The 72,089-nt window shown below is 37.5% G+C and overlaps 2 protein-coding genes, 1 long non-coding RNA gene and 1 other non-coding gene across 8 annotated transcripts; 2 read left to right on the forward strand and 2 right to left on the reverse strand.

Moving 5' to 3' along the window:
- Positions 1 to 4,431: 4,431 nt before the first annotated feature.
- Positions 4,432 to 13,009, forward strand: LOC112696768 (ubiquitin carboxyl-terminal hydrolase 5). Of its 4 annotated transcripts, none has more exons than XM_025749632.3 (14): positions 4,452 to 4,807; positions 5,995 to 6,074; positions 6,153 to 6,249; positions 6,467 to 6,611; positions 6,732 to 6,791; positions 6,886 to 6,981; positions 7,081 to 7,479; positions 8,101 to 8,241; positions 8,331 to 8,501; positions 9,813 to 10,070; positions 10,162 to 10,310; positions 10,429 to 10,965; positions 11,799 to 12,072; positions 12,190 to 13,009. In XM_025749632.3, the coding sequence occupies exons 1-14, from the start codon at positions 4,692 to 4,694 to the stop codon at positions 12,349 to 12,351; spliced, it is 2,685 nt and encodes an 894-aa protein (XP_025605417.1). In that variant the 5' UTR covers positions 4,452 to 4,691; the 3' UTR covers positions 12,352 to 13,009. The 4 variants fall into 4 exon arrangements, with proteins under 4 accessions (XP_025605415.1, XP_025605416.1, XP_025605417.1 ...); XM_072197166.1 differs by having other exon boundaries at positions 12,208 to 13,009; XM_025749630.3 differs by having other exon boundaries at positions 4,432 to 4,807; positions 5,995 to 6,249.
- Positions 13,010 to 19,474: 6,465 nt separating this feature from the next.
- LOC112805649 (uncharacterized) lies at positions 19,475 to 43,222 on the reverse strand. 2 transcript variants are annotated; one of them, XR_011862389.1, is made up of 4 exons: positions 42,951 to 43,214; positions 42,382 to 42,491; positions 20,480 to 20,606; positions 19,475 to 20,152 (listed from the first exon to the last, which is right to left on the reverse strand). It is a non-coding gene; the product is annotated as an uncharacterized lncRNA (long non-coding RNA). The 2 variants fall into 2 exon arrangements; XR_011862388.1 differs by lacking the exons at positions 19,475 to 20,152; positions 20,480 to 20,606 and having other exon boundaries at positions 42,238 to 42,491; positions 42,951 to 43,222.
- LOC112700483 (small nucleolar RNA R71) lies at positions 29,454 to 29,557 on the reverse strand. The gene has a single exon (XR_003153393.1). It is a non-coding gene; the product is annotated as a small nucleolar RNA R71 (small nucleolar RNA).
- Positions 43,223 to 57,570: 14,348 nt separating the features above from the next.
- LOC112805651 (uncharacterized) lies at positions 57,571 to 59,719 on the forward strand. Its single transcript, XM_025848003.1, has 4 exons — positions 57,571 to 57,763; positions 58,051 to 58,442; positions 58,540 to 58,785; positions 59,141 to 59,719. The coding sequence occupies exons 1-4, from the start codon at positions 57,571 to 57,573 to the stop codon at positions 59,717 to 59,719; spliced, it is 1,410 nt and encodes a 469-aa protein (XP_025703788.1).
- The last annotated feature ends 12,370 nt before the right edge of the window (positions 59,720 to 72,089 follow it).

The raw sequence follows: 72,089 nt of genomic DNA on the forward strand, positions 1-72,089 counted from the left end.
CTTCGGATGGGGGTTTAGATCCATTGAATCTCTATGTGAGCCTCGGAAGGGGAATCATAAAAATTAGAATTGAAGCTCTATCTTTCACAACTCTCTTGATCAATAACATTTGGGAGGAATTGAGATCTTGAGAGTTTGTGTGGCTCATGGATAAGAGATATGTACTTAACCTCTTCTCATGACAATTATATTAAGGAATTGGTAAATTGATTATGATTAGAGAAATTGGGTTGCCAAGAAATTGGGACTCAATTAACTACAATCCACCATAGATCTACTTCATATGATTGAGAAGGAGGTTGAGACCCATTAATTCATGATGGATTATGATATCTCCAATCCCTAATGAATTTTTCTCTCTGTTATTCTTCACTTTGCTTACTTTGAGTTTCCTTTATTTGCTTTGATTTATCGCTTTCTTTAGATTCCCAATACCCAATTCCCATTTACATTTCATGCAATTTACTTTTCATCGTCATTTACATTCTTGCCTTTACTTTTGTATCATTTAAATTTTAGCTCATTTAAATTTCTTGCCATTTATATTTTTCGTTCTTTGATTTCTTTCCATTTAAGTTTCTGCCATTTACATTTTGCAATTTACATTCAGCACTTTAATTTCTAGTAATTTACTTTCAATAAACTATTAGGCAGAACAATTCCACGATTTGTTTGGGTCTTAGAACCTTGGTGGTAATAGAGCAATTGCATTTTGATTATCTATGGACAATGTTAAATTATTCTTTTCATGTATTGTTGTGCTTAATTGTGCTAATTTTGTCTATCTATTTTAGGGTTTAAAAGTCTTACAATTGATCACATAATGGATAATATTTTAAAGGATATCTGATTCTGTTATATCTCTTACCTTTAAAGAATCCAAGTACAGTCGGCTATTATTGTGACTGTTGCCTTGGTTGAAAGATAAAATTTAAAAACACATGTTTCAATTTGGTGAATGTACCATTACATTGGAAGATGTTGAAAAACAACTTAGCCTTCCAACAATTAGTCCACCCATTACAAGACCAACACTTAGTAATTTCAGTGCCTTACAAGATGAATGCATGTTGACTTTTGGAACACTTGCACAGGGGAATTGTAGAGATAGTTTTATTAACTTAATGAGACTTCTTAATGTTAAGCATCGTTTAGAGTTGGCTGATCATTTGTCATGGAAAGGTCAAGTGTCACATAATGATCCTTGTTTGGTATAACGTTTTGTGACAAGTCTAGGGTCAAAATGTATTGGAAATTTCTATTGTTGCTTTGTAATTTTTTGGGGATTAGAAGATACAATTGGAGATCAACTTGCCTATAACATATTTATAGATGTATCTGAGTCCAACGGTATAGATATGTCAACTTTACTAATGGTTTAATCGCTTTTGCAATTGCGTCTGAGTTTAGCTTGGAATGGTCTGAGAAATGGTTGCTCTCGTGCAAGTGTGGCTATCGTTATACTACTTTATCTCCCAATAATACTTTCTTTAGATCATACTAGTCTTGATAAGCCAATCACAAAATATTCTATATTATACACATTTGGCGTAAAATGTCATAAGTTCAAACTTATAAATAGATAATCAACGTCGCTGCAAATTGTATAATCTCTGATTGCTGTGATCACAATCTTTCTAGAACTAAATTCTATTTTGACGACAAACTCATTGTCTACTATAATATGTGGACCTGCGATAATAACACCATGATATAGATTTAAACGGTGCAAAGTGTAACGGACTATATGATTATATAAATATTCAGATAAAACATTCATCAATTCAAAAAATTATTTATTTGCATCTAATTCTTGTATTAACAATGTGACATACCATATAAATATATTACACATTTTGAAATAAGAACAACTTGAATCTCAATTGGTAATTGGACTAAGTTTCTAAATATTAACAAATAATTAATTTACATAATATTTTAATCTATAAAATAAATATCTAATTTAGAACTTCATCGTGTTAAGAAAAAATTGTATTATAATACAAATATTAGTAAAATTATATTACAACAAAATATAAATTTTTATTATCTGCATTTACATATACTCAAAAAAATTTAATGTATTCATAGCCTCAAAATTTGAAACGTTCATAAAAGATATCCTCTAAATGAATGCTGATTTGCTGGTATATTTATCATGTCTTTCACATCTGTCTCAGTAATATAATCAACTTAATCCTCTTCTTCATTTGAATCAATGACATTATAATTGCCTTCAAGTTCCTCTTTACTTTTATTATTATAATTTTCTCATTCCGTGTTCAGGTTTGGTTCTTCAACCTTATAAAATAACTGTTAAAACTCTATATACATCTCAAAAAAGGATACTTATGATTAAGCTTAGTTGAGAAAGTTTTTTTTTTCAAGCTTTCATCATGAGTGACGTACATTGTCTGAATTATTTTGAACCCACAAACACTAATACCAAACACCTATATAAAATAATTGTCAGCCTCTTCAGTATTTAATAATCTATGTTTTGATAAACAACACTCCTGAACTCTTCAAACGATATTGTAAGAAAAATAACAAAGACATATGAATTATCACACACAAATCTCACATCTACATATGTTTGTGATAAAAATTGATCATTATAATACACTCTTAAACTAATACTATTATATATTTTTTTCTTTAAAAAATTTATTCGTCGCTGTCACTCAATAGAAAAGAAAAATGAAAAAAATTTTGCACAAGAAAAAAAAGAAAAGGAGCAGATGGAAAAGGAAACATATCCTGTGAATTAAAAGTTTTTTCAGTTTAACAAATTGTTACCATTAAATTCAAAATTTCAAAATATAAAAAATATAAAAAAATTATTCTATAAATTGTGCCAAATGATATCAATTTTTTTAAAATTATAAAATTTAAATTATGATAATAATTACCAACGATTTGTTTTAAAAAAAACTATAAAATTACATGAAATAAATTGCTCTTCCATTTTTTATTTAAAAAATTTGTTGGCAAAAATGACTTTCATGATTTTTTTTTGATTGAATTTTTAAAGTAATTTCTGAAACTTATAATTTGGTCTTTGGAAATTATAGTGGTTCCTTGATCCTTTTTGACAATAATTCAACAAATAGAATGATAAATTAACACTCCAATGCTGCACTAAACAATGGTAAATGACATTGTTTGTTTTTGGGTCCAATGAAAACATATGCGATGCTATTTTGATTATATATATATATATATATATATATATATATATATAACATTTAAAATGGTTTTTGCATATATTAAATTGACGTCTCATCTATTTTTATTGACATTTAAAATAGCTTTCGCATATATCAAATCGACGTCTCATTTGTTTTTATTGAGCGTTAAAAGCAAACGACATCTTTCTACTAATATCTAGTCTAACGTTAGAGTATTTTATCTCATTTCATTTGTTAAATTATTTCTAAAAATCAATCTTAGGGGTGGAAAAAGGCCAGGCGGCCTGCCAGGGGCCTGCAGCCTGGCCTGTGTTTGGCCTGGCCTGGCCTGGCCTGTTATAAAATAGGTACAGGCTCAGGCTCTTTTAAAAGCCTTAATACATTAATAGGCCAGGCCCAGGCTTACTAATTAGCCTTTTAGGCCTGTCAGGCCTGCCTGGGCCTGTTAAAATATAATTAAATATATAAATAAATATTTATTATTAATAAAATTATGAGATATTTTAAATTTATTATATTTTATTATAAATATTTTTGTGTATTTTAAATATGTTAGAAGTTTAAAATTTTTTATAAATATTAAATATATGACATATTATATATAACAATTTTTATTAAAAAATAATTTTTTTAAATAATATTTTTATTTTGTAAAAAAAAAAATTATCAGGCCTTTTAACAGGCTTCAGGCCAGGCCAGGCTGAATAACAGGCCAGGCCTAGTACTTTATAAAGAGCCTATAACAGGTTGCAGGCCAGGCTCAGGCCAATCAACTGTATGACAGGCCAGGCCTATTAAGAGCAAAGCCTGACCTGGCCTGACCTGTTTCCACCCCTAATCAATCTCAAAGACAATAATAACATTACTGAAATCTTAAGAACTAAATTCATGCATAATATAAATCTTAGTGATTATTTTAAAAATTTAGTCATTTTTCTCTTCTTATAATTATCATCATATTAACGAAATGTAACGAAAAAAATCACTATATTTTAACAAATCATGCATGAGAAGGCAAAATAAAAAAAAGACTGCACAACAAGTGCATAAATTATAAGCAAAAGATATGATAATTGATAAGTGAACACCATTTTAAATTAAATGAAAATGCATTTATTTTACTTTTCACAAGTTCAACAAATTAAGATAAGTATATAAATTTTTACAATTACTAATAAATTAGTTTTTCCCAAAAAAAAAAAAATAGTGAGTGTGAAAATGAAACTGAAAATAAAGTTAAGGGTAAATGGGTAAGTGCGCATCAAATAACAGCAAGAAGTGAGGGAAAACCCAGGTTTCAGTGTTTCACCCTTCCCTTCCTTAATCACTCTTCAGCGCTCCAATTAACAACACACTTGTCCCAGATTTCGGAGTTTTCTTCAGTTTTAGTTCTTCTGCCGAGACACGATTTGCCGAAAGTGAAAGAGAGAGAAGAAAATAAAAAATAAAAAGGAGAAAAATTGGGTTCAGGAGAAGAAGAAGAAGAAGAAGAAGAAGAAGATGGGAGAGATGTTGGAGCTGAGCCCGGACGAAGAGAGAATAATGATCAGAGACATTGCCCTCTCTTCTCAATCTAATAGCAAAGAAGGCGACACCTTCTTCTTAATCACTCAGAGGTTCTTTTCCTTTTTTTTCTTTTCATTTTTTCATTTTTATTTCCCCCCTGAAGATGGTAACTTCTGGAACTCGCTGCCCTAAGTCAGACACAAAGTTCTCATTTTTCGGGGTTCTTAGAATATTTGATTTCAATTTCGCTTCACTTAAAGATACGATGTGTGCCTAATTTTGCTTTATTTGTTTTTTTATTCACTTGAGATTGTAATTTTTAGGAGATGGTGCGTGGATTTTAGGTGAATACTGCTTTATTTTTGGACTGGTTTAATCTTGGGTTGAATGCGTTTGTTGCTTCTCCTGGTGGGTTGTTTTGTCAATAATGGTGATTTTTGTGATTAATAGTTGTTGCAACCATGTATTCTATTCTAACATAGACGACAAAACTAGCTTGATAAGGTGCATTTTAGTAGAATAAACAACCTTATGTTTTGGCTTATCCCTTATCATTGTTGACTCTGACATCTGCAATATTTTACAAGTGAATACTGTAAATTGCTTCCTCTGGGGGAGGGTTATTGTGCTCAATCAATATGCATGCTGAAATTAGGAAATGCAAGGTTAGGTCTAGTTCTGCGCTACTGATTCTGTGGATTCCTTTGAGATGCCAAGGCTGCTTTGTTGCCTTGGCTTGCATTTTCTGCGGACAACTCTAGATTAAAATTTGTGTTCGGTTCATTTCTTTAATGTAGTTAGTGTTTGTTTTATATCATTAATATTGGAATTTGCTTTCTATATTTATTGAAATACTTCCTTGTTTTTATGCTGTTTATTTTGTCACACTGCTACAAAACATTGGCCCCCCATGATAGTACGACAGCCTATCAAACAAATAACGAGAAACTGTTTCAGTGCAACTGTAAGCAAATTGTTCTAAAGGAAAGCAATTACCGTGCTATGTAAAAGCAATTCAGCCTCTATTTTGAAGGTTGATTTTCACATAACACATCTTGGGAGAAGGATCTGTGTGTGCAAAGTTGTCGGTTCCTTTCTTCACAAATTGGTTATTAGGAGTCCATATAGAAAAAGACATCTGTTCTCTAAAGAGTTGATCTTGAAGTCAAACATTGACATTGTATTTACTTTTATCTTCATTTGTGGCTATAGACCAGCTGATTTAGTTTGAATGCTCCCTGACAAATATGTAATCATGTAAGATAACAAGGATTTTGTTTCCAATTTTTTCATGCAGATGGTGGCAACATTGGATTGAATATGTGAACCAAGATCAGTCAAACAATTCTTATGATGGTTCCTCCTTTTTAGAATATGGTGACTTGCCAAATTCAAATGCTTTAAAGAGGCCTGCTGTTATTGATAATTCTGATTTGATAGATGATTCTGTGTCAGAGGACTCTAGTACGGGTATTGATATTCATGATACACTTTTAGAAGGTCGTGACTATGTATTACTTCCCCAAGAAGTTTGGAACCAATTATATGCATGGTGAGCTAGCTTGCTTAGTACACGTCATCTTTGGTTAATCTAAAATGTGAAAAAGTGCCTGGTTATAATTTTTGCTCTTTCTTTTGCTTTTTTGTTTTTCTGGTTTGTTGCATAAGTTTGCAAATGGTTGCAAACTCGAACACTTGAAGATCACTAAACCTTTTTCTGGTCTTTAATCTGAGTTTCCTGACTTAGTTTTTGCCTTTTTCTCTACCAGGTATGGTGGTGGACCTACATTGCCAAGGAAAGTTATCAGTGCAGGTCTTTCCCAGACAGAGCTGGCCGTAGAGGTGTATCCTCTACGGCTTCAATTACTCATGTTGCCAAGAAATGATCGTACCAGCATAAGAATAAGCAAGAAGGTATAATATGAGAGATAATGACAATTGATAGGAAAATCTTTAACATCTCTTGTTTCTTTGCAATTATAGTTTGCTTTATTCATGTTTTATCTACCTCATAGTAGAGAAATTTTTTGGCAGGAAACCATTGGACAGCTTCACAGGAAAGCTTGTGAAATATTTGATCTTCCATTGGACCAAGTAAAGACTTATGATTCCCTCTTGAAATTCAAAACATTTTAAAACATTTTTCACCCTCCTCAGTATATAGTAAAAGTAGTCACCTCTATTGTAGGTATGTATTTGGGATTACTATGCCCGCCGGAAGAATGCCTTGATGAATGACATGGACAAAACACTTGATGATGCCAATATACAAATGGACCAAGATGTGAGTCTTCACATAATTTTATGTTGGATTGTACCTCTTTATCTTGTTTATGCTTTATAACCATTGTTTTTCTATTGATATCTTATAACATTCATACAGATTCTTGTTGAGGTTATCAACAATACGAATGACACAAGCTCTGCCCATGAAAATGGGTCTGCGCAGAGGGAAGCAAATTCTGTTCTTGTCGAGCCTTCAAACTCAAATTTATCAATTGCTGGTGGCCTGTCTGCTAGCAGGGTTCCCTCTAGAAGCTATAATGCAGATCTTTCTTCTTCTCAGAACCTAAATCCTCCAGCCAGAGATGCGGAAAATCCTTATGGGAGTGGTGTCACCACACGAGGTTCAGTGAGTGGTCTCACCGGACTGCTGAATCTTGGCAACACTTGTTTCATGAATAGTGCAATACAGTGTCTTGTCCATACACCAGAGTTTGCTAGGTACTTTCGGGAGGACTATCACCAAGAGATAAATTGGCAAAATCCATTGGGCATGGTTGTAAGTATCATGTTAAAGTTAGTAAAAATGAAGCCCCCCCCCCCCTCCCCCCTCCCCCAGTCCTTACTTTCTCTTTTTTTTTTTTTGTTTAGATCTTTTCTCTTGTGTACTTATACTTTTTGCTGGAATTAATTTAATGTGTGCTACACAATATTAGGGCTTAAGTTCACTTTTAGCTCATCGCCCTTTTATTTCAATTTGAGTAATTTCATTCATGCAGTTGTTGATAAAAATATGCAACTTTTTCTGAATGAGGTCCAGAAGTGTAATTAAGCATAGTTTTAACGTGACCATGAATGGAAAAAAGGCTCTTTTTATGTTTATTCTATTGTTCTGCTTTTCATTTAGTTACTATCATGGGTTTAGTATATTTCTTTCTTAAATATAAGAAAAATTTAGGCCTGTGGCAACATTTATACTTTATCTTCATTTCCCTTGATTCTTGATAGCATTTGTGGGAGAGATTCTATGCCTCATGCTTTGGTTATGATAAGGTTCCTTTGAGTTCATCTTCTTGAATGCTCCCTTCACTTTATTTAGTTGGGGAGTGGTTTTACTCAACCATTTGATAACTATCTTATTTGCAAATTAATGTTCTAAACAGAATTAACCATTATGTAGGGTGAGCTAGCCCTAGCCTTTGGTGAGTTGCTTCGTAAACTATGGGCACCTGGGCGAACACCAATTGCTCCTCGGCCTTTTAAAGCCAAGCTTGCTCGCTTTGCACCTCAGTTCAGTGGGCACAATCAGCACGATTCTCAGGTTTGCTTGTTGATTGAATGTTTTCACAATCTCTTTTATTTTATTTCTATGGCAAGTATGTGACAGCATTTGTTTTACTATTTTGTCAGGAGCTTTTAGCATTTCTGCTGGATGGTCTTCACGAAGACTTGAATCGTGTTAAACACAAACCATATATAAAGTCTCGAGATGCAGATGGCCGACCAGATGAAGAAGTGGCTGATGAGTATTGGGCAAATCATATTGCTCGCAATGATTCCATAATTGTTGATGTTTGCCAGGTGAATAAAATGGAACTTAGTAAACTTTTGTGAGGTTTTCATTGTTATTTTAATGCCATCCTGTGAAAAATAACTTGAACTTGCATGGAGAACCGGAAATGGTCCATTAGACTCATGTGAATTAATGTTAGCATTAAGGCTTGAGATATGGCTTCATGCAATCATGCGTAATTCTTTCCATGAACTCTTTTTAATATGCGGATCTTCCTTGTTACTTCTAGATATGATTTGAGGTTTCCTTTCACCTATTATATCCATTGAGATAATCCGTATATTTGGACAGTCTGTTGCTTAGGCATCCACATATGTACAATTATGACACTGTTTTGCAAGATTTTCTGTCAGCTCAATTTCTATCAAGTATAGTTGTTCCCTTGAGAGAATATTTAACTTTTCAATGATACCTTTCCTTGCTTTTGTAACATTCTGACATATGCATCTCCTAATATCTAAGAATTTCTGATGCTAGTAATTAACAGTCAAAGTCATATAAGTTATCAATATAACAATCTGTTTGGGGCTGCTTTCTTCTTTCAGAAACTATTGTGCTGCTGATTTGCAAGACTTTTATCTAGTAATGGTATTGTTTCATTTATTAGAAAAATGCTTGGTAATTATAGCAAATTAAAAATCATATAACATAAGTGTGATGTGAGTCATTAACAAATCATTATTTTTCAAGCATGGAAATAAGAAACACTGATTGTGGGCTTTGTTAAAGAGAGAAGAGAATTGTTAATTTGTTGCTAAACCACTATCTTTTTCACTTGGGAAAGAGTATAGTGCCACCTTAAAATTTTATTATTTGGCTAGCATATTACCATTACCAATTTAACAAATCCTTCAGCTTCCACAAAGGATCTATTGGGTCAGAAATTAAAGCTTGCGGACTAATTGAGAGGATGATTGATTTGGACAAATCCACTGGGAATAAAAAAGGATTACACCATTTTTATGACTGTAGTCACCCTTTGTTTCCTTAGGATCATATTTTACTTCTCTTCATGAAAAGAATTGTTTATCCAAAGGGAGGAGTGGTTCTAAGATAAGAGAAATGATAATTTCAATCCACTTGAGTTATTTTTGTATGTCCGGTGAATAGTTGAAGCATAGCTTAACCAGTCTTACACCAGAAACTCCAATATAAAAGTATTGATTGTGTTCATTAATGATGTGATGCCACTGTTGTCCAGAGTTTCAACTTTAGTCTCTTGATTGTCGCTAGAAATTGTTTGTGCATAATATCTACTCGCAGCTTTTTATTTTAGCATGTAACTGATCAAGGTCACTGGTATTTCATTACCATTTTAGGGGCAATACAAGTCAACATTGGTTTGTCCAGTTTGCAATAAAGTCTCTGTCACGTTTGATCCTTTTATGTACCTTTCCTTGCCACTCCAGTCAACCAGCAGCAGGACCATGACAGTGACAGTTTTTACTTGTGATGGAACTGCCCTGCCATCTCCTTGTACTGTAACTGTGCCTAAGCAGGGACGCTGCAAAGATCTGATTCAGGCTCTCAGCAATGCTTGCTCACTGAAGCATAACGAGAGACTGTTGCTTGTAGAGGTGTGTATCATGCTGGAATAATAATTAAATATATGGGTTAGAATTACATTAATTCTAACTTGTGTTTGTTACATTGATGAGCCATTCACAGGTACGAAACCATTTGATTCATAGATTTCTTGAAGATCCTCTTCAGTTGTTGTCCACTATCAAAGATGATGACCATGTTGCTGTTTACAAGATTCCAAAGATAGAGAAAAACACAAAGTATCTGCAGTTGATCCACCGCCGGAGAGAGCAGTATGTATTTTTTCATTTATACTTTTTTTATGGTAGTTATATGTTGTGTTAAATAATCACTCTGGTTTGTCTCGAAACTTTAGGCATATTAATTTGATAATTTTTTTCATACGAGCAGTGACTCGCACACTGTATCAGGATGGAAGCCATATGGAACACCTATTGTGTCATTGATCTCATGTGATGATCCAGTTACAAGAGGCGATATACAAGTGATAGTTAATCGTATGCTCTCTCCACTGTTGAGGAAAAGTGGCAATACAGAGCACACTAATACAGAAACCAGCATCACAAAAGCTGCTGGCGACAATGCTTCTAGCGATGCATATGCTACCAACTTGGTGTCAAATTCAGTAAATAAGGCAGGACGAATGCCAACACTACCCCTTCTTTTGATAGATGAAAGCAATGCTTGCATTGATCTTTCTATGGGAGAGGATAAAGTTGTTAAACTTCCTTCTTCGTCAACACTTCTAGTGTATATTGATTGGTCTCAAAAGCTTCTGGAGAAGTATGATACTCATCCACTTGAGACTTTGCCTGAAGTTTTAAAATACGGGCCCGTGTCCAAGAAAGCTCGTACTGAACCCCTCTCATTGTACACCTGTTTGGAAGCTTTTCTGCGTGAAGAACCTCTGGTGCCTGAAGATATGTGGTTTGTCCCATCTCCAACTCTCTTATCCTATGATACTCTCCATATCCTTATTTTGTGCTCAGTCTGTTTTATGACCTGCATATTTTGTTCTGCATTGCCCTAAAAGCTCAACTAGCTTGTGCAATAAAAGAATCTCATGAAAGTGAATGAAACATGTGGTTGAGAATAATGGGAAATGGTGATTACACACATCATTGAATTTACTACCATGCTATGTGGTGATATCTTCCCTTTTTAGATATGGCTGCTTTTCATGAACTATGGGTGGGCTAGTTCTTAATATGTTCAATTAGAGTTTTATGGCCTTAGGTTTCAAGTTCTATTGCAGTTGATTTTTTATTGCATTCTTGAAATTTCAAAATGTTTAATGCAAATTTTACACTGAGAATCTTTGATAAAAAATTTTAATCCTTTGTACTTCAACATATTGAATGCATTACTTCTAGCGGCTGTAATATATGCTGTTTCTCCTGCTCTCTCCTTTGTGCTTTTGTTGAATGTATTAAAACTGTTGCTTTATAACACTTAATCGAGACACTAATATTTGTTGTTTTTGACTATATACATTCTTTAGTTGTATTGCTATATCCTCCAAGCAATTTGCTATGTACATTAACACAATCTTAGAATAAAGAATTCGACATACTTGTCACTTTTGTATTATTTTACATTTACATAATTTTCATGTTATTGAGATACTTTTCTTTGAATTAGCATTCTTTAGATGAGTTATTATATCCTCCAAGCAATTCGCTATGAACATTAAAACAACCTTAGGTAATGGACAATATTTAGATGCGAAGTGCTAATGTCATATGTGTGTAAAATCTTAGGTACTGTCCCCAATGCAAAGAGAGAAGACAAGCAAGCAAAAAGCTTGACTTGTGGAGGCTCCCAGAGGTTTTGGTCATTCATTTGAAGAGGTTCTCATACAGCAGGTCAATGAAGCATAAACTAGAGACCTTTGTTAACTTCCCGGTTCATGACTTTGACTTAACGAACTATGTAGCCAATAAAAACAATTCTCGGCGTCAGCTGTATGAACTGTATGCCCTCACAAACCATTATGGTAGTATGGGTAGTGGTCATTACACTGCACATATCAAGGTATGAGCATTAAACATTTCATTTCCTTTTAAGTTGATTGGATTTCTTCTGTCCATTTTGCCTAGCATCTATATTGTTACGTTCTTGGCCGATTCTTTGGAACAATTTTGATGACAGGTTTTTCCCAATGTGCAGCTCTTAGATGAAAACAGGTGGTACAATTTTGACGACAGCCACATATCACCCATAAGTGAGGATGATGTGAACACTGCAGCTGCCTATGTTCTATTTTACCGGAGGGTGCGGAGTGACGATGATTCTGTTAGCAATGGGGCCTAGTCTTCTGTGTTGTCGACAATGTCGTACGATGCATGTGTCAATAAGGCATCTAGTTATAATTCCCAGAGAAGTTGTAGAAACTAGATAGGTAGCAGCTCAGGTGTCTCAATCTAGGGATTTTGTTATATGTATGGAATACAAAATCATGTTCATATTAGAGTAGTAACGGAGTTAATAATCATAGATGAACTTTTTAAACTTTTGTTCCTTTTTCCCCTCTTTTCCTGTTGACTTGATTACTGGATCGGGGAAGTCGAAATTGAAATGCTTTGGATTCAGAAGCACATGGCAACTAAATTGATCAATGCAGGGCCTTTCTGAGCATGCCAGCAGCAACAATGTGACACCATGCAATTTTTATCTCGAGAAATTGTAATTAAGAGAGTTTTTGTATTATATTATATTATTTTATTTTATTCGATGAACATTCAACATTCTGCAGAATCAGATGTGACTTTAGCTAGAGGATTCTAGGTTTAAACTTAAGTGGGAAAGGCTAGGGATAGGTGTTGTAGGTTGAAACAACAAAGGAGGGTGTATCTGTTACCTTGCAGTAATATCTGAATATGTAAGTGGTATATCTGTTTGCTTATTGTTTTCTTGTATTTGTGTAACATATCATAACATTTTTAAATTTGAGTAGGGATTTTTGTTATAATGTATTTTCAATTTGTATTTCGGATTCGGATATAATTTGAATTTAGGTTTCGGTTGTTTCTTTTTTTTTTTTTTGGTGACTGAAAATATCAAAAAACATAGAAACAAAACACAAGCCAAGCCAAACTAACTAGAACCAGCAGCCTCTTGCACTAGGATTTGCTCCAAATGCTTGATCCAAGAAACATGAGCTGAATCACTTGTTCTAGATTTAGCCAACCAATTAGCAACATCATTAGCTTTTCTTCCAATAAGATGGAATTGAACCCCCAGTGATTGGACAAAAGATCTTGGAGCTTTAACGCAATATTCGTCACCTCATGTGTTGTGTGGCTGGTGATGTTACTCAACACAAGATAGACATCGAGTGAGTCCGTCTCACAAATAACACTCGTGCAATTAGTTTTTCAGGCTAACATTAGTCCCTGCCAAGAAGCCAGTAGCTCACAACGATAAACAGACCCGAAAGGAAGAGTACCTGAACGACCTAGCACCCATCTCCCTCTATCATCCCTTAGAACACAACTAAAACCAGCTCGCTTGACTCTATGAAAAGCACTAGTATTGTAGTTGACTTTGAAAGTGCCACTGGGTGGAAGTCCCACTTAAAGTTCCTATCAATATCTGAATAGATAATCCAGTTGTAATGAAGGTTTCTAAGATCAAAGTTCATATTTCTATCTAGAATCGCCACTTTCTTATTGGACCAGACTTCATCTTGGTTGAAAACCTCGTGACATCGATGCCACCATATCCACAATATTCACGATGCGAAGAGGCAGTCCTTTCTAGATTTGCCCTTTTTGAGCCAAGAAGCTAAATTGGACGATCCCCTGGTCTCGATGAACGAAGGGTCGAGGATATTCCAAACAGTTTGGCCCTGTCGTAATCTCTAAAACAGTTTAGAATTGATTCAGAATGGGCACCACACCTCTTGCAAATATCACTAGCTATTAGCTTGCGCTTGAACCGGAATGCGTCAGTAGGGACAGCATTGTGAAGAGAAAACCAGAACAAGAACTTGATCTTCTTCGGGATGAAAGGCTTTCATATCCAATTCCAGTCTTCGCTTTCATCCCATTGGAATTTTCTTTTCTCCAGCCAAAGATATCCACTTCTAGAAGAATTCTCTTTTGTTGAGGCCGCATCCCAAACCCACCCTGGGCCATAATGGTTGTTACCAAGAACGGCAACTCGATTAGGGACGAATGAATATGATGAGGAAGAGGAGAATAGAGCTTGCTAAGATCCCATCGACCATTACATATAACATCATCTAGAAAAGGTGGAAGTCAGTTATATGAACGTAATGAATTAAGTCTGCAAGCTTACCCAAAGAAGACCATTAATCAAACCACAATGATTGATCTAAAGTACCATAGTACCACGCAAAGCCCTCTTTTAAGTTATTGAACGCTTTTATCATATTTTTCCAAACATAAGAAGTCCCCACAACCTTTCCCAACAGACTTTAGTTTGGTGATAAATAAGGTATATAATTGGGATGAAAGAATGATACACTTTTAATATTGTCAAAATTTTAGTTACTATAGCTAGTATAATTATATAAAAATGTAGCAACCAGAACTCCCCAATTTATAACGTGTTATATACTATTCAACGGATGCGAGTTTGTGAATAGTGTATAGTATCATGGTATTATCAAAACCAACCCGTTGTGTCAAACAAACACTACAAGAAACGTCGTTAAAATCGACGGCCAAATCGACGGCTTAAAATTCGACGGCAAAATAGATTGTGAAGTTGGTCGCTATTAAACTCGTCGATTTTTCAAAATTCTAATAAAATCGACGGCTTGCCTGACCGTCGATAATAATTTAATAAAATCGACGGCGCTTCTATCTATATATGAGTTTGAGAATTTTATATCCTTACTAAAATCGATGACATCGCCGTCGATATTATTATATAAAATTGACACCATTTTTGTCGATATTTGATCCAATAAAATCAACAACATTTTTGTCTATAATATGCTTACTAAAATCGACAACAGTGCCGTCGATATTAAGATCCAATAAAATCGACACAGCTGCCGTCGATTTTATTATTCATATACTGACAAATACTATGTCTATATTTGAGTTTTCTTGTCTATTTTAAAATTAAAAAGCGACAACTATTCTGTCAATTTTAATAGATATGTTTTAATTATTTTTTCTATTTGAAAAATAATAAACAATTAATGTAAATAAATATAAAAATAAAATTTATATAAAATATAGATAACAAGACAAATAAACTTTTAAATATAAAAAAAAATTATACTAAATATTAGATAATGAGTTTACAAACTTATCAAAATAATAAATAATCCTCTAACATAAATACTCAAGACAAGATAAATAACTAAACTTAGACTTATATTTGTTTAAATTGCAATCTACTAATAATACAAAATATTCCAAGTAAAGTAATTAAATAACCTACTCATACTCGTCTAAATAATCATCTGAGTCATCAAAATCGTCAGAATCATCCTCCTTTTGAGAACTCTGTGGTTGTCCTGGTCGCTGCAGAATAGGTGGGAGTTTTCTACCTGGGGCTGGGGTTGGGACTGGGGCTGGAGCTGTGCTTTTCTGAGAGCTTGGAAAAGTAAAAGGAGGAGGTGGGGGAACACGTGATCCAGAACTACTAGGACCCATGACCCTCACATACTCAGTCAAGATGCTCAATTGATGACTAAACTGATCCATCTGTGAGTTACTGGTGTTGAGATCCTCACGCAAGGACTAAACAGTCTGTTGCCACTCTCTTTTCTCCCTTTGGTAGCGGTCTTCAAGCTCTCTATATTTAGCGGCATATTGTTCAACTTTCCTATTGAGTATTATGATTCGTTCTCTAAGATCCAAAATATCAGCGTTGGTGGTCGTGGTTGGCCCATCAACTCGAGGTCACACCATGGAAGAGTCCCTTACCTCACCCATGCCATATACCCTACCTCTTCGTTTTCCACCCACTGTCTTAATCCATATGCTTTCTACCCACTGTCTCAACCTGAAACATATGCTCTTGAAATATATCCTACAATGAAAAGAAATGATTGATAAACTACTATAAGTATTAATAATGCATAACAATTAGATAACAAAATAGTTACAATTAATAAAGGTAAGTTACCTTTGTCTTTCGGGAGTGTTCATCAACCCATTGAGTCCTATCCTCTTTGCGAGTATGTGTGTGCTAAAGAAACTCATCCATACGTGATAGTTTTTCAAGCGAATGATTCTACATAATGAGAGAAACAATATGACACACTGTCACTGATTGAGGGAAAAAAATTGCATATAGTACTGTTGAGATATGATTAGTTCTGTTGTGTCTATATTGTTCCCATGTTACAACTTGCCAATCCTACACTTCATTTACAACAGAATCAAGTGTCCAAATTGTTCCCATGTTAGCTCTTAATTCCCTCCCTTGTTTGACCTCTTTGTGATTCTGACGGAGTGCGTAAAAGAACAACCAGTAAAAGTCACCGCATTAGACATGAAGAAAGAAATAATCTTAATCTTAAAGAACCTCAATGGGAGACTTGACAATAAGAAGCTAGACATGGTTTAATGGACTTCAAGTTCACCATCAGTGGTCAAAACTCACGTTTAGTTGCAACTTAATAATCCATCAAGCTCATTTTGTTTCAATAAATCATAACACAAGCACAAATAACAGCAACAAAATGGCCCAAAGCACATATTACATACCCTTTTTTTCTCTTCTTCTTCTTGATGTTACTAGTGATAGTAACTACTTCTCACAACTAATCATGATAGTAATTACTTCTTCTAAGATATAATAAACAATGAATGATCTCTAATTAAAAATATGATTTTACTTCCCAATGAATGGTCTCTAATTGGTTTTTTTCTCCCTCCTCCCTCCTCCATCAGGCAATGATTTCAACTCATTTCTCCCATTAGTTAAAGATCAGACAAATCTACTTATCAAATGGTAGAAGACAATAGCTTATGATACTCATTTGTATATATACATCTGTAGGGTATGGACAAGGGATTATAATTGATGAACCATGACCTTCAAAACTCAGATATTCTAATAAGAAAAATTATAAATGAAATAAATAAGGTAAACAAACACATTAGAATTGCTGTGAGTTTTTCTTACTTGTTTGGCCTTAAGAAATTTTCAGAACAACAAATATCATAGTAAAGATTGTCTTTAAGTAAAAAAGAGGGTTCTATAAGCAACTTATCAAGCGTAACCTCGCTTTTGGAAAGGTGGTGCCTCTTGCAGTGTGAAGGGAAGTACCTCGAGTTGATTTTCTGGCAGCTGCATTTCTCGCCTATCATTGTCTATAGGCATCAGTGTCCCAACGTCTCATTAATTTACCAAGAACTTCTGGTGGGATCCAATATGGACGAGCACCTTTTTTGCGAATGGCATGGAGCATACCTCGTAAGCGCTTGGCAGCCCTATCCCTCTAAGCTTGATAAATATCATCCTCCTTCGTATCAATAATGTCAAAGCATTTCTATTTTAAAAAAATCCTCTTCTGTATCAATAATGAGACTTAGGTATGGTAGTTTCAATCATTAGAATAAAAAAAATCACATTTTATAATATCACTTAAAATAAATGTTAAAATTGTTGAGACAAAAACACTGCCAAACTAACTAGTAAGTATACTATTAGTAGTATATCACATACCATAAAAGCTAAGATTACCTTTTTAGTGATAGAAGAAGAAAAGTTCATGGAAAAGAATCTCATCCCATATATATCCATGGTGGAACAAATCAAGAAAACAACCACTGCTTATTGGTGTAGTAGGAAGAACTAGGCACCTAGCATTTCAGGACTAAATAGAAAGAGCAACACCAATCACCATTTGAAAGTTATATATCAACATGACGTGATCTTTTCATCATAATAATTATGCAAATTATTTATACATATATCTTCGTCATCAAATGCATATGTATATAACATGTTCAATTCCTTTATGTGTATGAGCCAAAAAGTTATACAACTATGGAAAACATGAAAAGCATATATATACCATGTGCTATTCTCAAAGAATAATTGTGAGTATATTATTGATTATGTGCTTAATTATATTGATGATGAATGCTTTGACAGTAGTTTGAACATTGTTTATCAGTTTGATCATGTTGTTATATCAAAAGTAAAAAATAAAAAAAATATATAAAAAAATATTTTGGAGAGCCGACACTTAAAAATATGTCCCACTGCACACATAAAAAATTATACCATGCAGGGTAGTTTTTAATTATTAATATCTGTTTAATTAAACAGATATAGTAATTAAACAAAATGAGAATCCTGTAGAGTCAAGCTCGTAACAGTTTCTCATTGGGAATAATGACAATGCCCAAAAGTATAGGTTCGGATTTTCAAACTAAAATTAGAGATTGTTCGATGCAAGTATAGTCCAAACCCAACAATTGAACATCAATCAAATATTAAATCAATACAAAATAACTGGGAGTTTTGATTCCCGGGTCGTCTTCCCTAGGAGTTGCAATTAAGTGTCATGTTATTGACTATGGAAGGAAATGGGGATTGGGAAATGATGGCAAGAAAGACAAGAAATGCAAATAGCAAGAAATTAAATAAGCATGTAAGAAAGTAAAGGAAAGCAATTAAAAGCAATGAAAATGGAAATTAAATGCTAAAAAGAACTCTTGGCAAGAATTGGGTAATTAGGAATTCCTATCCTAGTTGTGTACTACAAACATGGCAATTGTGTGGAATCAATCCAAACTAGTCAATCCTCCTTGAGAATTAGTCAAAAGGGTGTAATTGATCTCAATCCATAAGTCTTAGTCAACTCACTAATTACTTAGTGAAAGACTATCATCAATGGAAACCAAACCAATTAGCCATTCCCACACAATACGGAATGGACATCCACAACTCAATTCCACCTAAACATCCAATTTCTCAACCAAAAGTGTGAAAACTAAACATGCAAAAAATTAAACATCAAAGCAATAAAAGTCAAAGCAATTAAATGTCAAAGCAAGGAAGATTAAAATGTAAGAAACTTCTTGGAAAGTAATTGAGAACTAAGGCTACCTGTCCTAGTCATTAACCACAAACATATGATGATTATGAAGAGTTAATCCTACTTAATCAACCTTGCATCGAAGATAAGTCAAATAGGCATAGTTAATTTCAATCCCTAAGTCCTATGTCAACACTAGGGGTCACAAAGAGTCAAGAAAAACCAAATTAACAAACTACTCTAATATATCAAATAGGAATGGACATCAATGACTCAAGGGACACCAAAGTCAACAATTCCAAGCCAAGAGTGGAGAAAAACTAAGTGAAAACTAAGCCAAGCATTTTATCAAACACTTGGTGTGCATGAAAATAAAATAATATTAAATTGCAATAAAATAAATTCTAAAACTACCAAAGCAAGAAAGTAACAATAACAACTTGAGAAAGCAATAAATGACATGAAAACATAAATTGCATTAATTAGAAGCAAAATTAACAAGAGTGTTCATAACATGAGAAATTGACATAAAAGAGGAAATAACAAGAGAAATGAAGAAGAAGAAAGATGCAATAACAATAAATGACAAGGAAAAGTAAATAAAGACAAGAATTAAAAGTAGAAATTGCAAGAAATTAAACTAAGAAACCCTAATTCTAGAGAGAGGGGGGAGCTTCTCTCTCTAGAAACTAAGAGAAAACATCATAAAAGCTAAACCTAATTGCCCCCTTTCTCAAAGCTTCAATTTTGCTTGAAATAGCTTTAGAAATCAGTTGGATTAGGTTTTGGGGCTCAAAAATTGCTTCCAGCGAATTGCAATTAATAAGGTCACGTGTAGGGACTTGTGTGCGTCCGCACACTTGCTATTTTCTGACTTGTGCGTACGCACAAATCGTGTGCGTATGCACACTTCAACTTATGTCCACTATAGCAAATTATATATCATTTCGAAGCCCCAGACGTTAGCTTTCTAATACCACTGAAACCGCCTTATTTGGACATTTGTAGCTCAAGTTATGATCACTTTAGTATCGAGAGGTCAGGGCTGCCAGCTTTACAAATCCTTCATTTCTTGAATTCTCCCATTTTGCATGCTTTCCTTCCACTTCTTCAATCCATACTTGCCTTGTAAGCCTGAAATTACTCAACAAACACATCAAGGAATCAAATGGAATTAAAGTGAATAAAATTTAGCAATTATAAAGTTTAAAAAACATGTTTTCACTTTTAAGCACAATTTAGTGAGAAATTATGAAACTATGCTATTTTAATGAATAAATGCAAGAAAAGTCAATGAAATCCACCTAATTAAAGCAGATAAATACCATGAAATGTGAATTCAACAAATAACAACACTTTATTTGATTAAAAAAGAAAAATAGAATAACAAGAAGGCAAAATATATAGAACATAATGAGCAATGAATGCTATTCATAAGGAGCATAAGGAGATAGAATTTACCCTCCACTCAGTCCACCATATTTTTCGAGTATCATCATCTACCTCATCAAAACTCAGCCAAGGCTTGTTGTAGTTTTCCCTAAAAACCTGAGAAATACGCTTCAATCCAGGCTTAGGTGGGTGCCAACTACATCAAAAACCAAATGTCACTATTTATAAAATTTAAAACTGACATGAAAGAAGCAAACATGCTCTATTTTGTGACAAGTACTATAGCAGCAGCATCCTGACAAATAATACTGCACGCACTGCTACTAGTTACCTCAAACAGTACAAACAGAGAAGCAAACAGAAAAGGTGAATGTGTAGGAACGACGATTCAAAGAAACAAATAAAAGCATACCATTTAAATTTATGGATCTTGGACACAGGAAGCAAATAGTTAAGCTAGCTTTGTGATGAATCCATATTTGACAATATATTTTGGTTTGATTTGAGTAAATTTCATCACATAAACCCACATTTATTCATCTAAATAGCATGCTTTTGTATTTTCTCCCTAAATTGTGCCTAATTGTGAAAACATGCTCTTTTGTGCTTAATTTAGTCAATTTTTATTCACTTTAATCCCATTTGGTGCCTTGATGTATTTGTTAAGTGATTTCAGATTTTCAAGGCAACTTTGGGTTGAAGAAGTGAAGAAAGAGCGTCTAAAAAGGGGAGAAATCATAAAGAAAATGGAGTTTGGAAGCTACTGCAAAGGTGTGTACGCACAGTGATGCGTGCGTATGCACAACGGTGACCTCGTGCAAGGATGCGTACGCACCAAATGTCATGCGTACGCACGATGAGAATTTTGCGCGACTGTGCGTACGCACAACTGCATGCACGTGAGCTCATTAATGCAAATCGCTGGGGGCAAATTTTGGGCCTCCAAAATCCAATCCAACTCATTTTCTGAAGCTATTTAAGGCCAAAGTGAAGAGGAATGAAGGGGGGCAATTAGATTTAGCTTTTTACATGTTTTTCCTCTTAGTTTTTAGAGAGAGAAGCTCCCCCCTCTCTCTAGAATTAGAGTTTCTTAGTTTAATTTCTTGCAATTTCTACTTTTAATTCTTGTTTTTATTTACTTTTTCTTGTCATTTATTGTTATAGCATCTTTGTTCTTTCCTTCTATTTTGTTATTTCATTTTTTTTGTTCCTTTATGTTTATGACACTTTGTTATTTTAATTTACATTTAATACAATTTATGTTTTATGTTCATTTATTGCTTTCTTTAGTTATTGTTATGATTTTCTTGTATTTGGTAGTTAAAATTTATTTTTAATACAATTTGATAAAATGCTTGGCTTAATTTTTACTTAGTTTTTCTCCACTCTTGGCTTGAAATTGATGACTTTGGTGATCCTTGAGACATTGATGTCCATTCTTGTTTGATATATTAGAGTAGTTAGTTAATTTGGTTTTCATTGACTCTATGTGACCCTTAGTGTTGACATAGGACTTATGGATTGGAATTAACTATGCCTACTTGACTTATCCTCGATGTTAGGGTTGACTAAGCAGGATTAACTCTTCATAATCATCATGTGTTTGTGGTCAATGGCTAGGATAGGTAACCTTGGCTCTCAATTACTTGCCAAGAGATTTCTTGCATTTGAAGTTCCCTTTCCTTGCATTTAATTGCTTTGACTTTCAATGCTTTGATGTTTAATCCCTTGCATGTTTAGTATTCACACTCTTGGTTGAGAAATTGTGTGTTTGGGTAGAATTGAGTTGTGGATGTCCATTCCGCATTGTGTGAGGATTGTTAATTGGTTTGGTTTTCCTTGACTCTAAGTAACCAACTAGTGTTGACTTAGGACTTAGGGATTGGAATCAATTATGTCTTTTTGACTAATTCTCAAGTAGGATTGACTAATTAGGATTAATTCCACACAATTGCCATGTTTGTGGTCCATAATTAGGATATGAACCCTTAATTCCCCAATTATCACCAAGAGTCCTTTTTAGCACTTAATTTCCATTTTCATTGCTTTTAATTGCTTTCCTTTAATTTCTTGCATGATCATTTACTTTCTTGCCATTTACATTGCTTGCTCTTTGGCCATCATCCATTCCACATGCTCTCTTATAGCCAATAATTGACACTTAATTGCAACTCCTAAGGAAGATGACCCGAGGTTTAAGTACTCTCAGTTAATTAGAAATTGTAAACATTTGATTGATGATCAATTGTTGGGTTTGGACTATACTTGCAACGTCAATCCTATTTTTAGTGTGAAAATCCAAACCTATGCTCTTGGCCATTCATCACTTTGATAACAACTAAAAGAACTAAGAAGATAAGCATATCGAATCAAAGCAAATAGTTAAGCAAATATTTTCATTAACAAATATCCACCCAAAAAATAAAAGCACGACCATTTAAAGTGCACGCTTAGTTCATAAAATTTAAAGCAAATAACAAACCATTTGGCGCCATCATATCTGAGCTTGGGAGCACTTGTGCTGGAGTGACCAATGGCAGTGGATGTTCCTTGACCCTGAGCATCTTGGGTACTATTAGATGTGGTTTGTCTTTCCCCACAAGATCCTGCTCGACTGGAAGCTACAATAGCTAGATCTCTTTACACACCATGTGAGGCAGTGTTGGAAGGTTCATTAGCTTGTTGAGTGCATGATCTTGGCATACCCGTAGTAGGAATCATGTGTATCTGAGGCTCCTGACGGGAGGGGGTAGTAGTAGCAATAGGTGGTGGTCTCCCATTGGTCAGAGCAGTCGTGCCGGATGATGACTGATAAACCACTATTTTATGGTTTACAATGTGTTTAATTGTGTGGTTTTATCACGGTCTTTACCCACTTATTCATATAATTAGCATGCATTTATATTTCCTTCCTAAAATTATTACATGATTGAAAGCATGCTTCTTTGGTCTTAATTTAGCTAATCTTAATCCTCTCTTATTACCATTCGATGCCTTGATCTGTGTGTTAAGTGTTTTAGGCTTTATAGGGCATGAATGAGTGAGAAATTGGGAAGGAAACTTGCAAAAATAGAAGGAACACAAGAAATTGATGAGATGACCAGCGAGAAGTGACGCGTATGCGTCAGCGACGCGACCGCGCGGAAGAAAGGAATTCGCAGTGACGCGGCCGCATGGCTCACGCGACCGTGCGGATTGGAAAAGCACAAGTGACGCGGAAGCGTGGATGACGCGAACGCGTGGCAGGGAAAAACGCGAATGATGCGTCCGCATGGATGACGCGATCACGTGACGTGCGCGATCTGCAGAATTATAAAAGTCGCTGGCAGAGATTCTGGGCCGCATTTCAACCCAGTTTTCGGCCCAGAAACACATATTAAAGTCAGGAAACTTGCAGAGACTCATCATGCTCTCATAATTCACTTTTTACAATTTTAGATGTAGTTTTTAGAGAGAGAGGTTCTCTCTTCTCTCTTAGGATTAGGATTAGGATTAGGATTAGGATTTTTATTAGGATTATGAATATTTCTTCTGCATCTCAGGTTCAATATTCTTTATATTTATTTATTTTCAATGTTCCATGTTTGGATTGATTTTCTTATTTAAATATAATTTGAGGTATTTTCAGATCTATGATTTGTTTCTTTTATTTATAATATAAATAATTTGGATTTTTCCCTTTTGGCTTTGGTTGAGTAATTGGTGATGCTTGAGCTGTCAAATAAAGCAGTGGTTGAAATTGGGAGTTGCTGATTAATTTGAGTTCTAATAACTCTAGTCCTTTCCAAAGGAAAGACTAGGACTTTAGGTATCAAATTAATTAGTCCACTTAACCTTCCTTTGTTTAGTAAAGGTTAACTAAGTGGGATTAAAATCCAATTCTCATCACAATTGATAAGGATAGGACTTCCAGTTCATGTACCTTGCCAAAGGTTTATTTTCCAGTTATTATTATTTTATTTTACTTGTCATTCAACTAACTTTTTACCTTAATCCAAAACCCCAAAACACAGTTTTTCATAACCAATAATAAGAACATACCTCCCTGAAATTCTTTGAGAAGACGACCCGAGGTTTAAATACTCGGTTATCAATTTATTTAGGGGTTTGTTACTTGTGACAACCAAAACGTTTGTATGAAAGGACTTTTGTTGGTTTAGAAGCTATACTTGCAACGGGAATTTATTCTGAATTCTAGACCACGCAAAAGTTCTCTCATCAAAATGGCGCCGTTGCCGGGGAATTGCAAACGTGTGCCTTATTATTGGTTATTGTAAATATTTTTCAAAAAAAATCTTTCAAAAATTATATCTTTTTCAAAATACTTTCTTTTTGTTAGTTTCTATTTTTATTTTCTTCTACTACTATGAACTCTCACCCCTTTGGCTATGAGTCTGGTTACAACTATGTTGCAGGAAGAGGAGATTATAATGAGAACAGGCATCGAGGTTGGAACAATCAAAGATGGGAGGAGCCACAAGAATTTAATCAACCCTCATGGCAACAACCACCTCCAATGGACTATCAACAACCGTTCTGTGATGCATATCAAGGCAATGGCTATGGTGAGCATTCTTCTGATTATCAACAACCACCACCATATGCCTATGAGCCCCCTCAACATAGCTTGGGACCACCATACTCACGAGCCCCTTACCACCAAACACCTTTATACGATCCTAACTCGTACCCACCATACCAACCACCTTATGAGCCAAATGAACCATACACAGAACCACCACCTCAATATACACCATCTCCTTATCATTATCAAGATGAACCACCATTCTACCATGAACCCCTTCTCCCAACAAATGAACCCTCCTATCCACCCCAAACCTCCATGGAGAAAGCATTTACCGATCTAAACTCTACTATACAAGCTCTCGCTGCCCAAATCAGACCACCAAATACCTTCAACAATCAACCCTCAAGCTCTACTGCACTTCCTTTTCAACCACATAATGATCCACCCATCCCATCACCACCATCCATGGAAGAGCACCCACATCCATCAATCCAAGAGCAAGATGATCCCAATGACGCTATTGATATGGAACAAGAGAGAGAGGATCATCTTCGTGAATCCATACTTCATAAGGAGCTAGAGGAGGCACTAAAGGCGAAGGTAGGAGAGACCCTTGAAGATGAAGGAGTATTTGAAGGGAGTTGTCATAGAAAGGTAATCATCAAGGAGGAACAAGAGTCAAGGGATCATTTTTTGAAAATAGTAGATCAATTTCATGAAACCCTTCATCAATTGGAGCAAGCAATAAAGCAATTAGCCTCCCGACGTTTGATGAGCGGATAATTATACGCTTTTTGGCATTGTTCTTAAGTAGTTTTTAGCATGATCTAGTTACTTTTAGGGATGTTTTCATTAGTTTTTATGCTAAATTCACATTTTTGGACTTTACCATGAGTTTGTGTGTTTTTCTGTCATTTCAGGTAATTTTTGGCTGAAATTGAGGGACCTGAGCAAAACTCTGATAAGGAGGCTGACAAAGGACTGCTGGTGCTGTTGGAATCTGACCTCCCTACACTCGAAATGGATTTTCTGGAGCTACAGAACTCCAAATGGCGCGTTCTCAATGGCGTTGGAAAGTAGACATCCAGAGCTTTCCAGCAATATATAATAGTTCATACTTTATTCGTGATTAGATGACGTAAACTGGCACTCAACGCCAGTTCCATGTTGCTGTCTGGAGTCAAACGCCAGAAACACGTCACGAACCGGAGTTGAACGCCCAAAACACGTTACAACTTGACGTTCAACTCCAAAAGAAGCCTCAGCTCGTGGATAGATCAAGCTCAGCCCAAACATACACCAAGTGGGCCCTGGAAGTAGATTTATGCATCAATTACTTACTCTTGTAAACCCTAGTAGCTAGTTTAAGTATAAATAGGATAGTTTACTATTGTATTAGACATATGGGGATTGTATTATTCAATCTTGGGACGTTTAGTTCTCAGATCATGGGAGCTGGCCATTCGGCCATGCCTGAACTTTTCACTTATGTATTTTCAACGGTGGAGTTTCTATACACCATAGATTAAGGGTGTGGAGCTCTGCTGTACCTCAAGTTTCAATGCAATTACTATTATTTTCTATCCAATTCGATTTATTCCTGTTCTAAGATATTCGTTGCACTTCAACTTGATGAATGTTATGATCCATGACACTCATCAACATTCTCACCTATGAATGCGTGTGACTGACAACCACTTCTGTTCTACCTTAGGCCGGGCGCATATCTCTTGGATTCCTTAATCAGAATCTTCGTGGTATAAGCTAGAATTGATGGCGGCATTCATGGGAATTCAGAAAGTCTAACCTTGTCTGTAGTATTTCGAGTAGGATTCCGGGATTGAATGACTGTGACGAGCTTCAAACTCCTGAAGGCTGGGCGTTAGTGACAGACGCAAAAGAATCACTGGATTCTACTCCAACCTGATTGAGAACCGACAGATGATTAGCCGTGCTGTGACAGAGCATTTGGACCATTTTCACTGAGAGGATGGGATGTAGCCATTGACAACAGTGATGCCCTACATACAGCTTGCCATAGAAGGGAGTGATAAAATTGGATAAAAGCAGTAGGAAAGCAGAGATTCAACAGGGACAAGCATCTCCATATGCTTATCTGAAATTTCAACCATTAATTTACATAAGTATTTCTATCCTTTATTATTTAAGCAAGTATCTCTTTATATTTCCCATAATCAATTATTATCTGCCTAACTGAGAGTTTATAAGATGACCATAGCTTGCTTCATACCAACAATCTCTTTGGGATCGACCCTTACTCACGTAAGGTATTACTTGGACGACCCAGTACACTTGCTGGTTAGTTGTGCGGAGTTGTGATAAAGTGTGATTCACGTTTGAGAGCACCAAGTCTTTGGAGCCATTATTGATGATCACAATTTCGTCCACCAAGTTTTTGGCGCCGTTGCCGGGGATTATTCGAGTATGGACAACTGACGGTTCATCTTTTTGCTCAGATTAGGTACTTTTCTTTTCAAAAAAGTTTTGAAAATTTTTTTTTTCAAAATTTTTTCTCTATTTTTTGTTTTTCCAAAAAAATAATTTTCAAAAAATATAATAAAAATACAAAAAAATCATAAAATTATAAAAATAAAAAATATTTTGTGTTTCTTGTTTAAGTCTTGAGTCAACTTTTAAGTTTGGTGTCAATTGCATGCTTTAAAATTTTTTTTTTTGCATTTTTTGAAAATTCATGCATTCATGGTGTTCTTCATGATCTTCAAGTTGTTCTTGACAAGTCTTCTTGTTTGATCTTGATATTTTCTTGTTTTGTGTTGTTTGTTGTTTTTCATATACATTTTTTGTTTGTTAGAGTCCATGCATTAAAGATTTCTAAGTTTGGTGTCTTACATGTTTCTTTGCATCAAAAATTTTTCAAAATTATGTTCTTGATGTTCATCATGATCGTCAAAGTGTTCTTGTTGTTCATCTTCACATTCATAGTGTTCTTGCATGCATCATGTGTTTTGATCCAAAATTTTCATGTTTTGGATCATTTTTATGTTTTTCTCTCTCATCATAAAAAATTTCAAAAATCAAAGAAATATCTTTTCCTTAATTTTCTCATAATTTTCGAAAATTTGAGTTGACTTAGTCAAAAATTTTTAAAATTAGCTGTTTCTTACAAGTCAAGTCAAATTTTCAATTTTAAAAATCTTATCTTTTTATAACTTGTTCAAAAATTAAAACTTTTTCATTTTTCTTATTAATTTTCGAAAATTCTTTAAAAATATTGTTCAAAAATCTTTTTCTTAACTTTATTTCAAATTTTTGAAAATTATGCTAACAATTAATATGATTGATTCAAAAATTTGAAGTTTGTTATTTTCTTGTTAAGAAAGGTTCAATCTTTAAATTATAGAATCTTATCTTTTAATTTATTGTTAGTTAAATAATTAATTTTAATTTTAAAAATTAAATCTATCTTATCTTATCTTTTGTATAATATCTTTTTCAAAATTTTATCTTTTCAAAAATTTAATTTCAAAATATCTTATCTAACTTCTTATCTTTTTATCTTTTCAAATTTTTTTTTTCAACTAACTATTTGACTTTTTGTTTGTTTCTTATCTTTTTCAAAACCACCTAACTACTTCTCTCTCTCTAATTTTCGAAAATATCTCATCCTTTTTCAAAAATTCTTTTTAATTAATTAATTGTTTTAAATTTTAATTTTAATTATATCTTATCTTTAATTTTTGAAAATCACTAACTACTTTTTCAAAATTATTTTTGAAATTCTCTATCTCTCCTCTTCTTCTATTTATTTATTTATTTATTTACTAACACTTCTCTTCACCTCTCTTCATCTCAAATCACTACCCCTACCTATTCATTCTTCTTCACTCCTATTCCCTTTCTTTCTCTACTAACATAAAGGAATCCTCTATGTCTGAATCTCTATACTGTGACATAGAGGATTCCTCTTTTTTTTTTCCTTGTTCTCTTCTTCCCTATATGAGCAGGAACAAGGAAAAAGGCATTCTTGTTGAAGCTGATCCTGAACCTGAAAGGACTCTGAAGAGAAAATTAAGAGAAGCTAAATTACAACAATCCATAGACAACCTTTCTGAAAATCTCGAACAAGAAAAGGAGATGGCAGCCGAACCCAACAATAATAATGCAAGGAGGATGCTTGGTGATTTTACTAAACCAACTTCCAAATTTGATGGAAGAAGCATCTCCATTCCGGCCATTGGAGCAAACAATTTTGAGCTGAAACCTCAATTAGTTGCTCTAATGCAACAGAACTGCAAGTTTCATGGACTTCCATCTGAAGATCCTTACCAGTTTTTAACTGAGTTCTTGCAGATTTGTGAGACTGTAAAGATGAATGGAGTAGATCCTGAAGTCTACAGGCTCATGCTTTTCCCTTTTGCTGTAAGAGACAGAGCTAGAACATGGTTGGACTCACAACCTAAAGATAGCCTGGACTCCTGGGATAAGCTGGTCACGGCCTTCTTGGATAAATTCTTTCCTCCTCAAAAGTTGAGCAAGCTTAGAGTGGATGTTCAGACCTTCAAGCAAAAAGATGGTGAATCCCTCTATGAAGCTTGGGAAAGATACAAGCAGATGACCAAAAAGTGTCCTTCTGACATGTTTTCAGAATGGACCATATTAGATATATTCTATTATGGTCTATCTGAGTTTTCCAAAATGTCATTGGACCATTCTGCAGGTGAATCTATCCACCTAAAGACAACGCCTACAGAAGCTCAAGAACTTATTGACATGGTTGCAAATAACCAATTCATGTACACTTCTGAGAGGAATTCCGTGAATAGTGGGATGCCCCAGAGGAATGAAGTTCTTGAAATTGATGCTCTGAATGCCATATTGGCTCAGAACAAAGTGTTGACTCAGCAAGTCAACATGATCTCTCAAAGTCTGAATGGATGGCAAAATGCATCCAACAGTACTAAAGAGGCAGCTTCTGAAGAAGGTTATGATCCTGAGAACCCTGCAATGGCAGAGGTAAATTACATGGGTGAACCTTATGGAAACACCTATAATTCATCATGGAGAAATCATCCAAATTTCTCATGGAAGGATCAACAAAAGCCTCAACAAGGCTTTAATAATGGTGGAAGAAACATGCTAAGTAATAACAAGCCTTTTCCATCATCTTCTCAGCAACAGACAGAGAATTCTGAACAGAGCCCCTCTAACTTATCAAACATAGTCTCTGATCTGTCTAAGGCCACTTTAAGTTTCATAAATGAAACAAGATCCTCTATTAGAAATTTGGAGGCACAAGTGGGCCAGCTGAGTAAGAAAATCACTGAAACCCCTCCCAGTATTCTCCCAAGCAATACAGAAGAGAATCCAAGAGGAGAGTGCAAGGCCATTGATGTAATCAATATGGCCGAATGCACAAGGGAGGAGAAGGACGAAAATCCTAGTGAGGAAGACCTCCTGGGACGTCTCTCAAGCAAGAAGGAGTTCCCCATTGAGGACCTAAAGGAATCTGAGGCTCATATAGAGACCATAGAGATTCCACTAAATCTCCTTCTACCATTCATGAGCTCCGAAGACTATTCTTCCTCAGAAGAGGATGAAGTTATGACTGGAGAGCAAGTTGCTCAATATCTAGGAGCTATCATGAAGCTGAATGCCAAGTTGTTTGGTAATGAGACTTGGGAAGGTGAACCTCCTTTGCTCATTAGTGAACTAGATACATGGGTTCAGCAAACTCTACCTCAAAAGAAACAAGATCCTGGGAAATTCTTAATACCCTGTACCATAGGCACCATGACCTTTGAAAAAGCTCTGTGTGACCTGGGGTCAGGCATAAATCTTATGCCACTCTCTGTAATGGAAAAACTAGGGATCATTGAGGTACAGCCTGCCTTATTCTCATTACAATTGGCAGACAAGTCAGTAAGACAAGCTTATGGATTAGTAGAGGACATGTTAGTAAAGGTTGAAGGCCTTTACATCCCTGCTGATTTCATAATCCTAGACACTAGGAAGGAAGAGGATGAATGCATCATCCTTGGAAGACCTTTCCTAGCCACAGCAGGTGCTATAATAGATCTTAACAGAGGAGAATTAGTCCTTCAATTGAATAGGGACTACCTTGTGTTTAAGGCACACGACCATCCCTCTGTAACAAAAGAGAGTAAGCATGCAGAGCTTCTCTCAGTACAGAGTCCAAAAGAGCCCCCACAATCAAACTCTAAGTTTGGTGTTGGGAGGCCACAACCAAACTCTAAGTTTGGTGTTAAGAAGACCCCACATTCAAATATGTTTGGTGTTGGGAAACCTTCATCATGCTCTGAACTTCTCTAAGGCTCCATGAGAGCCCACTGTCAAGCTAGTGACATTAAAAGAGCGCTTGTTGGGAGGCAACCCTGTTTTTATTTATCTAATCTTCTTTTTATTTTATTGTTATTTTGTGTTTTAGTAGGTTCATGATCATGAGGAGTCACGAAAAAATATTAAAATTAAAAAAAAGAATAAAAAATAGCAGAGGAAAAATCACACCCTGGAGGAAGGACTTACTGGCGTTTAAACGCCAGTAAGGTGCATCTGGCTGGCGTTCAACGCCAGAACAGAGCATAGATCTGACGCTGAACGCTAGAAACAAGCAATATCCTGGCGTTTGAACGCCAGGAATGTGCCCTGAGGAAAGCTGGCACTGAACGCCAGTAACAAGCATGGAACTGGCGTTCAACGCCAGAAACATGTTGCACATGGGCGTTGAACGCCCAGAACGTGCATCACTTTGGCGTTTAAACACCAGAATGGTATGCTAAGGCATTTTACATGCCTAATTGGTGCAGGGATGTAACTACTTGACACCTCAGGATCTGTGGACCCAACAGGATCATCTCAGGATCTGTGGACCCCACAAGATCTCCACCTAACATATTCTCCCCTCTTCTCAACATTCATTCTCTCTTTCCAATAAACACTCTTCCCTAAAACCCTTCACCAATCACCTCAATCTCTCTTCCCAATTACCCCCATCACCACTCACATCCCTCCACTCTTCCCCATAAACCCCACCTACCTTCAAAATTCAAAAATCTTTCCCACCCAAACCGACCCTAAATGGCCGAACCTACCCTCTCCCCCTCCCTATATATACCCCTCCATTCTACTTCATTTTCACACAACACAACCCCCTCTTCTATACCTTGGTCGAAACCTACACCTCCCCTTCTCCTCCATATTTTCTTCTTCTTCTTCTTCTCTTCTTTCTTCTCTTCTTTCTTCTCTTGCTCGAGGGCGAGCAATATTTTAAGTTTGGTGTGGTAAAAGCATAAGCTTTTTTTTTCCATAACCATTGATGGCACCCAAGGCCAGAGAATCCTCTAGAAAAGGGAAAGGGAAGACAATAGCTTCCACCTCCGAGTCATGGGAGATGGAAAGATTCATCTCCAAAGCCCATGAAGACCACTTCTATGATGTTGTGGCCAAGAAGAAGGTGATCCCTGAGGTCCCTTTCAAGCTCAAGAAAAATGAGTATCCGGAGATCCGACATGAGATCCAAAGAAGAGGTTGGGAAGTTCTAACCAACCCCATTCAACAAGTCGGGATTTTAATGGTTCAAGAGTTCTATGCCAATGCATGGATCACTAGGAACCATGATCAAAGTATGAACCCAAATCCAAAGAACTATCTTACAATGGTTCGGGGGAAATACTTAGATTTTAGTCCGGAAAAAGTGAGGTTGGCGTTCAACTTGCCCATGATGCAAGGAGATGTACGCCCCTACACTAGAAGGGTCAACTTTAATCAAAGGTTGGACCAAGTCCTTATGGACATACGTGTGGAAGGAGCTCAATGGAAAAGAGACTCCAAAGGCAAGCCGGTTCAACTAAGAAGACTGGACCTCAAGCCTGTGGCTAGAGGATGGTTGGAGTTCATTCAACGCTCTATCATCCCCACTAGAAACCGATCTGAAGTTACTGTGGATCGGGCCATCATGATTCATAGCATCATGATTAGAGAGGAAGTAGAAGTTCATGACGTCATCTCCCATGAATGCTACAAAATAGCCGATAAGTCCTCTACTTTGGCAAGGCTAGCTTTTCCTCATCTTATTTGCCATCTATGTTACTCAGCTGGAGTTATCATAGAAGGAGACAACCTCATTGAGGAGGACAAGCCCATCACTAAGAAAAGGATGGAGCAAACAAGAGAGCCCACTCATGGAGCCCAAGGGACGCATGGGGAAGCTCATCACCAAGAAATCCCGGAGATGCCTCAAGGGATGCACTTTCCTCCAAACAACTATTGGGAACAACTCAACACTTCCTTAGAAGATTTGAGTTACAATGTGGAACAATTAAAGGTGGAACATCAAGAGCACTTTATCATTCTCCATGAAATAAGAGAAGATCAAAGAGCAATGAGGGAAGAGCAACAAAGGCAAGGAAGGGACATAGAAGAGCTTAAGGACATTGTTGGTCCTTCAAGAAGAAGACGCCACTAAGGTGGACTCATTCCTTGTTCTTATTTCTCTATTTTTTTATTTTTATGCTTCATGTCTATTTATGTTTTGTGTCTCTACTTCATGATCATTAGTATGCAGTAACTATGTCTTAAAGCTATGAATAAAATTCCATAAATCCTTCACCTCACTTAAATAAAAAATGTTTTAATTCAAAAAGAACAAGAAGTACACAAATTTTGAAAATTGTCCTTGAATTTAATTTAATTATATTGATGTGGTGACAATACTTTTTGTTTTCTGAATGAATGCTTGAACAGTGTATATTTTTGATCTTGTTGTTTATGAATGTTAAAATTGTTGGCTCTTGAAAGAATGATGAACAAAGAGAAATGTTATTGATAATCTGAAAAATCATGAAATTGATTCTTGAAGCAAGAAAAAGAAGTGAAAAAGCAAAAGCTTGCAAAAAAAAAATAGAAAGAAAAAGAAAAAACAAGCACAAAAAGCCAATAGCCCTTAAAACCAAAAGGCAAGGGTAAAAAGGATCCAAGGCTTTGAGAATCAATGGATAGGAGGGCCCAAGGAACCAAAATCCAGGCCTAAGTGGCTAAATCAAGCTGTCCCTAACCATGTGCTTGTGGCATGCAGGTCCAAGTGAAAAGCTTGAGACTGAGTGGTTAAAGTCGTGATCCAAAGCAAAAAAGAGTGTGCTTAAGAGCTCTGGACACCTCTAACTGGGGACTCTAGCAAAGCTGAGTCACAATCTGAAAAGGTTCACCCAGTCATGTGTCTGTGGCATTTATGTATCCGGTGGTAATACTGGAAAACAAAATGCTTAGGGCCACCGCCAAGACTCATAAAAGTAGATGTGTTCAAGAATCAACATACTTAACTAGGAGAATCAATAACACTATCCGAAATTCAAAATTCCTAGAGAAGCCAATCATTCTAAACTTCAAAGGAAAAAGTGAGATGCCAAAATTGTTCAGAAGCAAAAAGCTACAAGTCCCGCTCATCTAATTAGAATTAATATTCATTGATATTTTAGAATTTATAGTATATTCTCTTCTTTTTATCCTAATTGATTTTCAGTTACTTGGGGACAAGCAACAATTTAAGTTTGGTGTTGTGATGAGCGGATAATTTATACGCTTTTTGGCATTGTTCTTAAGTAGTTTTTAGCATGATCTAGTTACTTTTAGGGATGTTTTCATTAGTTTTTATGCTAAATTCACATTTCTGGACTTTACCATGAGTGTGTGTGTTTTTCTATGATTTCAGGTAATTTCTGGCTGAAATTGAGGGACCTGAGCAAAACTCTGATAAGGAGGCTGACAAAGGACTGCTGATGCTGTTGGAATCTGACCTCCCTGCACTCAAAATATATTTTCTGGAGCTACAAAACTTCAAATGGCGCGCTCTCAACGGCGTTGGAAAGTAGACATCCAGAGCTTTCCAGCAATATATAATAGTCCATACTTTATTCGGATTAGACGATGTAAACTGGCGCTCAACGCCAGTTCCATGTTGATGTCTGGAGTCAAGCGCCAGAAACACGTCACGAACCGGAGTTGAACGCCCAAAACACGTTACAACTTGGCGTTCAACTCCAAAAGAAGCCTCAGCTCGTGGATAGATCAAGCTCAGCCCAAACATACACCAAGTGGGCCCTGGAAGTGGATTTATGCATCAATTACTTACTCCTGTAAACCCTTGTAGCTAGTTTAAGTATAAATAGGATAGTTTACTATTGTATTAGACATCTGGGGATTGTATTATTCAATCTTGGGACGTTTAGTTCTCAGATCATGGGGGCTGGCCATTCGGCCATGCCTGAACCTTTCACTTATGTATTTTCAACGGTGGAGTTTCTAGACACCATAGATTAAGGGTGTGGAGCTCTGCTGTACCTCAAGTTTCAATGCAATTACTATTATTTTCTATCCAATTCGATTTATTCCTGTTCTAAGATATTCGTTGCACTTCAACTTAATGAATGTGATGATCCGTGACACTCATCAACATTCTCACCAATGAACACGCGTGACTGACAACCACTTCTGTTCTACCTTAGGCCGGGCGCATATCTCTTGGATTCCTTAATCAGAATCTTCGTGGTATAAGCTAGAATTGATGGCGGCATTCATGGGAATCTGGAAAGTCTAACCTTGCCTGTTGTATTCCGAGTAGGATTCTGGGATTGAATGACTGTGACGAGCTTCAAACTCTTGAAGGCTGGGCGTTAGTGACAGACGCAAAAGAATCACTGGATTCTACTCCAACCTGATTGAGAACCGACAGATGATTAGTCGTGCTGTGACAGAGCATTTGGACCATTTTCACTGAGAGGATGGGATGTAGCCATTGACAACGGTGATTCCCTACGTACAGCTTGCCATAGAAGGGAGTGATAAAATTGGATAAAAGCAGTAGGAAAGCAGAGATTCAACAGGGACAAGCATCTCCATACGCTTATCTGAAATTCCAACCATTAATTTACATAAGTATTTCTATCCTTTATTATTTAAGCAAGTATCTCTTGGACGACCCAGTACACTTGCTGGTTAGTTGTGCGGAGTTGTGATAAAGTGTGATTCACGTTTGAGAGCACCAAGTCTTTGGAGCCATTATTGATGATCACAATTTCGTCCACCAATGTTCGAACACTCAAGGAACCCCCATGGCTTCATGTGGATAATCTAATGAAGAACGTAGCATGAAGGAGACATTAGAAACTCCGATGGACAGTAAGGAGCATGAATTTGTACTGGAACAAGTGGAGGAAGCCGGGATTATTGAAGAAGAAGAAGAAGTGGTTAAAGACTTAGGAGATGTTGAACCTCCATTGGAAAGTCCATTCATAAAGCCTCCTTCCAAGGAGTTTGAATTTAATGTTGAGAAGGGTGTACAACCTCCAAGGCATGTCATAGTTGAAGACTTGGAAGAGGTTAATCCAGAGATGGAGATTCAAGAAGAAGAGGCACAACCTCCCATGCCTTTGGTGAGCAATAAAGAAGAGATTAAATTGGAAGAAAGCTACCAAGAGGAAGAGGTTGAAATTGAAGAAGCTTGCAAAGAGGTGGAAGATGTCAAAGAAGAGCACAAGGGAGTGGAGCTTGCACGTTCATTCAAAACACCTCCCCCTAAGTTGCCATCATCCTTCACAACATTCAAGTGGGTAAAATTCATATCCCTTAGCTTTCTAATTCCACTTGAATATGGGTTACTGGAGACGGATGAACAAGTTAGAGCTCTTTGTGGCATAACGAGAAAAAGGAAGATGGTCAGTGGTGAGAATTGTCCTGCAAAGTTCATTATGGTTGGAAGCTTTAAGTTTAAACGCAAAGGTTGGTATAGAGCTCAATTGAATGGGTCTAGGAAGTTGTTTGGACGCTTCAGTGAGAATTCTAACGATGAACCACCCGGATGGAACAATATTGCTCAACAAGAAGACGGGTGCAACAGCAAGATTTGGGATCCTGGAATCTGCTCTGACATTTGTCACCCCGGGAGCCTAAGAATCTTTTTGAAGCTTCTTAAGGGCTTTACATGCTTAGTTTGGGACCCCAGAGGTTACTGGAGATACAAACACTGGTGGAGATTTCTGGATGAGTTCAAACACCAGCCACCATAACAGGGAGCTCACCAAATGTCCAACTTAAGGACTTTAACTAAAAGTGCTAGGTGGGAGACAACCCACCATGGTATGATCGTTCCTTTTTCGTTTTTATTTAGTTGTATTTGTTTTCAAGTTTTTCATTGAACCTAGAATTACTCATAACATTCATATCATTTTGCATTCTGCATACTGCATATTAAAAAAAAAATGCCACGCGACGCGTCCGCGTCGAAAGGAGAGGGGAGAAAATAAAAGCGAACAGAGAGTCACGCTAGAGCGTGGCTGGAGGCGTGCCAGTGGCCCAAATCGTCCCACGCGACCGCGTCGCTGACGCGTCCGCGTCGCATGGGAATAATGGCCTCCCACGCGATCGCGTGCCCCACGCGGCCGCGTGCCCTGATTTTCGACGTAAAAAGGGTGCACAACAAATTATTGTGCGAGAGTGGTGCTAGATTGGTGCTAGACGCACAACCTCTACCACGCGACCGCGTCGCCGACGCGTCCGCGTCGCCGACGCGTCCGCGTCATTCCTTTCTTTAGCCCACTCACGCGATCGCGTCACCCAAAATTTGGCAAAATAAGATTTTGAACAGAGAGTTGTGCGAGCGCGAGGTTGCCCTCGCGCCAGTAGCATAACCTGAGTCACGCGTCCGCGTGACCGACGCGGCCGCATCGATTAATTTATGCGCAAGTTGCGCGACCGCGTCCCCCACGCGTCCGCGTCGCTTGCGCCGCACAACTTTTCCAACGCAGCCAAATATCTTATCTTTTCTTCCCTATATCTAATTCTTTTCTTCCTTTCTTATTTCTTTTCTTCTTTCTTCTCCCTTTTCTTACTTTTTTCTTCTCATCCCTCTTCACTTCTATTTAATTTATTTGCATAGTTTCATTCATTGCATTATTTTCATTGGTGTTAGAAATTTATTTATTTTGCTTGTGGGTTATTCAAAGAATTGTTTGACAATTATATATTATTTTTATAGGGTTTCTTGCATGTTCTAATTAATATTTTCAATAACATATTCACCATGCATGCTAAGTGTTTGTGAAAAAGCCCGTATGGCATTGTGCATTATTTTAAATTATTCTCTTCTACTATTCCATGCTTGCTTTTCACAAATTTTCTTTACTATTTTATTAATTAAATATAATTGTCAATACAAACGTTATTGTTAGTTTCTCACGACTAACAATACATTAAAGCTTTTGATGCTTGATCTATGCTACTCATGCCCTTGCCGGCATGCTAATAAACATCTTACATCCAATACTCCCCATGCCTTGCTATATTTCCATTGATGAACTGATCACATGGAATCGCGACCATGTCGTTCATTCACTATTTTTTACTTGGCATAATTATCACTCGTACCGTCCTCCTCTTTGCTCCATCCCTTTGACTTCATGTCCCTTTCTCTTCTCCCTTTTTCAGGCTGGCCACCAGAACGGGTAAAGAGAAAGCTTCTACAACGAGCAACAGATGAGGAACCACAACACCCACCCACCTGTACATCTCAGCATGCACCGAGGACGGTGCAATCTTTAAGTGTGGGGAGGTCGATACCGATCTCCACGGGTTAGTTAGTCCCTTCTCAACACCAATTTTTGTTTTTCATTGTTGCATTTGCATGTTTGATTGCATGTTTGTTTTTTGTGCATATTTTACCACTTGGTTAAAGTAATATTTTCTTTTTCAAGAAATTTTTATAGTATTTCACTAATTTGAATAAAACTTTTTGAAAAACTTGTTTGAAGAAATATTATTTTGGAACATAGTTTAAAGCTCGAACACACAAAACCAGTGAGATTTTGAGCCTATTTTATTGGTTGCATTTTATCAACCAATATTTTATTTTTGATGTGTGTTTCTCTCTCTAAAATTGTGATCTTTGTCTTGCTTAATTCTATATTTCTATTATTTGATGTATGCATGCACTTATATGATTGAGGCCTTGTTTCACTGAGCTTACATACCCTTATGGCCTTACCTTTTATTATCCTTTGCAAACCCATGTTGAGCCTATTTTGCCCCTTGTTCTTTACTTTAGCTCATCACTAACTCTAAGCGGAAAACAATAATGTCCCTAATTTGAATCCTTGATTAGCTTAGACTAGTGAGAATGCTCATGAATTAAGTGTGGGGAAAAGTGGGTTTGGAAACGTTTGGTTTTGGGAATTGAGTATGTTAGACTTTATGTGAAAATATGAAAAATGTTAAGAACATGTTTATGCATTCAAAACCTTAATCATATGCATTGAGAAGAATAATAATAAAAAAAAGCAAGTAATAAAAGGGGACAAAATGCCCAAAAGTAAGTGTTGGTATCAATGCATATGTACTAAACTCAATTTTAGGATGCATGAACATGTAGTAAACACAGTTAATGGGAAGTTAGATTTTGTATTTTTATTAAATGAATTGTCTTAAGTTAGGTGGAAAGTTTATGTTAATTAAGGATTCAGATTTTAGTCCACTTGGCCAAATACAATCCTACCTTGACCTTAACCCCATTACAACCCTTAAAAGACCTCTTGATTTGTGTATTGGTGCAATTAATTCTTGTTGATTGTTAGATGAAGAGCAAGCTATAGAAAGCAAGATTAGTAGAGAATTGAGAGAATTGACCCTAGACACTTGAGAGTTACATTGATATACACTACTAGTAAGGGTTCAGTACTTAATTCTATGTTCCCTGCTTTCATGAGCTATCTTCTTCTTGCAAGTTACTTATATTGTATTTTGTGATTTGAATTAGTGAAATCCAGTTCATATTTATTCTTGAAAGATTTATTTACTTTTTCACCAAGTAGGTAGAATCATTTCAGCATGTAGTTGCATTCACATTCATAGGTTGCATTGCATGAGTCTTGCCTTTCCCTACTCATTTATTTGGTCTCCTTGAGTTTAGCATGAGGACATGCTAATGTTTAAGTGTGGGGAGGTTGATAAACCACTATTTTATGGTTTACAATGTGTTTAATTGTGTGGTTTTATCACGGTCTTTACCCACTTATTCATATAATTAGCATGCATTTATATTTCCTTCCTAAAATTATTACATGATTGAAAACATGCTTCTTTGGTCTTAATTTAGCTAATCTTAATCCTCTCTTATTATCATTCGATGCCTTGATCTGTGTGTTAAGTGTTTCAGGCTTTATAGGGCATGAATGAGTAAGAGATTGGGAAGGAAGCTTGCAAAAATGGAAGGAACACAAGAAATTGATGAGATGACCAGCGAGAAGTGACGCGTACGCGTCAGCGATGCGACCGCGCGGAAGAAAAGAATTCGTAGTGACGCGGCCGCATGGCTCACATGACCGCACTGATTGGAAAGCACAAGTGACGCAGAAGCGTGGACGACGTGAACGCGTGGCAGGGAAAAACGCGAATGACGCGTCTGCATGGATGACGCGACCGCGTGACGTGCGCAATCTGCAGAATTACAAAAGTCGCTGGCAGAGATTCTGGGCCACATTTCAACCCAGTTTTTGGCCCAGAAACACAGATTAAAGTTAGGGAACTTGCAGAGACTCATCATGCTCTCATAATGCACTTTTTACAATTTTAGATGTAGTTTTTATAGAGAGAGGTTCTCTCCCCTCTTTTAGGATTAGGATTAGGATTTTTATTAGGATTATGAATATTTCTTCTGCATCTCAGGTTCAATATTCTTTGTATTTATTTATTTTCAATGTTCCATGTTTGGATTGATTTTCTTATTTAAATATAATTTGAGATATTTTTAGATCTATGATTTGTTTCTTTTATTTATAATATAAATAATTTGGATTTTTTCCTTTTGGCTTTGGTTGAGTAATTGGTGACGCTTGAGCTGTCAAATAAAGCAGTGGTTGAAATTGGGAGTTGCTGATTAATTTGAATTCCAATAACTCTAGCCCTTTCCAAAGGAAAGACTAGGACTTTAGGTATCAAATTAATTAGTCCACTTGACCTTCCTTTGTTTAGTAAATGTTAACTAAGTGGGATTAAAATCCAATTCTCATCACAATTGATAAGGATAGGACTTTCAGTTCTTGTACCTTGCCAAAGGTTTATTTTCCAGTTATTATTATTTTATTTTACTTGTCATTCAACTAACTTTTTACCTTAATCCAAAACCCCAAAACACACTTTTTCATAACCAATAATAAGAACATACCTCCCTGCAATTCCTTGAGAAGACGACCCGAGATTTAAATACTCGGTTATCAATTTATTTAGGAGTTTGTTACTTTTGACAACCAAAACGTTTGTATGAAAGGACTTTTGTTGGTTTAGAAGCTATACTTGCAACGGGAATTTATTCTGAATTCTAGACCAAGTAAAAGTTCTCTCATTAATGACCTAATGAGAGAGTATGGATTTGCATGTAAGTCAAGGGGGTGACCAGTAGAAAGCCTAGGCCTCCCCTTTCGCCTTCGGCCACGGCCACGGCCATGGCCACGACCGCGACCGCGACCTCTGTCTCTACCAACCATATCCTGTACACATTAAAATAAGCAACTTCTATCTTTTATAAGCTGTAACTTCAAATTTTCTATTCGAGATGCACAAAATTCAAGAAGAAAGAAAAGACTGAAAGGAACAAATAAAATGATATAAACAAGCAAGTATATAATTTTAATTCAGCATAATCAATAAGCATATAAACTTTGAACAAAAGTAAATAGTAAAGCTAATTTTAGAAAAATGAAAGATAGATCAAATATGCGTTTTCTTTTTAGAAAAACAAAAACTAATAGGACATTGGATTTTACAGTTTATTTTCGGTACTCTTACATTAGATTTTACAGTTTATTTTCAGTACTCTTACATTATTTTTATTTTTGTGTAAATTGCCTTGTGTACTGTTTAGGCCGTTTAGTTGGCATTATAGTGTGAAAAATGAAGTAGAGAATTTGTGACTATAGATCCTAGATTACTTATAAGAACCAAGTATGCTCATAGTTTCATAGCATTGGGTCAAATTGAAATTATCTCTATTTATCTTTTGCCATGGGATTTGTCTTCTTTTAAAGTTGCTTGAGCTTCCATTCAAATCGGTTTACCTAAACTAAGATTGCATGTACTTGGTTATAGGTATTTAAAGTATTTGACAAAGAAGTACTTGAAGAAACACAATGTGCATGATTGGCTCAGGGTGATTGCTTCTAACAAAGATAGGAATGTTTATGAACTGAGGTACTTTAACATTGCTGAGAATGAAGGAGAGGAAGAAGATTAAATGTCTACATCGGTTGCAATTAAACAATTTTGATTATCTAAGTGTTGCGCCATTGTTATTGAATTTGGAATAGTTAAATACAAATTTGAAATTAAAGTTCATGTGCTCAATATAATTACAATTGTAACTTTAACATTTAAGACAAAAAGTTTAAGGTAATCAACAACTAACCAGATCATCATAAATTCTAGATGCACAAGCCTTGCAGTGATCATGGCATTAAAATGACATGATTCAACAAAACCATCACACCAAAATTCTAAAAGACATCACTCATTATCCTGTTGACATATTGTAAAAGCAATCTATCAGCAATTTCTAAAAGCAATCCATAATTGTAAACATTTTAATAACTTCACAGCTATTGTATTTGTATCCATGCTCCAGTAATGCCAATGACACACAATATACACTCGAGCAGGAAACAGTTTTCAACAAATAACAAAATTCACAGCATTTAACTTAGAAAAAAAAAAGACGAAACAAAAAAAAAAACACAACACAAAAAATTCAACCCGAAGCAAAGGACCATCCACAATCTAATTCAACCGACCCACTAAAATGGACCAATCTCACCAATCCATAACAAGTTAATACAGACAACTACTATCTACTAACAATTGAACCCTAAAAAATAATGAAATCGTGAAACCATGCATGAATTTGAACAAAAGAAAATCACAGTTATTATTAATATAAAAAAATCTGAAACAATTGAAAAACCGTGAAAAGAGCTTAACCTTTTTTTCCCAAGGAGAGAGCTGAACGTGAATGAGGTGAGGGATGCGGCAGTGACGGGTTGAGTGATGAACCGTTTCATGTCCAGTGGGACCAGAACCTGCAGCTGCACCGGCGAGAGCACAACCTGCCGTAGAAGTTTCGGCAGAAGGAGAAAGAAGAGGTGGTGTGGAAGAAGGTGGATGCGGGTTGAACTTTGGGGGAATTGGGTTTCTGAACTTTGGAGGAATTTCGTTTCTAGACGCGGGGATATGATTTTTAGTGATAAAAATCTACGACACTTTTGTCAATTTTAATTTTATAAAAAAGCAACATCTATTACGTCTATTTTATATATTAAATTCACACCGTTTATTTCATTTTTAGAAAGCGATTTAGACTGTTCAAATTTATCGACGGTAACGTTGTCAATATTTTAAATAATAAAATAGACGGCGTATGTGTCGATTTTAAAATAAAAGCATTTTCGACTTCTGGTGCGTCGATAATGTGACGATAATAAGAAAAAAATTAATGTACCATATAAATATCGACGACCTTGCTGTCGATTTTAATATTTTATTTTTAATTACTTTTTCTTAGTAATATCGACAGCAAGCCGTCAAAAATTATTGACGGCAGAAGTAACCGTCGATTTTTAGCGTTGAAAAAAAAAACATTTTTTCTTGTAGTGAAAGAATTACATCACATGGTTGGTTCCCCTCATAGTCATAAATCATTATAAGACAATCATTTTCACTCCAACAAGTCGGATGCGGCGGCCTTGACCAGACACGAAGATCTCGTTCGAGATCGACCTCCCTGTTTTAGGTAACCCTTGGAACAACTGATTTTTGTCTTTGAAGGCTTTTCTTTTTTAAGTTTTAATAAACTTAACTGCTTAGTCTTGCTTGTTATGTAAAAAAAAAAAAAAGAGAGGAATGATTATTGATATTTCATCTAATGAGTTTTTTTTAGTGAAACTCAAAAATCAATCGTGTCAAAAAGTTCAACACAAAGATTTGAATATTCAAAGGAGAAAGGAATTAACGTAAAAGCCAAGGCCTCATTATTTGTTATATAAAATGGAAAAATACAGAAACTACTTATCCTGTATCTGATTTCTGCTACTGTTCTCATTCACTCAGAGAGGAAGAGGGTTTAGGACTGTGAAGTGTGTCACTGCTCATTCTGGCTCTCCTGAACGATGCAATAGCTCCAAAATGCAGCACAATTTGAAGTCAGTTTCAAGTTAATAGAGTCACCTTAAGTTGAGGTTAGTAGGCATTTACTTCACTAGTTATCTACAAAAATAATGAGAAGATTAACTAGCAGTCTTAGTAAGGATATTATTTATTAAGATTATTTGTTGTCTACCTCTCTCTGCGCTGAAAGCTTATTTGTTATTTGTGTTGGTGCTTGGCCACTGTCTCTTCCTTTTGTCTTCTTTACTCCGCTTTGACCAACACAACATGCTAGTAAGTACGTTTCTATGCTTTCATTTATTTTGTTTTGTATTCAGAATTGGTGTAGGATTATTCCTTGTTTCAAGATTGAATCTTTGTTTGGATGGTTTAGGTAGAGTCAAAGCATGTTTTGCTTTCTTTTTTGTTTTTAAATCTAGGCGAAGATCATTTTCCCCCACGCTTTCTCTCTCACAAAAGCCACGCGACAGTTGTCCCTGCAGGTGTATTTAATCAAACTTTATATATATTAACAACAATAATTTCTCCATTTTAGTTGGGCAGTTTGAGTGCATTGATTTCTTTTCTTTTTCTTTTTCTTTTTGTTTTTAATTTCTTGTTTGATTGGTTGATAAAGTAATATGCTGGACTGGGGACCATTCTCACAGCTATTCTATAATTTTTGTTCTACAATAGTACTACTATTAGGCTTTGCCTTTTTTGTATTAGTACTACGTTAGTTACCATCCCACTTTGCTATAATCGGATTCATTATTTTGCAATTACTCTTTTTGCAAGGTTGATTATTAACTTGTACAAAAAATGTATGCTTAATGAAGTAAAATTAGTGATAATGAAATTTTAAAAAATGTAACTAATAGTGGTACCTATTAATAGTACTTGATAGATGGTTTTTCAAATAGTTTTTATAATAATATTGTTATTTAATGTATGGTAATTGATTTTATTTTGTTCACTTTTATTTGTCATTTTCTAAGATGTAAGTTCTTACAACACTTGTTGCCTCTATATATAAAAAGAACACTAGTTTGGCTTTTGATTGGATAGGATAATTTTTTTTATTGTTGTTGCTTTGCTCTGTCTTTTTTTTATAATTATTGTGAATTTTTTAATATAATACGAGAATAATATATTTGCTCTCTTTATTTTTTGTCTCTTTTTATCTTATAGAAAAAAATTAATTTACATATATACAACTACTTGAGAAGGAAAAATTCACAAAGTCACTATTACAGCCACAAAATTATCATTGAAAGAGGTAATTATAATTTTTTTTATAGTTTCTTTTAAAATAATATTTAAGTATTTGTTTAATATCTAATTTGCACATACAAAAATAATTTTCTTACATTTAGAATATATATAGACTTTTAATGAATAGATTTTTTAAAATCCCTATTTGTAGTCTCTCTTAGTCATGTCAATCGACAAGTAATGGATTGGAATACCACGAACCACGCATGATTATAAAGATAGTTTAAACAAGTTTTTGGATTTTGCTTTTGAGCATCAGTCTCTCGCGGGTCAGCAGATTAAATGCCCTTGTCCGGTGTGTGGTTTTCGCAAGTGGAAAACAAGAGAGGAAATTTTTGAACATTTAATAGTCAAGCCATTTCTAGAAAACTACAAAGTTTGGTATTGGCATGATGAAGAAGCAGTTAGAGTTGAGTCACAAGTTCATCAAACTAGTCATATTGTACAAGATGATTCGACATCTCAGTATCCAATGGTAACAATGCTCAATGACGCGTTTGGAGTCGCTGGATCTGACTTGAATGAAGATGGAGATGGAGATGGAGATGGAGGCAATACAGAAGATGGAGATGGAGATGAAGAGCATAGTGGAAAAAATGTAGAATTTTATAAGTTGGAAGATGGTAATGAACCATTGTATGAAGGGTGCACAAAGTATTCAAAACTGTCTTTCTTGATTAGTCTGTATCACATAAAGTGCTTATACAGAATAAGCGACAAAGCCATGACCGAAATCCTCAAGTTAATAAAAGATGCTTTTGAAAATGCCAAGATTTCAAATACATTCTATGAGGCCAAGAAAACCATAAACAAACTAGGGCTTAATTATACCAAGATACCAGCTTGCCCTAATGACTGCATGTTATATTGGGGGGAAGATGAAGATTTGCAAGAATGCAAAAGATGCAAGACATCTAAATGGACCGATGCTAAAAAGAAGAAACCGACAAAGATATTGCGATACTTTTCACTAAAACTGAGACTTCAACGATTATTTATGTGTTCTAAGACTGCTGAATCAATGCAATGGCATGCTTCGGTAGAAAAGAAAGATTCAAAGATGAGGCATCTGCGGGATTCTGAAGCTTGGAAGATATTCAATTTACTTCATGATAGGTTTGCCGAAGATCCTTGAAATGTACATCTTGGTCTCGCAACTGATGGATTCAACCCCTTTGGAGCTATGCATACAAACTATAGCGTTTGGCCAGTAGTGCTTATTCCATCCAATCGACCTCTGTTCATACCCTGGGTTGAACTGTCCGACCCGGGATGTTTAAACAACACCAACCGACCTCTTCAGGTCCGAACTATCCGACCTCTTCTCCAAAGAGCTCGGCCAAATCACCAGGAGAGCCCAAAAAGGGTCCAAACAGAGGAACACGACCCAAATCCAAAGGCAGTGCAAAGCCTATAGAGATAAGGGCAGTTCCCTTCAAGATAAGATGACTTCACTCAAAGATAAGATAAGATAACTATCTTATCTCCAGAAAGATCATTCCACACTATTATAAATACACTGGAGCACCTAGGTATAACTCATACTCTGATTCTACATAAAATCTGCTTAATACCCTTGCTAACTTAAGCATCGGAGTCCCTTGCAGGTACCACCACCCTCCGGTGACAAAGGATCAGCAGCATTGCCAGTCCAACAAGTCGGACACGATAGTTCCGGCCGCCACGCACAAGCTGGACCCGTCATTTCCGATCAGTACAGAAGATCTCGTCCGAGATCGACCTACAGTTTCAGGTAACCCTCGGAACATTGGCGCCGTTGTCGGGGAACCTGGAAGTCATCCCATCATCATGGCGGATAACCTTGACAACAACCACAACTCTGATTTAGAGAACCGAACGCCACATAAGAATGCGGAGGTTACACTAGATGACACTTCTCAACCTAACAAAGACAAGAACTCCCCAAGCACAGGAGCCATGGAGGCACTTTAGGATCGCCTAAAACAACTTGAAAAAGAGGTCGAGTACAAGCGGGAAGCCGAGAGAGACTTACGAAGAGAAGCTAGGCGACGCTGCGAATTAGAGGACAAGCTCCTGAAGATCGAAGCCGATCTCAAAGCTAAAACTACCCGATCCAACCAAGAGGATAGCTCCCGCAAAGACCAAGACCCATTCACCAACGAGATCATGAAGGCCAAAATCCCAAAAGACTTCAAACCTCTCGACATGACCTTGTACGATGGCACGACAGATCCCAACCATCCTCTCAGCAACTTCGAAGTAGAATGTATCTTACCGACGCCTCAGATGGAACTCAGTGCAAAGCCTTCCCAACCATTCTGACAAAAACGGTGATTAAATGGTTTGACAACCTGCCCCCCCAGGTCCATCTCAAGCTTTGACGACCTAGCAAAAAAGTTTCTAGCCAGATTCTCTATCAAGAAGGACAAAACTAAACACCCCCAAGTCTACTAGGGATCAAACAAGGAGATCAGGAAAGTCTTCATAGCTACATGGAAAGATTCAACAAAGCATGTTTGGACATACAAAATCTACCAACAGAAGCAGCCATTATGGGCCTCATCAATGGCCTACGAGAAGGACCTTTTAGTCACTCCATATCGAAAAAACATCCCACATCTCTAAATGAGGTACAAGAACGAGCAGAAAAGTACATCAACATGGAGAAAAACTCCCGATTAGGAGAGACCTCAAAATTCGGACTCTCCTATTCTTCCCAGGATAAGGATAAAGAATCCAAGAAAAAAGAAGACCAACATGGCGAAAGGATAAAAAAATATCGCAATTACACCCCTCTCCGGGTGTCTCTCGTAGATGTCTATCAAGAAGTATGCCACACAGAAAAGATACCTCCACCTCACCCACTCAAAAGCAAGAAGGGAGGGGAGATCGGACAGAGTACTATGAATACCATCGACTCTACGGACATCCCACCAACGAATGCTTCGATTTAAAGAATATCATAGAAAATTGGTAAGAACGGGAAGACTATATCGGTACTTAGCCAACAAATCAGATGAGCCAAGAAAAAGAAGAAGAGAAGAAGAGGTTGGACGAACTGAACGACCACCTCGCACCTTGGAGAGACACGTCCACATGATAGATGGAGGATTTGCAGGAGGGGGAGTCTCCAAATCATCTCGCAAAAGACATCTGAAGGAGATATATCACGTCAAAGAAGGAGAAGGAGCACCCAAACTCCCTACTATCACCTTCACTAAAGAAGACGCAGCTGGTATCATCTCAGGACATGACGATCCCATGGTCATCACTATCATGTTAGCCAATGCTAATCTCCACCGCACGTTGGTAGACCAGGGAAGCTCGACGGACATTCTGTTAAAAATGGCCTTTGACAAACTCGGCCTAGAGGAAAAAGAGCTCAAAGTATATCCAAATAGCCTATTCGGGCTGGGAGACGCTCCAATCCAACCACTTGGATATATCTCCCTGCACACCACCTTTGGAAAAGGAAATCGGTCAAGGACACTCAACATAGACTACATCGTGGTTGACGTAGGTACATCCTACAATGCCCTGATAGGTCGGACAACGCTAAATCAGCTTAGCGCAGTAGTCTCGACTCCGCATCTATGCATGAAGTTCCCGACCACAGAAGGAATCGCAACAGTAAGAGCAGACCAGAAGACAGCACACCGCTGCTACAACAAAAGTCTGAATCTCAGAGGCAAAAGAGAAGAAATCCACGCCATTGAGCTCGGGAGAGTTTGAGGACAGGAAGAACTTCGTCCACAACCTGAAGGTGAAACCAAAAAGTTCAAATCGGAGATACTCCAGATAAAATGACCACTATTGGCACAATCCTAAAAGGGGACAAAAAGGAGTCCCTTAAACAGTTCTTACAAAGCAATGTCGACCTCTTTGCTTGGAAGGCCGCAGACATGCCGGGCATAGACCCTAAGTTAATATGCCACAAGCTGGCAGTCTACCTAGGATCTCGGCCAGTACAGTAGAGACGTAGAAAGCTCAGACCAGAACGATCCCAAGCTGTGGAAGAGAAGGTGCAAGCTCTACTGGAGGCAGGATTCATAAGAGAAGTCAAGTACCCACTATGGCTAGCTAACATCGTCTTGGTGAAAAAATCAAATGGGAAGTGGCGCATGTGCACCGACTACACTGATCTCAACAAAGCCTGCCCAAAAGATCTTTATCCACTCCCAAGTATCGACGCTCTGGTGGACGCCTCCTCCAGATACAAATACCTCTCGTTTATGGACGCCTATTCGGGATACAATCAAATTCGGATGTACCCACCTGATCAAGAGAAAACCTCATTCTTAACCCCGAAAGAAAACTACTGCTACATCGCCATGCCATTCGGACTCAAAAATGCAGGAGCCACTTATCAAAGATTAATGAATAAGGTCTTCGCAGACCACATCGGGAAAGTCATGGAAGTTTACGTGGACAACATGTTAATAAAGACACAAAGTGAAGAGTCGTTATTGTCCGATCTCACCCAAGTATTTGACACTATAAGAAGGCATGGCATGCGACTTAACCCTGCAAAATGTACTTTCGCAGTAGAAGCTGGCAAATTCTTGGGTTTTATGCTCACACAAAGAGGAATTGAGGAAAATTTGGATAAATGACGGGCCATACTCGACATGAAGAGCCCGACTTGTGTCAAAGAGGTACAACAACTCAATGGAAGATTGGCAGCCTTGTCTAGATTTCTAGCTGAATCGGCAATAAGATCTCTTTCCTTCTACGCCACTCTAAGGAAGGGAAAGAGGTTTGAATGGACGATGAAGTGTGAGCAGGCCTTCCAAGATTTCAAAAAATTCCTAGGACAACCACCTATTCTAACTCAGCCATTGGAAGGAGAACCACTTATATTGTACCTCGCAGTGGGAAATCGGGCAGTAGCCTCAGTATTGGTCCGAGAAGATGACAGTGGACAACAACCTAGATACTTGATCAGCAAGGCACTACAAGGGTCCGAACTGAACTATCAAAAAATAGAAAAATTCGCTTATACTCTCATACTAACATCTCGACGACTTTGCCTATATTTCTAAGCCCACACCATCTGGGTTCGGACCAACCAGCCCATAAAAGGCATTTTACAAAAAACAGACTTAGCAGGGAGAATCTTGCAATGGGCAGTCGAGTTGTCCGAATTCGACCTTTAGTATGAAGCTCGGACAGCCATCAAATTATAGTATCTGGCCGACTTCATTGCAGAGTTTACGGACACCCTAAAAATCCCTACAAAATGGAATCTCTACGTAGACGGTTCTTCAAATGAAACCGAAAGTGGCACAGGCGTGATAATAGAAGCGATCAGGGAACCCAAATCGAGCTTTCCCTCAAATTTGGGTTCCCTGCTTTAAACAACTAGGCTAAATATGAGGCACTACTAGCTGGTTTGAAGCTGGCTAAGGAGGTTGGAGCTCAAAAGCTTATCATCTTCAGCGACCACAAGTAGTCACCTCACAAATAACAGGGAACTATCAAGCCAAGGATCCCACAATGAAAGAGTACTTGGATAAAACCAGGGAACAACTCGGACAACTCGGGGAATATGAGGTCTGCCACATACCTCGGGAACAAAATGCTCGATCTGATGCACTCTCAAAACTAGCCAGCACCAAATCAGGGGGCAACAATAGAAGCCTCATCCAGGAAATATTTCAGAACCCATCAATCTCGGAAGAAGAAAAAGTCCTAGCCATAATAGGTCTGGATCAAGGATGGATGACTTCCATAATTAACTACCTCAAAATAGAAACACTCCCTACAGATAAGAGGGAGGCAAAGAGGTTAAAACGGGAGGCACAATACTACACCATCATAAACAATACTCTATACAAGAGAGGAATTTCAACACCACTGTTAAAATGTGTGCCGACTTCTAACACAAAGGAAGTCTTAGAAGAAGTACATAGTGGCATCTGTGGTAACCATCTCGGAGCACAGGCTCTTACCAAAAAATTACTCTAGGCCGGATTCTACTGGCCGACTATACAAAAAGAAGCAACAGAATTCGTAAAGACATGCCCGTTATGTTAGAAACATGCCAACTTTCACATCGCCCCACCAGAGGAGCTTATCAGCGTAAGCTCACCTTGGCCATTCACAAAATGAGGACTCGACCTTCTCGGTCCTTTCCCTCAAGGATCCGGACAAGTCAAATTTCTCATCGTGGGGGTAGACTATTTCACAAAATGGATTGAGGTGGAACCCCTAGCTAACGCCACTGCTCAAAGAAGTCAAAAATTCCTATCTAGAAACATTGTCACAAGGTTTGGGGTTCCATACTCCATCACCACAGACAATGGCACTCAATTTACAAATGTAGGATTCAGAAAATTGGTGGCTGATCTGAACATAAAACACCAATTCACATCCGTAGAACACCCCCAGGCCAACGGGCAAGCAGAAGCTGCTAACAAAGTCATATTAGCCGTTTTAAAATGGAAATTACAGGATGCAAAGGGAGCCTGGGCTGAAGAGCTCCCGCAAGTCCTATGGGCATATCAGATAACTTCACACTCCACCATAAAGGAATCACCTTTCCGATTAGCTTATGGAATGGAGGCAATGATCCCAGTGGAGGTCGAAGAAGGATCACCCAGAGTGATCCACTACAGTGAAGAGGCCAACTCCCAACTTCGAAGGGAAGAACTTGACCTACTTCCAAAAAATCGAGAAAGAGCTCGGATCAGGGAAGAGGCATTAAAACGTCGAATGGCTTCAAGATACAATCAAAAGGTAGTGCCGTGAGGTTTTGCTAAGAACGACCTCGTCCTAATCCGAAATGACATGGGAACAACTCAACCTGGAGAAAGAAAGCTGGCAGCAAACTGGAAGGGACCCTACCGAGTCATAGAAGTACTCAGAAGAGGCTACTACAAGCTATCCGAACTCGAAGGGCGAGAGCTCCCAAGGTCATGGCACACCTGCAACTTAAGGAGGTACTACAGCTAGGAGGTAATAAAGGATCTTAGGATAAGGTGCACTCTTTTTCCTTAAAAAGGTTTTTTAACAAGGCACCAAGCCAAGATCCATGAACTTAGAGGGGTAAAACTCCCACATCTATATATTTGCCTATTTTCTTTTCGAATAAAGTTTTTTTCAGATTTTCTACAAATCCTTTATCAAGACGCATTAATCTGAAACGCAAAATTGCATTGCCCAATTATAAAGCTACAGATCGGTAAAAGTGAAAACTAAATTCACTGCCCGATCATGATAAAGACCAACAAAGATGAAAACTGAATTCATCAAAGGTCGACCAAGCGAGGATCAAACCCAATTTCTACAAAATGGGCAAAGATGAAAAGCGACAAAACAGATTAAATGCAAGAAGTTATCAAAAGTGACCCATAGGAAAGGACCTGATGAGGTCTTAATAAAAGTAGGTTGCTAAAAAATAACTTAAAAGACGGATCGACATGAAGAAGTCAGGCCAGTCGAGCATAACAAAGTTATAAAAAGTAAATCCCTAGAAAAAGGCCTGGCTAGCCCTAAAAAAGAAGATTACTAGAAATAACTTCGAAGGGACCGACCTGATGAAGTCGGCCTCCCACAAGCCAAAGTTATAAAAGTAATCCATAAAAGAGATCTGACAAAGATCTAAAATGGATTACAAGAAATAACTTCGAAGGGACCGACATGATGAAGTCGGCCTCCCACAAGCCAAAGTTATAAAAGTAATCCATAAAAGAGATTTGACAAAGATCCAAAATGGATTTCTAGGAATAACTTACAAGAGACCGACATGATGAAGTCGGCTTCCCACAAGCAAAAGTTATACAAAGTAATCCATAAAAGAAATCTAACAAAGATCCAAAATGGATTACTAGAAATAACTTAGAAGAGACCGACATGATGAAGTCGGCCCCCAACAAACCTACGAAAGTTCTACAAGGTAATCCATAAGAGAGATTCGACAAAGATCCAAACAAAATGGATTACTAAAATAACTTAAAAAGGAGCAGATTGAGGCGAAAGAGTCAGCCAAACAGAAAGCATGCGCTATAAGGAACTTCAAGTCGGACCCAGAAAGCCATGACCCAAAAGAATTAAAGCTACAAGTATGAAAGCATAAAGGCAATCAAAAGAGGTCAGAAAATAGTATTTCAACGCCTTGAAAAAGCCTAAATACTAAGCGAGCAATCAACAGGCAGGAACCAAACTGCTATAATAAACAAAGACCCAAGAGGCCACCTGAAGTCAACCCCAAGAGCTTGAGAAACTACTTTGTTTTTTCCAAAATAAAGTTGCTAACAGAAAAGCAACCAAAGTATCTAGAAGCCAAGACTACAAATTACAAGAAAGAGTTCAAAGCCCACAGGTCAGGCGATACACAAAAGTACCAGAAATAATCATAGAGAATCCAAAGACTTTCCAGTAGCTGCATCACGGGGTGAAGGAGGACGAGTCTGAAGGGATACAACATCTACCGTCCCATTATCCCGGTTCAGGATATGGACGTCAAGATCAGACTCAGGCTGACCAACTTCAGCTGTCGGAGCTGAGGAAGCAGGGGCAATAGAGACTTTGACAGCAGGCATGGGAGGATGCTCGACATCGTCATCATCATCAGGGTCATCAGGGACAATTTTACCATCTTTTACGATGTTGACTAAGCTAAAAAGAGTAAGGTCAATCTCGGGCGCAAGAACTCGAACCTGCTCCTTTAAATTCTCATAAGCAGCATTGACACTGCCTACAAGATGACCTTGAAGTTCGGCATAATCAGCTCAGACAGACTCCAAACTCTCCCTAAGACCCATCATCTCCCTATAAGTGATGAAATAGCTCTCCTTATGCTTCAACACTGTATCCTCAGCCAACTTTGCAGAGGCCACCAAAGCAATAGCTCTAGTTTTTTCACCCTCCAACTCCTTTTCCAGGTTGGTCACTTTCACCTCGAGCTCCTCCTTCAAACCCTTGATCCGGTCGAACTCCGACTTGGCCTCCTCCATAAAAGCCTTTGTCACATGGATAGGAAGATCTTGGGCGGTCCGATATAAAGCTGCTCCCATATAAGCCATCTTGACACTGCTCCGAGTAATAAAATCTAAATGACGAAGAAGAGAGATGTCGTCAGTAGGCATAACACAATAAGGAGCAATCTGCTGGTCGACAAACCCAACAACATCAAAATAAGGAGCATCTAGATTAAAGGGCTCAATAGTCCGAGGTCTTTTTGAAGGAGGAACGGCTGTAGGAGAAGAGGTAGCAGCAGAAGCCTGGGGAGGATCTAGCACATGAACCCGAGGGGTAGGAATCATCATCCTCGGTCCAGGAGAGCTCAGCACAGGCAGTTTTTGAGAAACATGAGAAGACCCATCCCCAATCACTCTGGCCGAGATGTTTTGGGCCGCAGTAGCCTTCCTCGTGTTTTTAAAGGCTTTCATGGAGTTATTATTCTTAGCCATCTTTGAAAAACAAAATCAACTATAGAAGCAGGTTACAAACTGGAAAGAGAGGGAAGCAAAGTAAAAACAGAGCAAAATAAGTCGGCCAATACTCAACACAATTCGGATTAGGGAGGGGTCCCCAAAAACATCTTGGTGTCAATATGGGGAGGTTTTCCCTAGATATCTTCTAAAACATTTACAAAAGCCTGCTCGACCTCGTCAAGCATCTCCCACGTGTATCGAGACACCACAACGTTCTTTTGCCAACATAAGGGGAAGGCAGGCTCATTATTCGCTTCTAGGAATAATGGTCGAGCTCCCTCAATAGCTCAGACCTTAAAAAAGTAATTCTTAAAGTCCCTAAAGGACTCGTCATACATAGCAAAGACTTTGTGCCCCTGGGTAGATCGGAAGGAAATCCAAGAGGCTTTCTTTTTTGAGGAAATCCTGGGCTTAGTCAAAACAAAAAGATAAAGAAAGAGAGTCTGAGAAGGTGTGACGTCCAGCTCTTGGCAAAGTAACTGAAAAATCTTAATAAAACCTTAGGAGTTCGGATGGAGTTGGGATGGAGCTACGTTACACGACCACAACAAGTTGGTCTCAAAGGAAGTGAAAGGAAAATAATATTCAACTGGCTGAAAAAGTAATCATAAGCATAAAAGAAGGGGCGTTCCCTCGGGGTCAAAGCAGGAAAGCAAACCCTCACATCAGAATCAGGCGCTATCAATTCATAGTTCTTTTTTTGATCTCTATTCTTACAGAGTCGATGGTGTTTTCTAAGCTCCGTACAAAACTCAGCATTTACCACAGAAACACACATCAACACAAGGGAGTCCAACCTGTCGGACATCCCCTCAAGAACTTTAGAAGATGTCTCAACAATATTTTTGCGAGAAGACATGGCCAACTAGTCCTACAACAAGAAAAAGAGAATGGATTACTAACAACTCAGGCAAAATCAAAATAGCTCAGACAAAACATGACTCAGAACAAATACAAAATAGCAAAAAGGAAGACCCCAAGACACACACCAAAGCCCAGGGGCATCCTTTGAAGGCAGAGATAAAGTAAGGACTTAGGAAAAATCTATAAAGGCTACACCCCAACAAAACTCTCAACAAAGAAAAAACAATCCTCTCCCAACCAAGTAAATACACGAGAAGAAAATCAGCCACCAGAAAATCATTATCATCCCAAGAAAACTACCAACATGGCGAGAGTCATAAAAAGGAGCAATCTTTCAAAAAAGCAAAAGACTCAATAACAACATACAGTTCATATCGGAAAACACAAGCCAGAAAGCAATAACAGCACGCAGAAACCCTAAATGCAGAAGGACCATTTCAAATATTAAGATACTCCCAGAGCAGTAACAAGTAGATGCACCACCATACAAAAAGGATCGAACTTTCCAAATAAGATCAAAACTTTACTAAGAATGAAACAATGTAAGCATGAAGGAAGAACGACGAAAGAAGTACAAAAAGAAGAACTAACCTAAAATAGGAGGAAGCGCCGATAAAGTTGAAAGAGGCAAAAATCAGAAATGCCTTTCGAGCAAAAGAAGCCCCATCAATCACCAATGATGCTACAAAGGGAAGCGTGAAGAAGGTTCAGGCAACGACAGAAATAATGAAAGAGAAAAGGGGGGAAATTACAGCAAACAAAGAGAAACAGAAAAGAGAAAGCTTTGGGTGTAATTCAAAATGAAATAAGGAAAGGGGAAAAACAACAAAAGGAAGAATTAATGGGTAATTAAACCCTTGCACGTTCCCAAGGCAGAGAGACGCATGTTTCAAAAGAACAAAGGAACGCCTGTTTCAAAAATTAAAAGAAAGGAAACGTTCCGCATTCAAAGGGAAACTCTACAAAGAAAAAGTCGACAAATACTCGAGTTCGTCTTCACCAGAGAAGGATTGAAGTCCTAAAACTAAGGACTCAACCTCAAAAGGAAGACCACGCTCGAGCAGGGGCACTGTTTATACCCTGGGTCGAACTGTCCGACCCGGGATGTTTAAACAACACCAACCGACCTCTTCAGGTCCAAACTATCCGACCTCTTCTCCAAAGAGCTCGACCAAATCACCAGGAGAGTCCAAAAAGGGCCCAAACAGAGGAACACGACCCAAATCCAAAGGCAGCGCAAAGCCTATAGAGATAAGGGGGTTCCCTTAAAGATAAGATGACTTCACTCAAAGATAAGATAAGATAACTATTTTATCTCCAGAAAGATCATTCTACACTATTATAAATACACTAGAGCACCCATGTATAACTCATACTCTGATTCTACAAAAAACTTGCTTAATACCCTTGCTAACTTAAGCATCAGACTCCCTTACAGGTACCACCACCCTCTGGTGTCAAAGGATCAACAGCATTGCCAGTCCAACAAGTCGGACACGACAGCTCCGACTGCCACGCAAAAGCCGGACCCGTCATCTCCAATCAGTATAGAAGATCTCGTCCGAGATCGACCTATAGTTTTAGGTAACCCTCGGAACAACCTCCATGGGAGTGCATGAAGCCAACATCACTTATCTTGTCAATGATTATTTCCGGAGAGAAAATGCCGGGGAACAACATAGATGTATACTTACAACCTCTTATCAAAGAGTTAAAAGAGTTGTGGCATGATGGTGTTCAAACCTTAGATAGGTTCAAGAATGACATGTTTACATTGTGAGCAGCATTAATGTTGACAATTAGTGATTTTCTAGTCCTTGGTAACTTATCTGGGTGGAACGTACACAGTAAATATGCTTGTCCCACATGTAACTTCAACACTGATTCATATAGATTAAACCATGGTGGCAAATGGTGTTTTTTCGGGGCATCGCCGTTTCTTAGAAATGGCTCATAAGTTTAGGCTAAGTCGTGCAAAATTCAATGGAAAAGTTGAGTTGAGGGATACCTCAGCAGTACTAACAGGGTCAGAAATATTGGAACAACTTGAAGGCATCAATGTTTCATCTGGGAAGGAACTACATGTAAGTAAAGGTAAGAAGACACGACAAATAGTTGTTGAAGAAGATGATGAATCGGGGATGTGGAGGAAGAAAAGCATATTTTTTATCTTCCTTATTGGGAGTCTAACTTATTACGCCATAATTTAGATGTTATGCACATTGAAAAGAATGTTTGCGACGATATGTTATACACTTTGCTCAATGAGACCGGAGGGTAAAAGGATAATCTCAAAACTCATAAGGATCTTAAAGAAATGGGTATAAGGAAAGATTTATGGCCAGATGAAAATGGGTGATATCATCCATCTTTGTTCACAGTGTCAAATTCCATGAAAGATGTATTCTTGCTTACTATAAAGAATATTAGAGTACCAGATGGTCTCTCGAGTAATATTTCACGGTGTGTTGACCTGAAGCAAAGAAAGTTCCCTGGATTGAAGAGCCATGATTGCCACGTCCTTATGCAGCAACTATTACACATTTCCATACGTAATGTGCTACCAGATAATGTTACTACAGTGCTAATAGAGTTGTCTTCATTCTTTCAACAGTTGTGCTCTAAAAGCTTAAGTCTTATAAAACTTGAGAAGCTTCAACCTCAAATAATACTTACCCTTTGTCATTTAGAAATGTTGTTCCCTCCTTCTTTCTTTACAATCATGGTTCATTTAACCTGTCTTCAAGTTGATGAAGCAAAACTTGGAGGACCAGTACCCTATAGGTAGATGTATCCTATTGAGAGGTAAATATCTCTTTTCAATCATTGTTCATTTAACCTGTCACTTAATTATATCTTGCTTACAAAAGCCAATTATACAAACTAGGTATTTAGGACATTTGAAGTCCTATGTACGAAACAAAGCTAAATCAGAAGGTTCTATAGCTGAGGGATACGTGGCTGAAGAAGCTCTTACATTTTGCTCTCGATACTTAAAAGGGATTGAGACAATATTTGATAGGCCACCACGTGTTGATGATCGTCCGGATGGTAATTACAGTACACATGTTTATTCGCTTTTTCCACAAATGGGTAACTCTAAGGGAGCTTTCACAGTATTTGAGTTGTCACCTATGGAAAAAAACAAGCACATCGCTATGTGGTTCTAAATTGTCCATATGTCAAACCGTTCATTGAGCAAGAACTTAAGGATTTGCGTACATATTTTTTATTTACTTGAAAATAGTTGTTTAGTTAGAGTTAAACTTTCATATCTGATAGTGACTTCAAAGATTTTGTACAAAGACGATCTAAAGGTAGAAGGCCTTCAAAAGTAGAGATAGAAAAAAGAGCCAATAAAGATTTTGTTACTTGGTTTCCTACGTAGGTAAATAGAAAAGTGATCATTTTTTGCTAATATTGAGCAGTATCTGTGGATATAATAACTAATATGTTGTTCTATCATAATAGCTTATGAACCCAGACATTATGAATTCTATGCATGAGGATTTGAGATACTTAGCAAGGGGTTCATCACGATATGCCAAGAGGTTTTCTACATTTAGTATCAATGGATTCTCCTTTCAAACTACTAATCGATACAATGGGTTAAAGACACAGAATAGTGGAGTTTTCTTAATGTCTTCAACTCCTTGTGTTGCTAGCACTAGTGATGCTAATGTTAAGAATGCTAATTTGTCATATCATGGAAAATTAGAAGATATTATAGAACTAAATTACAATAGTCGATTTCGGGTTACTTTATTCAAATGTAAATGGGCTGACACCACTAGAGAACGGGGCTGTATAAAGGATAGTTGGGATTTTACTTCTGTTAATTTCTCACGAGTAATACACATTGGTGACCAAGAGGAGGATGATCCATATATTGAAGCCTCACAAGCTCGAATGGTGTATTTTGTCAATGATGAAGTGAATAAAGATTGGAGTGTTGTCGTACATTTGAAGCCAAGAGACTCATATGATATGGGGGGAAAAGAAGATGATGAAGTGGTGCATGAAATTGTGATATCTAATAATAGCATTTAACTTGGTATGCGCATTTACTAACTCAGCATTTTCTTCACAACTCCGCACAACTAACTAGCAAGTGCCCCAGGTCTTCCAAGTAATAAACCTTACGTGAGTAAGGGTCGATCCCACGGAGATTGTTGGTATGAAGCAAGCTATGGTCATCTTGTAGATCTCAGTTAGGCGAAGAATAACTGGTTATGGAGTTTTCGAATAATAATAATAAATAAACATAAAATAAAGATAAAAATACTTATGTAGATTATCGGTAGAAATTTCAGATAGGCGTATGAAGATGCTGTGTTCCTTTTGGATCTCTGCAACATACTGCTTTCATACTTTCAATCCTTCTTACTCCTTTCCATGGCAAGCTGTATGTAGGGCATCACCGTTGTCAATGGCTACATCCCATCCTCTCAGTGAAAAAGGTCCAAATGCTCTGTCACGGCACGCGTAATCATCTGTCGGTTCTCGATCATGTCAGAATAGAATCCATTGATTCTTTTGTGCTTGTCATCACGCCCAACAATTGCGAGTTTGAAGCTCGTCACAGTCATTCAATCCCTGAATCCTACTCGGAATACCACAGACAAGGTTTAGACTTTCCGGATTCTCATGAATACCGCCATCAATTCTAGCTTATACCACGAAGATTCTGATTAAGGAATCCAAGAGATATGCGCCCGGTCTAAGGTAGAACGGAAGTGGTTGTCAGTCACGCGTTCATAGGTGAGAATGATGATGAGTGTCACGGATCATCACATTCATCATGGTTAAGTGCAACGAATATCTTAGAACAGGAATAAACTGAATTGAATAGAAAATTGTAGTAATTGCATTGAAACTCGAGGAACAGCAGAGCTCCACACCCTTAATCTATGGTGTGTAGAAACTCCACCGTTGAAAATACATAAGTGATGGTCCAGGCATGGCCGAATAGCCAGTCCCCATGGTCTAAGAACTAAACGTCCAAAGATGTGGTCAAAGACTATATTGTCAAAAAGATGTCTAATATAATAATAAAATGTCCTATTTATACTAGACTAGCTACTAGGGTTTACAGAAGTAAGTAATTGATGCAGAAATCCACTTCCGGGGCCCACTTGGTGTGTGCTTAGGTTGAGCTTGAGCTTTACACGTGCAGAGGCTTCTTTTGGAGTTGAACGCCAAGTTGTCACGTGTTTTTGGCGTTCAACTCTGGTTCGTGACGTGTTTCTGGCATTTGACTCCAGAATGCAGCATGGAACTGGCATTGAGCGCCAGTTTACGTCATCTAATCTCGAATAAAGTATGGACTATTATATATTTCTAGAAAGCTCTGGATGTATAATTTCCAACTCCATTGAGAGCGCGCCATTTTGAGTTCTGTAGCTCCAGAAAATCTATTTCAAGTGCAGGGAGGTCAGAATCCAACAGCATCAGCAGTCTTTTGTCAGCCTTCTTATCAGAGTTTTGCTCAGGTCCCTCAATTTCAGCCAGAAAATACCTGAAATGACAGAAAAATACAAAAACTCATAGTAAAGTCCAAAAATGTGAATTTAGCATAAAAACTAATGAAAATATCCCTAAAAGTAGCTAGATCCTACTAAAAACTATCTAAAAACAATGTTAAAAAGCGTATAAATTATCCACTCATCAAAACATCAAACTTAAATTGTTGCTTGTCCCCAAGAAACTGAAAATCAATTAGGATAAAAGAAGAGAATATACTATAAATTCCAAAATATCAATGAATATTAATTCGAATTAGATGAGTGGGACTTGTAGCTTTTTGCTTCTGAACAGTTTTAGCATCTCACTTTTTCCTTTAAAGTTTAGAATGATTGGCATCTATGGGAACTTAGAATTTCAGATAGTGTTATTGATTCTCCTAGTTAAGTATGTTGATTCTTGAACACAACTACTTCTATGAGTCTTGGCCGTGGCCCTAAGCATTTTGTTTTCCAGTATTACCACCGGATACATAAATGCCACAGACACATGACTGGGTGAACCTTTTCAGATTGTGACTCAGCTTTGCTAAAGTCCCCAGTTAGAGGTGTCCAGGGTTCTTAAGCACACTCTTTTTGCTTTGGATCACGACTTTAACCACTCAGTCTCAAGGTTTTCACTTGGACCTGCATGCTACAAGCACATGGTTAGGGACAACTTGATTTAGCCGCTTAGGCCTGGATTTTAGTTCCTTGGGCCCTCCTATCCATTGATGCTCAAAGCCTTGGATCCTTTTTACCCTTGCCTTTTGGTTTTAAGGGCTATTGGTTTTTTCTGCTTGCTTTTTCTTTTTCTTTCTATTTTTTTCGCCAATATTTTTTTTCGCAAGCTTTTTCTATTCATTGCTTTTTCTTACTTCATGAATCTAATTTATGATTTTTCAGATCATCAGCAACATTTCTCTTTGTTCATCATTCTTTCAAGAGCCAACAATTTTAACATTCATAAACAACAAGATCAAAATTATGCATTGTTTAAGCATTCATTCAGAAAACAAAAAGTATTGTCACCACATCAGTATAATTAAACTGAATTCAAGGATAAATTTGAAACTCATGTATTTCTTGTTCTTTTGAATTAGGAACATTTTTCATTTAAGAGAGGTGAAGGATTCATGGAATTATTCATAGCCTTAAGACATAGTTACTACATACTAATAATCATGAAGTAGAGACACAAAACATAAACAAACATATAGCATAAAAACTGAAAAAAACAATAGAGAAATAAGAACAAGGAATGAGTCCACCTTAGTGATGGTGGTGCTTTCTTCTTGAAGAACCAATGATGTCCTTGAGCTCTTCCATGTCTCTTCCTTGCCTTTGTTGCTCCTCCCTCATTTCTCTTTGATCTTCTCTAATTTCATGGAGAATGATGGAGTGCTCTTGATGTTCTACCCTTAATTGATCCATATTGTAACTCAAGTCTTCTAGAGAAGTGTTGAGTTGTTCCCAATAATTGTTGGGAGGAAAGTGCATCCCTTGAGGCATCTCTGGGATTTCTTGGTGATGAGCTTCCTCATGCGTCTCTTGGGATCCATGAGTGGGCTCTCTTGTTTGCTCCATCCTCTTCTTAGTGATGGGCTTATCCTCCTCAATGGGGATGTCTCCTTCTATGATAACTCCCGCTGAGTAACATAGATGGCAAATAAGATGAGGAAAAGCTAGCCTTGCCATGGTGGAGGACTTTTTGGCTATTTTGTAGAATTCAAGGGAGATGACTTCATGAACTTCTACTTCCTCTCCATTCATGATGCTATGAATCATGATGGCCTGATCCACAGTAACTTCGAATCGGTTGCTAGTGGGGATGATAGAGTGTTGGATGAACTCCAACCATCCTCTAGCCACAGGCTTGAGGTCCAGTCTTCTTAATTGAACCGGCTTGCCTTTGGAGTCTCTTTTCCATTGAGCTCCTTCCACACACATGTCCATAAGAACTTGGTCCAACCTTTGATCAAAGTTGACCTTTCTAGTGTAGGGGTGTGCATCTCCTTGCATCATAGGCAAGTTGAATGCCAACCTCACATTTTTCGGACTAAAATCTAAGCATTTTTGCCGAACCATTGTAAGATAATTCTTTGGATTCGGGTTCACACTTTGATCATGGTTCCTAGTGATCCATGCATTGGCATAGAACTCTTGAACCATTAAGATTCTGACTTGTAGAATGGGGTTGGTCAGAACTTTCCAACCTCTTCTTTGGATCTCATGTCGGATCTCCGGATACTCATTTTTCTTGAGTTTGAAAGGGACCTCGGGGATCACTTTCTTCTTGGCCACAACTTCATAGAAGTGGTCTTGATGGGCTTTGGAGATGAATCTCTCGATCTCCCATGACTCGGAGGTGGAAGCTTTTGTCTTCCCTTTCCCTTTTCTAGAGGTTTCTCCGGCCTTAGGTGCCATCAATGGTTATGGAAAAACAAAAAACCTATACTTCTACCACACCAAACTTAGAAAATTGCTCGCCCTAGAGTAAAAGAAGAAAGAATAGATGAAGAAGAAGAAGATATGGAGGAGAGGGGGAGAGGGTTGTGTTTCGGCCAAGGAGGAGAAGAGAGGGTTGTGTTGTGTGAAAATGGAGAACGGATGGGTTTATATAGTGGAGGGAGATGGGTTAAGGTTCGGCCATATTGGGTGGGTTGGGTGGGAAAAGGGATTTTGAATTTTGAGGTAGGTGGGGTTTATGGGGAAGAGTAGATGGATGTGAGTGGTGAAGAGGTGATGGGGAAGAGAGATTAAGGTGATTGGTGAAGGGTTTTGGGGAAGAGTTATTATTGGATTGTGTGAAGAGGAGAGAAGGTGAGTTGAGGTAGGTGGGGATCCTGTGGGGTCCACAGATCCTGAGATGATCCTGTGGAGTCCACAGATCCTAAGGTGTCAAGAATTATCATCCCTGCACCAATGAGGCGTGTAAAACGCCCTCTGTATACAATACTAGCGTTCAACGCCAGATTGATGCTTGTTTCTGGCGTTGAACGCCAGCTTCATGCTTGTTTTGGGCGTTCAACGCCCATTTGCAGCATGTTTCTGGCGTTGAACACCAGTTCCATGCTTGTTTCTGGCGTTCAGCGCCAGCTTTCCTCAGGGTGTATTCCTGGCGTTTAAATGCCAAGATGCTACTTGTTTCTGGCGTTCAACGCCAGATCCATGCTCTATTCCGGTGTTGAACGCCAGCCAGATGCTCCTTACTGGCGTTTAAACACCAGTAAGCCCTTCCTCCAGGGTGTGCTTTTTCTTCTGCTATTTTTTATTCTATTTTTAATTTTAGTATTTATTTTGTGACTCCACATGATCATGAACCTAATAAAACATAAAAGAACAATAAAATAAAAAAAATAAAATTAGATAAATAAAAATTAGGTTGCCTCCCAATAAGCGCTTCTTTAATGTCAATAGCTTGACAGTGGGCTCTCATGGAGCCTCACAGGTGATCAGGTCAATGTTGTAGACTCCCAACACCAAACTTAGAGTTTGATTGTGGGGGCTCTGTTTGACTCTGTACTGAGAGAAGCTTTTCATGCTTCCTCTCCATGGTTGCAGAGGAACACCCTTGGGTTTTAAACACAAGGTAGTCCCCATTCAATTGAAGGACTAATTCTCCTCTGTTAACATCTATCACAGCTCCTGCTGTGGCTAGGAAAGGTCTTCCAAGGATGATGCATTCATAAGCTTCACTAACGTCCTTCAAATGGCATTTAACTTGGTATGCGCATTTACTAACTCAGCATTTTCTTCACAACTCCGCACAACTAACCAGCAAGTGCACTGGGTCGTCCAAGTAATAAACCTTACGTGAGTAAGGGTCGATCCCACGGAGATTGTTGGTATGAAGCAAGCTATGGTCATCTTGTAGATCTCAGTTAGGCGAAGAATAAATGGTTGTGGAGTTTTCGAATAATAATAATAAATAAACATAAAATAAAGATAAAGATACTTATCTAGATCATCGGTGGGAATTTCAGATAGGCGTTTGAAGATGTTGTGTTCCTTTTGGATCTCTGCAACATACAGCTTTCATACTTTCAATCCTTCTTACTCCTTTCCAAGGCAAGCTGTATGTAGGGCATCACCGTTGTCAATGGCTACATCTCATCCTCTCAGTGAAAAAGGTCCAAATGCTCTGTCACGGCACGGCTAATCATCTGTCGGTTCTCGATCATGTCAGAATAGAATCCATTGATTCTTTTGCGCTTGTCATCACGCCCAACAATCGCGAGTTTGAAGCTTGTCACAGTCATTCAATCCCTGAATCCTACTCAAAATACCACAGACAAGGTTTAGACTTTTCGGATTCTCATGAATGCCGCCATCAATTCTAGCTTGTACCACGAAGATTCTGATTAAGGAATCCAAGAGATATGCGCCCGGTCTACGGTAGAACGGAAGTGGTTGTCAGTCACGCATTCATAGGTGAGAATGATGATGAGTGTCACGGATCATCACACTCGTCATGGTTAAGTGCAACGAAAATCTTAGAACAGGAATAAACTGAATTGAATAGAAAATAGTAGTAATTGCATTGAAACTCGAGGAACAGCAGAGCTCCACACCCTTAATCTATGGTGTGTAGAAACTCCACCGTTGAAAATACATAAGTGATGGTCCAGGCATGGCCGAATGGCCAGCCCCTATGGTCTAAGAACTAAACGTCCAAAGATGTGGTCAAAGACTATTGGTGGACGAAATTGTGATCCTCTTTGTATTTGCATGAGATTTAAAAATTGGCTCTAATGGAATTTATGATCATAACTTCATTCAACTTAACCAGCAAGTGTACTGGGTCATCCAAGTAATACCTTACGTGAGTAAGGGTCGATCCCACAAAGATTGTTGGTATGAAGCAAGCTATGGTCACCTTGTAAATCTCAGTTAGGCAGATTAATTGGTTATGGGTTTCGAAAAATAATGCATAAATAGAAAATAAAAAGGGATAGAAATACTTATGTAAATCAATAGTGGGAATTTCAGATAGGCGTGTGGAGATGCTGTGCTCCTCTCGAATCTCTACTTTTTTATTATATTCATCCAATCCTTCTTACTCCTTTCCATGGCAAGCTGTATGTAGGGCATCACCACCATCAATGGCTACTTTTAATCCTCTCGGGAAAATGGTCCTATGCGCTGTCACTGCCGGCTAATCGTCTGGAGGCATTACCCTTGACAATGGCTACATCCCATCCTCTCAGTGAAAATGGTCCAAATGCTCTGTCACAGCACGGCTAATCATCTGTCGGTTCTCAATCAGGTTGGAGTAGAATCCATTGATTCTTTTGCGTTTGTCATCACGCCTAGCCTTCAGGAGTTTGAAGCTCGTCACAGTCATTCAATACCGAAATCCTACTTGGAATACCACAGACAAGGTTAGACTTTCCAGATTCCCAGGATCCTACTCGGAATACCACATACAAGGTTATAGACTTTCCGGATCCCCATGAATGCCGCCATCTATCTAGCTTATACCACGATGATTCTGTTGGGGAATCTAAGAGATATGCGCCCGGCCTAAAGTAGAACGGAAGTGGTTGTCAGTCACGCACGTTCATAGGTGAGAATGATGATGAGTGTCACGGATCATCACATTCATCAATGTGTTGTGCAACGTATATCTTGGAATAAGAATAAAAGAGAATTGAATAGAAAGTAATAGTAATTGTATTGAAACTTGAGGTACAGCAGAGCTCCACACCCTTAATCTATGGTGTGCAGAAACTCCACTGTTGAAAATACATAAGTGAAAGGTTCAGGCATGGCCGAATGGCCAGCCACCTGAATGATCAAAAGACCGAATGATCAAAGACTACAAAGTCCAAAGATTAAACTGTCAAAAGATGTCTAATACAATAGTAACTTATCCTATTTATACTAGACTAGCTACTAGGGTTTACATGAGTAAGTAATTGATGCATAAATCCACTTCTGGGGCCCACTTGGTGTATGCTTGGGCTGAGCTTGGTCTATCCACGAGCTGAGGCTTTACTTGGAGTTGAACTTCAAGTTATAACATGTTTTGGGCGTTCAACTCCGGATCATGACGTGTTTCTGGCGTTTAACTCCAGACAGCAGCATGTACTTGGCGTTCAACGCCAAGTTACGTCATCAATTCCCGAATAAAGTATGGACTATTATATATTGCTGGAAAGCTCTAGATGTCTACTTTCCAACGCCGTTGAGAGCGCGCCAATTGGAGTTCTGTAGCTCCAGAAAATCCATTTCGAGTGCAGAGAGGTCAGATTCCAACAGCATTAGCAGTCCTTTTGTCAGCCTTTTTCAGAGTTTTGCTCAAGTCCCTCAATTTCAGCCAGAAATTACCTGAAATCACAGAAAAATACACAAACTCAAAGTAAAGTCCAGAAGTGTGAATTTAACATAAAAACTAATGAAAACATCCCTAAAAGTAGCTTGAACTTACTAAAAACTACCTAAAAACAATGCCAAAAAGCGTATAAATTATCCGCTCATCAACTATATTGTCAAAAAGACGTCTAATACAATAGTAAAATGTCTAATTTATACTAGACTAGCTATTAGGGTTTACAGAAGTAAGTAATTGATGCAGAAATCCACTTTCGTGGCCCACTTGGTGTGTGCTTGGGCTGAGCTTGAGCTTTACACGTGCAGAGGCTTCTTTTGGAGTTGAATGCCAAGTTGTCACGTGTTTCTGGTGTTTGACTCCAGAATGCAGCATGGAACTGGTGTTGAGCGCCAGTTTACGTCATTTAATCTCGAATAAAGTATGGACTATTATATATTGCTGGAAAGCTCTGGATGTCTAATTTCCAACAGCATCAGCAGTCCTTTGTCAGCCTTCTTATCAGAGTTTTGCTCAGGTCCCTCAATTTCAGCCAGAAAATACCTGAAATCATAGAAAAACACAAAAACTCATAGTAAAGTCCAGAAATGTGGATTTAGCATAAAAACTAATGAAATATCCCTAAAAGTAGCTAGATCCTACTAAAAACTATCTAAAAACAATGCCAAAAAGCGTATAAATTATCCACTCATCATGAAGCATGCGAGAATGAGCCATGGTTAGAGCAAAACTTGGATTTTTTATTTGAAAATGGTAATAATCTATCATTGTTAAGAGATGAGGTAGATGATGAACTACTAAATGATGACATTGGAGAAGACGAACACATGTCAGAATAGTTAGTAGGTTAAATTAATTTACGGTGTGAAATTTATATTTAAGTTTTCATTTAGTTATAATTCACATTTTATCTATACTTATTAATTATTTTATTTCCAACTATTATTTTATCTAAAAAATAAAAAGGACAGAAATGAAAATCTTGTGATTTGAAACTTGTAACTAATTTTGTTTGTAAATTTTACATAAATTGATTTAATGGAATTACTAAGCTTTGATGCACATTTTATTCTATATTTATTAATTATTAATTTGATCTATTATGCAGATATGCCAAAGTAAAAGAGATATAAGAATCTACTTAAAGCAGCAGTGATGCGTGAGCATCTTTCCTATCTTTTCCTAGTGAATTTGTATCTAATTTGTTGAGTTTAATAAAGAATTAATTATATTTTAGCTACTATGGATGCTACTTTGAGTCTCTTGCAATTTTATTTATTTTAGGAAGCATTCGTTTGGATTTGATGGAGTTTCTGCAGCACAAGAACAAAAGAAGATGGTAGCGATGAGCAATGCGCACGCGTGCCTGACGCGTGCGCGTGATTTGGAGATATCCATGGCAATGCGTGCGCGTGACTGACGCGTACGCCTGATATGAAGATTTGCTCAGCGACGCGTACACCTGACCGACGCGTCCACGTGACTCGCAGAAAAGACCATCGACGAGTATGCGTGACTGACACGTACGCGTGACATGCGCCACGTGCAGAAAATGCAGAAAACGCTGGGGGGTGATTTCTGGACCCCATTTTAGCACCCAAGTTAGGCGCGGATCCAGTGAAGCCAAGTGGTCCCCACGTTACAAGACGCGGAGTAGTTAGTTAATTCTGATTTAAATTCAAATTTGATTTTAAAATAGGAAAAGATATTATCTTAATTTTAGATATTAGATTTTAAATTAATTAGGATTAGTTATAAAAAGGAGAGACTTCTCTTCTATTGAGATTCCAATAGGGGGATTCTATTAGGGAATTCTATACAAATTTACATTCCACATTCCATGAGCAACTAATCCTCCATTGTTAAGGTTAGGAGCTCTGTCTATTTGTATGGATTGATTTTATTGCTTTTTCTATTTTAATTTATGTATGGATTTATAATTTAAGAATTGTTTTTGCTTTTTATTTTATGAATTTGGGTGGAACGGAAGTATGACCCTCTTTTCTATTTGAGTTCTTGTAAAACTTGGAAAATCTATTTACTTGAACAATAGCTTGAAAACAATTTCTCCTAAATTTTAATTATCTGAATTTAACAGGATACATGACATATAATCCTTTTACTTATTGGGTAATTAGAGTTTTTGTGGCATATTAACTAGAAATTGATTATCACCCTCTAATTGGAATTAATTGACCAAGGAATTGGCAGTTAATGAACTTTAGAGGAGACTAGGAAGGTCTAAGGAATTAGGGTCTAGTCACATACAGTTTGCCATAAAATTAAATCCTACATGATTAAAATAGTTACTAAGAAAAGTTAATCCGGAAAAATAGATAACTCTGAAGCCTTAACAGTTTTCTCCATATTTTATTCCCAACTTATTTATTTGTCTATCCTTTTTATATTCTGAGTTCGAATTTAAACCTTTTGAATATCTCAAAACCCTTTTCTGCTTGCCTAACTAAGCTTATCACTCAATAACTGTTGCGTAATCCATCAATCCTTGTGGGATCAACACTTACTCACGTAAGGTATTACTTGGTACGACCCGGTACACTTGCCGGTTAGTTTGTGGGTTGTAAAATACCGCACCAAGTTTTTGGTGCAGTTGCCGGGGATTGACTGTGATTAACAACTATTAGTTGTTTGATTGCTTAGATTAGGCGTTTTATTTTTAATTTTATTAAAATCTATTTAAAAAAAACTTCGAAAAAAAATATATATATATTGATTTATTTTATTTAAAAAATTTTTCCTCTTAATTTTTGAAATTAAGTTTGGTGTCCCAGTAGTAATTTTTCTCTAAAAAAAAATATTTTCAACAAAAAAATATGTTCTGTCTTCTTTGCTTTCCTGTTTACCACATGGTGCATTTAATTCTGTTTGGTGTTTTGTGCTAAGGAAAAATAATGGAGAGAGATCACATGGGTTACTACTCACACCCAAGTAGTGATTCATATTATGGTGGATAGAGGAACTATCCAAATTTTGGTAGGCAAAGTCAAGACCAAAGAAACTTCAATGCTCCATGTTTCAACTATCAAGAGTCACCCCCTCCATATTCATACCACGAACCACCATCTCCATATTTGTACCAAGAACCACCGCCTCTCTATCCATATCAAGAACCATCATCTTTCTACCCATACCAAGAGCCACCATCTACCTATTCATACCAAGAACCATCATCTTTTTACACTTATCAAGAACCAGCATCTCCTTCTTATGCATATCAAGAGCCACCATCTCCTTATTCATCTCAAATACCATCAGATCTTGAGCTTCTCATGAAAGAATGCCTACATAATATAAAGACAAGTGTCAAAAATGTAGAGAAATATGTGCAGACAATGATCAAGAACCAGGAAGAGGAACAAGCAAATTCCTTCCCAAAAGATACAATGCAAGATCCAATGGAAGAAAGTGAGGAAACCAATCAACGAAGTTTATACTCCAGTGAATTAGAAAACTTTCCACCCTCACATATGGAAGAAGATGCACAACTTCCCATGCCCTTGGTAAGCAATGAAGAAGAGATTGAATTAGAAGAAAGCTACCAAGAGGAAGAGGTTGAAATTGAGGAAGCTTGCAAAGAGGTAGAAGAATTCAAAGAAGAACACAAGGGAGTGGAGCTTGCAATACCTCTTCCAAAGCCATCACCATCCAATACAACATTCAAGTGGGTAAAATTCCTATCCTTAACCTTTACTTTCCCACTTGAATATGGGCTACTTGAGACGGATGGTCAATTTAGAGCTCTTTGTGGCATTAAGAGTAAGAGGAAGATGGTTAGTGGCAAGAGTTGTCAAGTAAGGTTCAATATGGTTGCATGCTCCAAATTGAAGTGCAAGGATTGGTGTAGAGCACAATTGAATGGATCTAGAAGATTGTTTGGATATCTCTGTGAGAATTCAGATTGCTTGCCACCCGGTGGGAACAATGGTGATCCACAAGAAGACGGATATAAAAGCAAGGTTTGGGACCCTGGAATTCATTCCCACAATCAACACTCTTGGGGCCTTGTCACTTACTTCAACTTGCTAGAAGGCGTTATGCGCCAAGCTTTGAATCCCAGTGGCCACTAGAATTACAAATATTGGTGGAGATTCCAGGATCAGTACAAGCACAAGCCACCATGACAAGGAACTCACCACATGTCCAACTTAAGGACTTTAACTAAAAGTGCCTGGTGGGAGATAACCCACCGTGGTATGATCGTATCTTTTCATTCTTAGTTGTTTTTCGTAGTAGTAGTTTTCTTACTTATTTGATTTTTATTGAGTTCTTACTAATTTTCTGATCACGCAGCTATTTTAGAACAGGAACCGGAAAAAAAGAAGAGAAGAAGAGCACATGACGCGCAAGCGTCACTGATGCGTGGTGCACGAAAATTACACTCACACTATGTAATTCTGCACAACTAACCAGCAAGTGCACTAGGTCATCCAAGTAATACCTTACGTGAGTAAGGGTCGATCCCACGGAGATTGTTGGCTTGAAGCAAGCTATGGTTATCTTATTATTCTTAGTCAGGATATCGATAGGGTTCTTTAGTTTCAATTGTAAAAAAAGTGAAAGAGCA

Source organism: Arachis hypogaea, chromosome 6 (genome assembly GCF_003086295.3).
Source record: "Arachis hypogaea cultivar Tifrunner chromosome 6, arahy.Tifrunner.gnm2.J5K5, whole genome shotgun sequence".
NCBI lineage: Eukaryota > Viridiplantae > Streptophyta > Magnoliopsida > Fabales > Fabaceae > Arachis > Arachis hypogaea.

Coding starts and splice junctions, on each gene's coding strand:
- LOC112696768 (XM_025749630.3), top strand. CDS start 4,692: ATGGGAGAGATGTTGGAGCTGAGCCCGGACGAAGAGAGAATAATGATC. Junction 6,250..6,466: donor TGGAACCAATTATATGCATG/GTGAGCTAGCTT, acceptor TTTCTCTACCAG/GTATGGTGGTGGACCTACAT. Junction 6,982..7,080: donor ATATACAAATGGACCAAGAT/GTGAGTCTTCAC, acceptor ACATTCATACAG/ATTCTTGTTGAGGTTATCAA.
- LOC112805651 (XM_025848003.1), top strand. CDS start 57,571: ATGGTGGCAAATGGTGTTTTTTCGGGGCATCGCCGTTTCTTAGAAATG. Junction 57,764..58,050: donor GGAACTACATGTAAGTAAAG/GTAAGAAGACAC, acceptor CTTTGTTCACAG/TGTCAAATTCCATGAAAGAT. Junction 58,443..58,539: donor AAGCAAAACTTGGAGGACCA/GTACCCTATAGG, acceptor TGCTTACAAAAG/CCAATTATACAAACTAGGTA.